The 72,089-nt window shown below is 41.6% G+C and overlaps 3 protein-coding genes across 5 annotated transcripts in view; all 3 read left to right on the top strand.

Moving 5' to 3' along the window:
- LOC125458919 (ubiquitin-like protein 3) overlaps positions 1-19,772 on the top strand; it is a 20,078-nt gene extending 306 nt beyond the window's left edge. Inside the window, exons 1-5 of the mRNA XM_048544757.2 lie at positions 1-353; positions 8,908-9,016; positions 12,481-12,567; positions 13,669-13,746; positions 15,337-19,772. The exon at positions 1-353 is cut by the window's left edge and continues 306 nt beyond it. Of these exons, the coding sequence (XP_048400714.1) occupies positions 330-353; positions 8,908-9,016; positions 12,481-12,567; positions 13,669-13,746; positions 15,337-15,389 (351 nt within the window). The 5' untranslated portion in view covers positions 1-329 and the 3' untranslated portion in view covers positions 15,390-19,772. The remainder of the gene's footprint in view (positions 354-8,907; positions 9,017-12,480; positions 12,568-13,668; positions 13,747-15,336) is intronic.
- Positions 19,773-24,995: 5,223 nt separating this feature from the next.
- On the top strand, positions 24,996-60,809 carry zgc:92429 (uncharacterized protein LOC445063 homolog). Of its 2 annotated transcripts, XM_048544050.2 has the most exons (12): positions 24,996-25,103; positions 25,621-25,881; positions 27,426-27,475; positions 32,418-32,474; positions 35,699-35,862; positions 37,899-38,002; positions 40,210-40,271; positions 41,399-41,469; positions 47,387-47,492; positions 52,193-52,312; positions 55,781-55,843; positions 60,297-60,809. In XM_048544050.2, the coding sequence occupies exons 2-12, from the start codon at positions 25,818-25,820 to the stop codon at positions 60,570-60,572; spliced, it is 1,137 nt and encodes a 378-aa protein (XP_048400007.1). In that variant the 5' UTR covers positions 24,996-25,103; positions 25,621-25,817; the 3' UTR covers positions 60,573-60,809. The 2 variants fall into 2 exon arrangements, with proteins under 2 accessions (XP_048400007.1, XP_059507403.1); XM_059651420.1 differs by lacking the exon at positions 24,996-25,103 and having other exon boundaries at positions 25,604-25,881.
- Positions 60,810-64,608: 3,799 nt separating this feature from the next.
- The window catches only part of LOC125458888 (ras-related protein Rab-38-like), a 22,194-nt gene continuing 14,713 nt past the window's right edge, over positions 64,609-72,089 (top strand). Inside the window, exon 1 of one of the 2 annotated variants that reach the window (XM_048544691.2) lies at positions 64,609-64,872. In XM_048544691.2, coding sequence (XP_048400648.1) covers positions 64,671-64,872 — 202 coding nt within the window. In that variant the 5' untranslated portion in view covers positions 64,609-64,670. Of the gene's footprint in view, positions 64,873-65,549; positions 65,639-72,089 lie in introns of those variants that run through there. The other variant, XM_048544692.2, reaches the window with a different exon arrangement.

Raw genomic sequence — 72,089 nt, 5'->3', positions numbered from 1 at the left:
ACCTAATGATAAGGTGTTTTTCGCAATTCACTGCCAACGCCTCTTACTGTAAAAGGAGGAGATCGAAATCTGGGAATTCCTGGCGGCGATCGGCAGGTTGTTTCCAATGTCAGGGCAGAGCACCTGCCCACAAATTGGCCTTTCAGAGTGAGAGACTGCGGGCAACTGCGGATTCTGTGCCTCCCCAAGTCTGGACTCCTTTCAAATCTTGGAGGCCCCTCCCTGTTCCGAATAAAGACCCTCGTCTTTTAGCCGTTCCCCTCCCTCCAAAGAAAATAAAATCAAAGTTAGATATTGGGTGCTATATTTAAGTAACAAACGTCTCCAGGATGGCTTCTACATCTAATGATAAGGTGGGTTGCTGTTTATAGTTTTAACTTGGTTGACTAATTGTCAGTTTTGTTTTATTTTCAGATTTGATAAACTTACTTTGGTTTGTTGTTTGAAGGCACTCATGCTGTTGGGTTGGATCAACAGCTGCCCTTGGAAATAATTTGCATGTTTGAGTTTTTGAGTATTTATGGTTCAGCCATTGACAGCATCTGGAGAGGAAGACCAGATACAATAATAAATGTGTGAAACTGAAAACAATAGCTTTGGTTGCCCATTGTGCAACCATGAAATTTGGAAGTTCTTTTGACTGGATGTTGAACAAGGAGTCTGACATCACTGGAAGGAAATGTGTGGGTCTAAGTGAGATGGTGACCTTGTAGAATTGAATGACTTGGTGGCTGTTTGTTTGTTTAAAGCAGAGTATAGGAAGATGTAACAATAGGCAATTTTGTTCTATCTCTGAGGCTGAGTGGAGGAAGTCACTTACAGTGTGCATGAGCATGTGAAACTGGGTACTTGGCAAGAAATTGCTAACAGTGATAGAGAGGTCAAATGGAAGAAGGAAGTAAATCTATAAACCAAAACTGGAAGCAGAATCTGATGCTGAACCTTTTTTTTTTCTCTTTAGTTTTCTAACTTATTCCTAAGATTCTGTATGTAAGTACATTTGTACCCAAGATGGTGCCATGAGTGGTGACTTTGTAAACTTGTCACTGCACTGATGAGTATGTTTGACAATAAACCTATTTCTAATTCTAAATTCAATATAGCAATTAGTGGAGATATGGCTTTCTGGGGGCATAGAAGTAATAGATGGTACTGATGCGTTTTTTGTGTGAAAAATTATAAACTGCTTGTCCTCTGAGGGCAAAAGTGACAAATGTGATAGTTGATATTGGAGAAAGGAAGATGGTGGTTATTTATCAACTTTGATTACTCCTAGTGTAGCTGGCAACTTTTGCAAAGGAAATAGGCCTAATAGTTTAATGTAATCCAAACTGTGTGATGGATAGCTAAACCACTGATACACTGGATGCATTCCAATCTTTATTTGGACTGCAGGGTAATTCCTGAGGAGGTGGGTGGTTTGGCAAAGTAGTTGGATGGCTGGATTAACACCAACAGCATGCGATTCAGTCCTTTCTGGTGGCGATAGATTGTATCCTTGCCCTTTTTAGTTGAAGCCTGGATGTCATTTATCTTTGTGCAATTAGATAACGAATGCTGAGCACCTTATACACTTGTTGGAGGAAAGTCAAGGTACTCAACAGGAGTGAAATGACAGTTGGAATGTGTGGACGAGAGTGGCAAAACATGCATGGAAAGGAACATGGCAAAGGATCGAGGATGGTATGGGGAGATAGCATATCGTGAATAGAGACATGTATTTGGATTGAATGGATGAGATAACCACTTGTTGCAACATATTGCATCTCTGATCAGAAGATGGGTGAATCTGGCTCTAACTTACCATCTCCTTTCTTGGATCCTTTGTCTTCTGTTAAATTATCAACTACTTGTCTCATGCTCACTGAGTACTGAACTAAATATTGGTAAAATTGAGACCATAACCTTCAATTCATTCTGCAAACTCTGTTCCTTAGCTGTTGATACTGTCTTTTTCCAGCAACCTGTGAGACTGAATTAGATCCTTAATAACTTTGGTGTCATTTTAAACTCAAGTTGTGCTTCCAACCCCTCACGTGCCATCACTAAGATCAGCTATTACCGTCTTTGAGCCAAAGTTAGTTGACTACAATCTGTCTGCCCTGAAATCCTAAACAGTGCCTCTGTTACTTCTAGCCCTGTCTATTCCACCTCACTCCTTGCTCCTATTCTGTCTGATATGAACTTGAGGTAATCAAGAACCCATCTTGTGGCCAGTATTGTCTCTTGGTTAAGCAGTGTCACAATTATAAAATTCACTTTTTCATGCTTTTGAATATCTCCATACCCCTCTCTGCCCCTGTATTGTTCTGTAGCCTGTGGCTCTCTCTGATATTCATTTTTAACCCATGCTCAAAGTCAGAATTGTCTATTGCCTAGCTTTTGATCATCTGCCCTAAAATACCTTGCATGGTTCAACTTTTGCTTTAAAGCATTTTGGGACACCTAGTAAAGACATAAGATCATACAAATACAAGCTGTTGATACAAAGTAGTCCAAAATTATAAACTGTGGAGAGAGAAACAGTAAGGTTTTCAAATCTGAAAAGACTGTTCAGAACTAAAATCATATTGGACTTAAAACATTGACTTTGTTTTGTCTGCATTGATGTGCCAAACCTGCCGCATTTCCCCAGCATTTTGTTTGCCTTGTATCACCTGACGTTAGCATATGCACTAATGAGAGGCATGTTCTGCCCCAATCAACGTAGCAAACTTCCAATCAGTAACATCGGGTGGCTTGTGCCACAGTTGGATGAGCCGTTCCACAGTGATGTTGAACAACAGCCTGTTATAGCCATACTCTCTGAATCATATTTTGCAACCCATGTTCCACCCTACCCTGACTAGTAGGACAGCCCACCGGAGGCATATAGTTAAAAGTAGTGGCTGGGGAATTCTTAACTAGACTTTGGATTCCATGATACATCATGGCATTGGGTGAAACATGAATGAGGAAACCAACTGCCAGTTACCAACTATGGCCCTACTTCTACTAATGAAATGATGCTCTTCCATTATGATTATTACTTGGATGTAGCACAGAGGTTAACAAAGACAATGTACGCTAGACATGCGTCTTCCGGTTTAGCTAACACAAGGTGCTCTGTAGCACTAGTACTGACCGAAGTTACTAAACCATAAAAAGATGGCTGCTACTCAGTCCTGCAGCAGAGGGTGAGAAAGGCAGCAAAGGAACATATATATGTCATTGTCCTCAATGCTTTATCTGCTACGGATGCACCTGTCCATGGTGGTATTCGTAAGAATTCCCACCACATTGTCATTGCAGAGATGAATTCCAGTCTTCGTACTGAAGATAGCATGGCATTGTACTAAATGAGACCGATTCGGAGTATATCTCGCAGCTCAAAATTGGGAATTTGAGACATATCAGCAACAGCAGAATTTTCACAATCTGTAAACTTCACTCTACCATTGCCATCCAGCAGTAGATCTGATTCTGGCTCAGCTGAGGAATATGGGAGGAGCCAGGAACAGCATTGGGTGTGTCAAACTAATAAATCCACAGCACAAAGCTACTATGCATATTAAACAGTAGAAGAAAAATGCTAGAAACAGAACTAAGTGATCCCATAATTGATGGAGCTGGTCAAAGCACTGTAGGTTTGGATTGTTCTGTTGGAGGAGCCATGGTGCGTTGCTGCATGCATCTTGTAGGTGAGAAACTCCACTGCCACTGAAATAGTGGATGGTGTATCAATCTATTGGGCTGTTATTTATGGTGTTGAGCTTCTTGATTTGCTGATCCTTCTCTAATCCAGGGAAGTGATAGTATGTCCACCACTCTTTGAGCTAGTGACTTGTCAACATCGGACAGGATCTGGGGACATGCAACTAAGCATAACTTAAAAACTCTGCATCAACCTTGGCATTTGATTCTGACACAAGCACAAGTAGGCTATCAGATACGACAGAGACAATGTCCTTTGCATCTTAGCTACTTGTGCCAAAGTTGAGAGACCTGTCAGAGTTGAGCAGAAGTCTGTCTTGGTCATCATATGCTCAGAATCATAGCTGTCAGCCAAATGCCAGTTGCCTATATTTGTCATCCCTTGGTAAGTTTTTATCTTACTGGTGGTAACATACTGTCAGTCAGAGGTGGCCCTGGAAGTCTGCACCCCTGATTCCAGAGCCCATTATATCTTGTTAAATTGGGTCAGAAGTGGGCAAAGCAATCTCTGGGTGATAAATAAGCATTCCATATTTGAACTGCATTTGGAGGATGCACTGAGGATAGCAAGAGCTGCCAGAATGTTGGCCAGCAGCTACACATCATTTTACAAGGTGAAATTAAAGCATTGAATCTCTTATGCCATCAACTACAAGTGCTGCTATATGTCCTGGCAAGACTTATAAAACTGTGGTCCTAGAGTTTTATCATTAATCATTGTCTTTATAGTGTAATCAGGAATATATTAAAGTAATAAAGGATGTCAAGCTTATACTCGGTTTCCAGATTGCTGATGTAACTAACAAAGAGTAATGGTGAAGAGGGAGCTCATACTTTCAGCACTGTAAACATGATATTTAATCATTCCAGCTATTCTCTTCTCTGTTTTGTCTTTGAGACCAACTCTGAGATTTAATTTTGGATCAGATTACAAGAAGAAATCAGAGCTTTGGGAGCAGCACATCTTCCGAAGTGTCTAACTTTTTTTAAATTGTAAGGTTAGAAGTCTTATTTGTATGTGCTGAGGATTTCAGTGGGCAGTCCAGCCGTGCCAGTTGGAACCTTCAGTATCACTGCCTTTTATTCTGATGCAATCCAAATTTATCACATTTATGTTACCTTTTTTTGTGCTCGATTGCAACTACAACAGCAGTTCAAATCTACATTAATATTATTCTTGTAATGTAAAGGAAACATCGTCTATAAACCAGGAGTACAACCAAAAGCTTTCTTTTTCTTAAAAAAATATTGTCATGAGCAAAGGGACTATTCTGTCTCACTTCTTTTGAAGGGCCATTGTTGTGCAGTGTCTGGACAATGTCATTGGCATTGATCAGAATATTTACAGCTATTCTTGTGAGGGGGGCAGTGAGGGGAGGGATGCGGTGATTGGTTTGTATGTGGAATCATTAGTTGGCCATTCATGACATTTCAGGTTTTAGTGTATTTTATGGTTACTTTTTGGAATGTAATTGAGTTTTTGATTAAATTTTCTCTCTCAGTGGGTTAGTTCTGTTAATGAGCATTTTAATTTCCTTAGCTGCCATATTGTCCATTTTGCTAACTAAATTGAATGACATTTTGTCCTTTTTGTCAACACTTTATGCTCATTTCATTTTTCTCTCATCCCTGTTTGCAGACTGATGTGTGATTATGTGCGGTTGTGTGGTTTCTCATTTACATCTAACCTACTACAACTTTTTAAAACTTGACTTGTCGTGTGCTAGTGTGTGTTTGTGCTGTTTGATATTGCTTTTAATTAAAATGCTAGCTGTGTTTCTTCATTTATTGCTGTTCCATTTTTCACTCCAAATGTGTAATTGTATTCCAGTCTGAGAGTATCCCTTGTCTGGCTGTAACAGATGGCTCTGCAAGGACCAATGGAATGAACTCTGACTTTGACTTTGCTTGTACCTATTGTTCTGAGATACTTTGCTTTTGTGGCTGTCTGTAATGAATGGCACCAGTCAGTTGCTTAGCTCTATAACTTTTTTAATCTATACTTCTCTTGCATTTTTCACTTGTCTACTTTACACATTGTCATCCTTTGTACTTTGTATCCCAAACTTCTAATCCTGAAAAAAAACTGTCTTTACACTGTAAGTGGTGCTGCTGGTGGAATATCTGCAGTTGTTTCAATATAGCATCCAATGCCTTAATTTTTAGTGTACACTTTATCGGAAGGTAATCTGGAGACCTGGGTTTAAATCCTACCATGGTAGATGAATTGGAATTCAATGTTTTTAAAACAAAAAACAATCTGGAATTAAGAAACCATTTGTCAATTATTGGAAAGTCTGTCTGGTTCACTAATGCCTTTTTTTAATCCTTTCCCTAATGTGACTCCTGTGACACCAGACAAATGTGATTTAACTTGCAAGGCCATCTCAAAAGCAATTAACAATCATGATAAAGTTTTTTTTAAAGGGAAAAAAAATGAAACCTGACAGACCACTTGGCATCTACCTAAGCACTGAAGAAGACAATGACAAGCACAGCCCTGTCGAACCAACAAAGTCCATCCCTAACATTTGAGAGGTGATTGGTGGCAAAATTGGGAGAACTCTCTCAGACTAGCTGAGGAGTAGTTATACCCACAGAATCATATCTTTTACAGACAATGTCCTGCATGCTACCATCACCATCCCTGGATATGTCTTGACACAGTGGCAGGACAGTCCAAGCAGAGGTAGTGGCACAGTGGTAAACATTCATGAGGGAGTTGCCCTTGTTTTCCTCAACATTGATGCGGTACAGTGTGTAGTCTCATAGAAGCGGATAAACATGGGCCAGAAAATGTCATGATAATTAACATGTACCATCCTCCCTCCACTCATGAATTGGTGGTACTTCACTTGGTCTAGCAAGCCGCACCGTGGATCTACCACCAACAGTAGCTCAGCAGCAGCACTAATATTGAACATTGCTACTAGACTAGATTTGTGGCAGGTGGTGAGGGAACCAACAAGAGAGAAGGACAAACTTTGATCTCCTCTTAACATTCTGCCTGCCACAGATGCATCTGTCAGTATTGGTAAGAGTGACCACTGTACGCTGTTGCGGAGCTGAAGCCTCACCTTTAAATTGAGAATCTCTGCCATTGTGCTACATGTTGCCATCACTCTGCTAAATGGGACAGACATTGATGCGACTGGGCATTCACAAGGCAGTCTATGCTGTCAACAGCAGAGTTGTCCTCCAATACAATCTGCAGTGTCATGCACTGCGCCTTTGCCACTCTACCATTATAATCAAGTTATCTACCCTTGTTCGGGGAAGAACCAGGGAATGGAGGGCATGCCAGGCACAGTGCCATACATACACTTCACCAGGTAGACACCTCATTTTTTAGGTATGTCCAGGATGACTAGCATGGCAACTAGCATAAGAGGAAGTGATAGGAAGATATGATTTCCACAACCAATGGATCCAATTTAAGCTGTACAGTTCAGCTACATCCAGTAGTGCATGGTGAACAACTAAACTCTGGAGGAGGACATTTCACAAGCATTCCCATCATTAGTGATGGGAGAGCCCAGCACTTTGGTGCAAGATATAAGACTGAAGCATTCGTCAAACCTTCGACCAGAAGGGCTGAGCAGATGATCCATCTCTGCCTTCTCAAGAGGAGCCCAGCATCATGTACCAGTCTTCACCCAATTTGATGCACTCCACATGAAGCTCCAAAACATGCTACAATCCCAGCCAAGCTGTTCCAGTACAACTACAACACTGGCACCTACCTGACGATAAGGATAATTGCCCAGGTGTGTGTGTCGTGCGCTGTCTTCTGTCATTAATCAGTTAAGTGATGGAATGAGCTATCAACAGTGCTATCCAGCAGCACATGCTCAGCAATAACCTGCTCACTGATGCCCAGTGTGAGTTCCACCAGTGCCATTCAGCTCCTGACCTCAGTACAGTCTTGGTCCAAACAGTCAAAGAAGCTGAATTCCAGTGGTGTGGTAAGGTGACAGTGACTGTGGTTGACATGAAGGCTGCACTTGACCAAGTGTCACATCAAGAAGCTCAGACAAAAATGGAAATTGTATGAGAAAGCTTTGGCACGAAGGATGATTATGGTTGGAAGTTGGTTATCTCTGCTCCAAGATATTTTCGGGAGGTGTTCCTCTACCCCAACTGTCTCGAGCTGTATTACTAGCCCAGAATCCTGCGACTCCCAAATGGCATGATGGATCTATTACACCAAATGGGCTGCAGTGGTTTAAGAAGGCAGTGCACCTCCTTCAATGGTAACTAGGGCATAAATGCTGTCCCAGTGTCAGCAATACCCCATCCCATGAATTTTTGCAAAACAGAAGGTTCCAAGGTAGCCAAATATGGATTTTCAACTTTTGTCTTTGATTTGTATCTATCTTGTGTTTTTTTTATTTCCATAGTGGAAAATTGCTCCCTTGTACAATTACAAGGATCACCAAAGCTCTTTTTTTGTCAGCCCTCTAGTATTTTGTTTTCAGCAGAACTCTATAGAAGCCATTAATATTTTACAAGCATTGCCAGTTTGTCCGAAAAGTAATAACGACCACGTCACCTGAGTTTTTTTTTCTCGAGCCACATTTAAAGAGTGCAAACATTCTTTTGTAGTTAGCCTGGAAAATCTATTCTGTGAATTGCACTTAGACTCTGCTCAAAAGCACTTTTTCTTGCCACTGACGTATGCAGTACTGTAACTGTGTTGTGTAGTAGCTATTTAACACATCAGGTTACCTAACCGCTGTGCTGGGAAGCATTTATGACTGATTCTTCTCTTCCCTGTCATCTATAAATACACATTTCCGGTGACTATCCAAGAGAAAGCCTTGCTATCTATTTCAATTACCATCTCCTTCTCTTGACCCCATCCAAGCACCACTGTCATCGATTCATGGCTCACTCCACTGAAAACAATTGCAAATCAACTACATCACCCACACAGATTAGCTAACTTCTAGTTTAAAATACCATAATTTTGTGCAATTTAATTGCACTGGATTATGCAGCTAAGTACTCTGAGCTGTGTGGATGTCAGGTGAGAATTTTGTTTTTGTTTTTTCAGCTGGTCACTTTTTTGTCCAAGATGAATCTTGCTGAAATGTTTTGAGGCCTGCAGTCTCCTGTGGTCTCAGAGGGAGATTTGTTTGAGTAGTACTGGATGCTTTTTTTTGTTCTGTATTTGGCCACAGATTCATTTTCTCTCATTTCTATTGTCTACAGGTAAACCTGCGCCTTATTCTAGTTAGTGGGAAGACGCAAGAGTTTATGTTTTCACCGAATGATTCTGCTGCAGATATTGCCAAATATGTTTATGAAAACTGGCCCATGGGTAAGTGTTCTCGGCATTTTGCAGGTATTTGTGATAATATATGTATTATGTTTCCAGGGAGTGCATTTCACAGGATTTTGGTTCTAACTTGGAATGAAATCCTGAACCATGGGAGCAAAACTAGAACATCAGATAATTTGTTACTTTGAAATAACTTGTTGCTTTTTTAATGCAGTTTTTTTTGGTTCAGAATTTTGAGTTTTATCTTGATGATTTCAAGCTAAGCAACCAAACTGAAGGGACAATATTGAAAGCCGAGGTTACAACTAATTGGCGGGGTGGGGAGGCAAAATTCGGAAGATGCTGGTTTGATGACATTTGAGTTTCATAAAAGAAAAGGCAAAACCTAGTAGGTTAAAGATCTCATTATTCTGAGATTCTAAGGAAGAGAGAGGGAAGTGTTAAATGCGTCATTAATTCAAAATAATGTGTTTCAGGCTTGAGGTAGAAATTTACAGATTTTTGAGAGAAACCCTGAATATAACCACAAATATCCCGGTGTAAAAATCTCATTGAAAGATTAGTTTCGATTTATTCACTTTACAGAAATGTATAAAATATTAGAAATTCTATTCCATTTTTAATAATTTTAAGACTCCTTTTCAGGAAGCTAATAGAATGTCATCATTTTATAGTGAAGGAAATTTAATGCAAAGGTTGGGGTGAGGTTATGCTTCTGTTATACAGGGCAATGAAAAGACCACATCTGGAGCATTGTGTATGGTATTAGTTTCATTATATAAGAAATTATGTTAATACATTGGAAGCGATTCATAGAGAGTTTACAAGATTAATACCCGGAATGGTAGTCTTGCAAAGAAATCTTAGATAGCCAAGGTTCATCTTCTAAAGTTTAAAGTCAGAATTGACTTGTTTGAAATATTTAAAATCCTGAATGGTCTTGACAGAGTAGAATGGAAAGGATATTTTGAATAGATAAGGCAAAATGTTTTCTGAGGATTTAGTCTTTGGAACTGTAATCCTTTAAAATATGATAGAAGCAGAGGCTTTGAATATTTTTAAGTAGAAGAATAAAGATTCTTATTAAGCAAGGGAATGGTTATAGGGGATATTTGGGAATGCATGTCCCCTGATTCAAGATTTCCCCTACTAGTGGAAACCTCTTCTCAGCATTGACCCTGTCTAACCTCCTCTGAATCTTCTATGTTTCAATAAGATCACTACCTCTTGATCTTCTGAGCCCTACTGAGGGCCTGAGCTGTTTAGCTGTTCTTGATAAGTCAACCCCTTCATCTCCAGCATCAGCCTAATAGTAAAAAAGCACATAAAACTGCAGATGCTGGAAATCAGAGGCAGAAAACAAAAGCAGAAATTACTGGAAAAACTCAGCAGGTTTGGCAGCATCTGTGGAGAGAAAGCAGAGTTAATGTTTTGGGTCTGCTCTGAAAAAGGGTCAGCTGACCCAAAATGTCTGCTTTCTTTTCGCAAATGTTGTCGGATCTGCTGAATTTTTCAGCAGTTTCTGCTTTTGTTTCTGATCAGCCTAATAAATATTTTCTGAACTGCTTCCAATGCCAGTACATCTTTCTTAAATCCAGGGATCAAAGCTGTACACTGTACACCAGGTGCTGTATCAACAATACTCTGCAGTTATGGCATGATTTTCCTACTTATAAACCCCAACCTCAACAGATGTTATTAGCTGGGGAGACAATGGCTAGATTACAGCAAATGTTCTGGGGACCCAGGTTTGTATTTCACAATGGCAGATGGTGGAATTTGCATTCAATTAAAATATCTACAATTAAAAACCTACTCATTTAAAAACCATCGTCAATAGTCAGAAAACACATCTGGCTCACTAATGTCCTTCTGGGAAGGAAATAAGCCATCCTCAGCTGGTCTGACTGATATGTGACTCCAGATCCACAACAATGCGATTGACTCAACTGGCCAATTTAGGGATGAGCAATGAATGCTGGCTGAGCCAGTGACACCCACATTCTGTGAAAAGAATTTTAAAAGCAGGTCTGGAAATCTAACTCTCTCTATGAATATAACCACCATTAGATTATATTCCCTACAGTGTGGAAACAGGCCTTTGCCCCCACCCCCGCCAAACAAGTCCACACTGCCCCTTGAAGCATCCCACCTAGCCTGCACACCCCTGAACACTATGGCCAATCCACCTAGCCTGCACATCTTTGGACTGTGGGAGGAAACCCATGCAGACACTGGGAGAATGTCTGTGTGGAGTTTGCACAGTCACCCGAGGCTGGAATTGAACCTGGGTCCCTGGTGCTGTGAGGCTGCAGCGCTAACCACCGAGCCACCCAGTATTATTTGCCTATTAATTCCTGTTTACACAACTCCGGCCCAGTAATTAAAGCAAGACTTAAGAGTGAACCTTTGTTGACAGTGTAGTCATTTTTAGGTGGGATGTTCTGTAATTTTTTTTGGGTTACGGTTTCTCCATTGGGATCTCCACAAAGGCAAAATGTGGACTGATTCTTCAGAGCCCTGCCTGTGTGTGTGTGTGGTTCAGGGTGGTGAAGAGAAATGTGTGGTAGAGTATTGGGCAGAAACAGCCAAACACAATTTTGAGTCCTACCTCCTTTTTGGTCAATATGTAATTAATACCCAGGGTCATTACAAAGTGATTTTAAGTAGTAATCAGACTTGGGATCTTCCTATATCCATGGCTGACAATTGTACTGAAGAATCAGAAGGCTTTTTCTTTCATAACTGTTTATAGGATGAGGGCATTGCTGGTTAGGCCGGCATTTATTGCTCATCCCAAATTGCCCAGAGGATAGTCAAGAGTCACCCACATTGCTTTGGGTCTGGTATCATATGTAGGCCAGATCAGGTAAAGATGGCAGTTTGCTTTCCTAAAGGACATTCAGAAACACCCATCTGGTTCACTACAATCGACAATGGATTCATGGCATTAATTAGACCCATAATTCCAGATTTTTATTGAATTCAATTTCCACCATGCACTATGATGGGATTTGAACCTGGGTCCCCAGAAAATGGGTCTCTGGATTAACAATGCAGCAAAAATACCACTAGGCCATTGCCTACCCTATCATTTTACAAAAACATACTGCTGTACCATTTTTATGCCACCCCTCCTTGTTGACCACCACACCTTTTTTTCTTTCCACTTCTTGTGCTTTAAAAATTAAAATAAAATCATTCCTCCTACTGACATATATCTTTTTCCCCTTCTGACGATATTCATTTCCTCCTCTCTTCCCCCCCCCCCCCCCCCCCCGCCCTCCGTTTCCCTGTTGTGAAAATTTGAGGCAGGTTTCTTTGAAACTGTGGAGAGAGTGGTTTTTTTTGTGCTTGCCCTGATCTTTACCTAAAGGAATGTTTTTGATTTTGTTACTTTTGCTCTTCATTTTCAAATACTACTATGCTCCAGTGTTAAGTATTGGATGCAGTATTGTATTTGGACAGCATACTTCTTGAGATGTTTATTTTTCAATTTGCAGACTGGGATGAAGAACAGGTCAGTAGCCCCAGCATTCTCCGGCTCATTTACCAAGGAAGGTTTTTACATGGAAATGTTACTTTGGGGGGTAAGTTGGCAAACTTTGTCGAATACTTTTGAAATGGAAAGATTTTGGAAAGCTTGGGTAATGTGTTGCTCCAGCATTGATTTTAATGGAAATCGTGAATATAACCTCTATGCTTCCAGCAACTTAGTCTCTGAAAGTGGATGATCAAATACTGAAAGGTCTAATGTATGTTTACTGTATATTCTCTTTATGTTAATCAACACCTTGTGTTCTCATTTAATCATGGTTGATTTGTACCTCAGTTACTTTATCTGCCTTTTATTACCAATAAATTTATTTGACAAAAGCTATCAATCTCAAGTTTCAGTTAATCTAACATCCAGTCTTTTGGAGGATGGAAATACTATACTTCCACTGCCTTTGTGTGCAGAATCTTTTTTGGTTTCGCTCCTGAATGGCCTGGCTCTAATTTTAAAATTATATTCTGTTTTTTTTCCCCCACAAGATGAAATACTCTTTCCGCATCTATGCTACAAGTACTTTTTAAACTTAGTGCTTTGATGACAGTTGATCTTCTAGACCCCTGGAAATGCAAATGATTTTATTTCCTAAGTCTGGCTGTTGTTCTGATGAATTTGTATCGTACCTAACATAAAGATCTAGACAACTGTATCTCAGTCTTCTTGAGGTAATGGCCAAAAGTCTATTAAACTTACATGATTGCTTTTCATCTAATTGACTTCTAGTGATTTGTGCGTACAGATTTTGAATGAGTTTGCTTCTCTGCACTTCCTACTTGTGCATCAGTTGGATAAATACTGTAAATGCAAGAAAGGGGGTGGGGGAATAAATTTAGATGACCTTGCTCTGTGTGTCCAAATCTTACTTATGTCTGTATGTAATTTTCTGATTTTCTATCCATATGAGTTCAGTATATTCTTACTTCCTCCAAATAATTGATAAATATGATGATGATGAAAATCTAAGGCTTTCACTGCAGATCCCTGGAGAGCATTACTTGTCTCATCTCAGAATCAGAGTGCATATCCCTTTATCCTACTGAAATACTACCTTCCCACTAATTTTGCAGGATTGCCTTTGGTTTTGTGCATGTCTGTTATGTTAATATAATTCTGAAAACGTATGTCCTGTCTCTCAAAGCTTTGAAGCTTCCTCCTGGAAGGATGACAGTGATGCACTTAGTTGCCAGAGAGACATTGCCAGAACCCAACTCCCAAGGTAAGGCTGAGTCATGCAATGTGTGTACTCAGAGCTAACATTATTGAAGTGGTTACGTACTTCTTCACACCTTTTTCGCAGTAGAATAGTAATTGGCAGTGATAATATAAATTCTTAATGTTTGTTTATCTGAAAGCAGAATTCCTGTTGAGGCATGATTCCAGGGTACCAACAAACGTCTGGATTCAAATAATTATTGTTTACATGTAAGCCTCATCTACAAGGTTCACAGGTTGCTCAACCATGGAGAGTATTACATGGAAGCTATAATCTGTTGTTGCTCAGTGCCCACACTTGTATCCTTGCCAAATGTGATCATTAGGTTAGAAGTACTGGAAATCCTGACTGACTGTCTGCTGCAAGCCATTATAACAGTGGTCCTACTTTGGCATTTGCACCTGGATTTCCAGCTCTGACTAGATCAGTGTTAACTTAGGCACTTAGCTCCCAGCAAACCCTTTCATTTTTAAGGGGAAAATTATCATTTAACTTTCATGTAGCTTGTCTCTGTGGGGATTTGGGAAGGTTAATAATATTTGAGGAGAGGAAGTTTATTGTGTGGTCAGTTGGCCAAGCTGAAGTATCAGGATTGGCAGAAATTGCACGTGATGTGGCTGTGTGTATTTTGCTGTTACTGACTTTTTACAGTACCAAACAAGGCTTGAATAAAACTTTCACATCCATCACTGTCACTACCATTTACCACAGAACGTACGTTATACGTACCACAGAACGTATAAATTGACGTGTGCCTGCAGGACCACCCCCTCCTCTCTTTCACACCACCCCCCCACCCCCATTTAAACACATCCAGAAATAGGACAGAATTTTAGCAAAGGCAAAATCTACTTAGCTGCTAGTCTTGATGTTCTTCTGTGTTTTGAAATGACTGTACTGCTTTTGCCTAGTTAGTTAGTTAATACAAAATATAAAGAATGTCAGATCAGCCATGATAATGGGAACTGCAGATGCTGGACAATCCAAGATAACAAAGTGTGGAGCTGGATGAACACATTTGAGCCCGAAACGTCAGCTTTTGTGCTCCTGAGATGCTGCTTGGCCTGCTGTGTTCATCCAGCTCCACACTTTGTTATCCTCAGATCAGCCATGATCCTGTTGAATGGTGGGACAAGCTGAAAGGGCCATATGCCCTACTCCGGTTCCCATTTCATATGGTCTTATAGTCTTAATGACTTTTTCTCCCCCATGTTGTCATATCTGTCCCCTTCTGTTTCATCTATATCTCCATATTTCCTAACATCTAGGCTTAATTTGGGTGTATATTTGCTGACATTACATTCTGATTGGATATGTCATAGGCATGTCAGGACAGATTAAAAATCAGCAAGTTAAGACCAGCAGTTCACTGTTGCACTTGACATTTACCCAGTTAAACTATTGAGACCGATGCAAAGATAAAAGAAAAGTGAAGAAGTTTTAATGCCCTATGTATTATCCTGCAAAGCATTATCTAGCCAAATAGGATTTTCAGTTTTCCTAAAAATCTATCTTTAAAGATAGGGCTAAATTATTGTTTTAGTCACCTTTTCTGTTTTTGTTACAGATTTGTCTGTCTTTTTTTTTGTTTAGGTCAAAGAAATCGGGAGAAGACAGGTGAAAGCAATTGCTGCGTGATATTGTGAGACCTGCTTTCCTTTACGACACGGCTACAAATCAAAAGAAGATCTTTTTTCTATATAGCATTTGCAAGCATTATCTCAGAATCGTCCTGTAAAACAGATTGGGATGTAACTGACTGGCAAGTTGTCACTTACTAACTTGAGAGTATTCTTCATCAATGCATAGAATTCTACTATGGTATTACACCCAGGATTTGTATCCTGCCAAGGCAGAACAGTCTAGGAAGAACTTATCTACTCCTATAGAAAGTAAAGGAGTGCTCCCGTTACACAGAAGCAGCAGTTACATTGGAGCCAAATCTTTCCATTGTAATTTTTATTTTCTAATAATTAACTTTTTTATTTTTTCTAAGCTATAGTTTGGCTATTTTACAATTTTATTCCCTTCCATTTTGGAAGCATTAATCTTTTGTTGGACACAGCTCCATGTGTGTCAACCACTCTCTGGTGCCTTGTCCTAGAGATTTTCTCGTGTATGTCTTGACACTATGTATCAACGGGCTATTTGACCATTGTGGCATCACAGCTGAACCTGATCGTTATAACCTGATGTCTGGTCAAGCACTTTATAAACAGCATCACTAACGATATTTAAGGTAACCCTGCCTGCCAGTTTTTCCCCTCCTTGATTCAGACACACACTGAGGTGACTTTTGACTGCTTTAAGTAAAATCTCTAACAAATTTAAGTATAAATCATAATGATATCTCCCAACCTTTTTAAAGCGGACGGTAGGCTTATAGTCACCTTGGTTGGGGAATATGGGATACCCTTGCTGTTATGTTTAGCTGTGGTGAAAATATCAATTAATAGACATTTTCATTTGTTTCAGCATGTCCTTTTTATATTGGGTCCTTTGTAAAAAAAAAGTGAACATTGTAGAGTAATATCAAGCCTTTTTATTAATAATACTTTCTCTGATACAGTAGAGAAGGAGTTTTTACTTTGGATTTGGTCTGTCATGTGAAGACGCTCAATGTTTGAAGTTTTCATTGAGGGCCAACAAGTGTTTTTCTGGTTTGTAGTTTACATGTCTGAAGTTCTTAAAATAATGCTATGTTAGTTCTTCCAACAGAATGAAATTGCTGCTATTTTGCCTATTAAAAGATTTGTTCTTGTCTTTTTCCCTCCTGTACAACACTCATTCAGAAGCTTGAATGAGTTGAATCTGTGTCACAGCATTCCAGATATTTGATGAGCCACTTTAGTGCAGGCTGTTTCTACGTATATCTTGGGCTTGAAAAGAGGTTTTTATTCGGTCCGTGCAGCTGGACAGCGTAGCCCATTTCTGTGCAACCTGTATCATACATGCAAGTGTCATTTTGATCCCCTTCTGTTCCACTATTCATTCGCACTGTGACTGATTTCTACCTCGAATCTGTTTATGTACCTTCTATCCATTCCTTAAGCATTTGTTAGAAATTGTTATTGGTCCAATTCTTGATGATTTCAATTAATATAGTACCCATGAACGTTTTGGGCAAAAGGTTTCTGGATTTTTGTGATTTTTTTTCGGTAGAAGAGTGCTTCCTGACTTTAAGTATTCTGACTGTAATTTGAAAAACTATGCCTACTTGTACTAGGCTCCATGCCCCCCCCCCCGCCCTGTTTGTATTTACCTTATCTAACTTTTAGTTTTTAGAACTGCTTGACGAGATTTACCTCTTGACTCATAAGTCAAAAACCCAAACATGGTTTCATTTAACACATTTTTAAAAATCCTGGTATCATTCTAGTGGATCCATGGTGTAGCCCTTTTTAGTTCTAAAATAACTTTTGTGCAGTCCAGTGCCTGGAATAGTACTCCAGATGACGTCTGACGTTATTTCCATTATGATAAATGCAATGTGAGCACTTATTGTGCAACCCCCTTTTTTTTTGGGAAAGTTGTGTTCAGCTGTCATTTTGAATTGCTACAGTTCATCAGATCCAGGTACTGTTACGGAGAGAGTTGTAGTGTTTTGACTCAATGATTGTGAAGGAACAGTGATAATAGTTCCAAGTCAGAGTGGTGAGTGTTTCCATGTACGTGCTGCCCTTGTTCTAAGTGGTAGGGGTCACAAGTTTGGAAAATGCGGTCTAAGGACCTTTCTCATGAGTTGCTGCAATGCATTTATAGATGCTGTAGACTGCTGCTACTGTGTGCTGGTGGTAGAGGGAGTGAGTTTAATGTAGTGGATTGGTTGCCAATCATGGCGATGCTCGGGTGTTGTTTAGAACTGCACTCATTTTCTGTTTCTAATTCCGACTGCATTATAATAAAGGCACATACTTACAGCCGAATAATATACAAGTGTTGCCTGGTAATCGGTAGAAACCTCAATGGAATCTCTACTTCTAGAGGGATATGTGCAGTAGGTATGTGGGAATCCTGTCACTTCTGAGTTTTCTTTCAATTCCCATCATGTCATGATTTCGACTCGGTGAAGAAGGATTGGTGATAATTGAAATACTGGAACATCTTTGTAACAGAGGTTACCTTCACTGCATGGTCTGCACCTGTTTAAGGTGACGATTCGTCAACAAATTCTTCAAGGGCAGTAGCGATGGGCAATAATGCAGGTCTTGGCAACACCCACACCCCATGCAAAATTAATACCTGCATTGCTGTAACTAGACCCTATTCTAACTTTTAAAAAAGGCTTTAAATTAATGTCTCTAAATAAGAATGATAGATCTGACTGTCATCCTAGATGGTCAATAAGTTGTCTACAAATGCAGAAACATTTACATATTCACAAGTGGGCTATCGATTTTACATGAAAGAGAAGGTGAATACCACATTTTGGGAAAGTGATTTAAATTATCTGCTTGTATTTGCTGCTGCAGCTAATTTGTAATCTTTGCTAACCTGATTTGATATTTAAAGTTCCACCAGTAGTTTTGTTGGTATCTGTGATCAAATCCTTCCCCAGATGGAGTCTTGCTATTCATAATAGAAGCGGTCAACCTGAGTTTTTTTTTAAACAATCCTTATTTCCCCACTTCCCTTCCGCGTCCTGTCACCAAACCCACCCATTTACATGATGGTTGCTTCAATTTTAATTTGAGCTTCAATTTTAATTTGAGCTTAAATTCAAAAATTGTTATACCGCTTTGCATCAATGGTAATGCAATTGAAACATTAATATTTTGGTGTCAGTCTTAAAAGTATGGATTATGTGAGAAGCCTTTTCACTTGATTGTGTAAATGTATCATTTTAAATTCAGTGCCTGGAACTCATTTCGAAAAGAAGAGTTAGATATCCTGGAGTACTTTGCAGAGTTGATTTTTAAACCCTAACTCCATGTTCATACAAATATGAAGCAGAAACTGCTTCATTCTAAATTTATAGTGGAAATGTATTCTGTCTAGATTGCCAAACTGCTTTTTTTTGTTTTACAGTGCGATTTTTTTTTTGTTTAAATGTAATTTATTTTTATAAAGAGTCACCCTAATGAATAAGGAAATGTTCATCTTTGAGTTACGTAGGACAGTCAATTAGTGTCTAGTTTTTATTCCCTTTCTAGATTGAATTAGCAGTTTTTATGTTGTATGATAGAAAGCATACAGTTTCTGATGCACTTTTCAGTGATGTTAAGTGGAAGTCTGTTTTGGATCTGATCTTGCCCATTATACTTGAGACAAGAATTGTGAAGTCCGTGACCGGTCAGCTGGGCTTTTTACCAGAACCTTCTGAAGGGCATTCAGGATAGGTATCTAACTTTGCCAGCAATGCATGAATTCATAGGATTCAGGAAGTAGAAACTGTACATGTTTGGAATCTGAAATTAAAAATATGCTGATAGGCACACTTCTTCAGAATCTGAGAAAAAGCAAATTGATTTTTTTTTGTTTGTATACCCTTGATCCACTGGACTGTTATTGATAAATGTATATTCATTACCTATTAAATTTCAGGATTGTTTGTTCAGCATTGTTCCATCTGACTCTCAAAATAGATTGATCCAGTTAAATCATGATGTGGCTTTTTAAAAACAAGATGCTTTGATGATGGCAAACTCTGCAGCAGCAGCAGCAATTAATAGATAGAAAATAGGTCATAAGAGACAGATGGCTGCAACTTTGAACACTTTCTGGTAACAATGGTCGATGAAGTGTCAAAACTTGTTTCAGAAACTGAGATGTTGAAGCTGCTTCCGTTTCTGCATCAGTAACTTTGAACTATGGAATGACTGTAGGGGAAAGAACTATTGTATAATAAACTAAATCACAAATAATGTATGGCTTTTAACAATTATGATCTAAATTAACACGTGTACAGGAATGTGTTCTTTATTTCTGTAGATGAGTTGGTTATGCCTGCTATTTTAAAAAAAACTTATTCAAACATTTGAATTTTCTTTAAATGTATGAAAAATTTAAAGAAATAATAACCAGTGTAAAATGTGTACTGCAGATTCTTTAAATTGTGTGTACCTATATTGTGTTGTATGCTGACACTCCAACCTTCTGGTTTCAGACATGCTGCTGCACAAACTTGCATATTTGAGTTAATTAATGTTTGTTTTTTTTTCTCCTGTACTAGATTTTCAGTTGTAAGCCAATCAAAAATCATGATAGACCAAAGCTGCGAATGATCAATCCTCACCAGTGTTCAATATGTGCAATTTCCAGCTTACCTGCAGCGTAACTGCAGTTTGCTATACTCTCCCAGATATGATTTAACTAATGGCAACATGTCAAACATGGCACAGTATGGTCTGTATGACTCAGCTTCTTTTATTGCTTTAATTAGCTGCCTCCTCCGCCCCCCCCCCCCCCCCCCCCCAAGCCCGCCAAATCATTTCTTCATCTTTCATTATGTGGCACTTTGTTCTCCCTTTTAATTACATTGTGTATATGAATAGTGCCCTTGACGATAGTTTCATTTCTGCATATGAACAGAGTGTGATGAATCGAGGCATTATATAAATAACAAGCAGGACAGAACACCGATGCTTCACTGGAGGCACACTGATGATGTTACCTAGCAGGGTGACAAAATGTTTCCAACCAACCACACTTGTTTGGCAAGCATTATATACACTTGCGTGCAACACAATTTAGTTGTATGTCTATAAGGAAACACAAGAAACAAGTCAATCACTGGAGCGATATCATATGGAAAGACTGATGAATCACTGTCCACCATTAAACAGATTAATTCAGACAGTTCAATAGGAGATACGTGGTCCATGACTGCAGAGGGAGTACATTAGGTCAAAATAACATGTCACATAAACACTAATATGTTATGTAACCTTCGTAAAGATATGTGAAGTAGCTTAACTTTGTCATCCAGAAATGGTACCCTCAAAAGTAAGGTTCAGGCTATGTATTAGAACATACTTGTGCTAAGTGGACAGATTATGCTGCAAACCTACTGCAATACCATGAAGGAAGTAGTCCTGATAACATGGCTTTTAAAAAGCCACTCATTTTAACTACAGCAAGGCTAAAGCTTGGGCTGGTAACTGTCAAAATATTAAGACATTTGCACTGTGCCACAGCACATTAAACCATTGCAAACAGATCCTAGTGTAGTAAAATGATGTGTTCATGTGGTTAGAATTCTCCAGGAGAATATCATCTTGATGTAAAAGAAAGTGTAAGATGAATTCAGCATCTGCTGAGGAAAGTATAGCTGCCCTCAACAAGACTACATGCTCCTGAGAGATAGTAGGAACTGCCGATGCTGGAGTCTGAGACAACAAGGTGTAGAGCTGGATGAACACAGCAGTCCAGGCAGCATCAGAGGAGCAGGAAAGCTAATATTTTGAGTCTGGACCCTCCTCCTGAAGAGCTTTCGTGCTCCTCTGATGCAGCCTGGACTGCTGTGATCATCCAGCTCTATACCTACACATGCTCCTGTACTAAAATTACCTTTTCTCATTGGACCAAGGTCATCCATGAGTATGCGACAGCATACAAGTACCGAGGATTAAGCCCATCCGGACTAGGGGATTTGGCATCTTTTAGCTCCAGTAGTTATTTAGCAATTCACTTTTCCTGCTGAATGTAATTTTTGTAAGTTCCTGCCACATTTACACTCCCGGAAGTGCTACAACTTTAGTATGTGGGAGTTTTTGGATGCTAGTGCGATCCACGACAAATGTGTCAGCAGAAATGTTTGCAGCTTGAGGAGCTGTGGGTCAGAGTCAGAGAGATTTGTGCTGATCTGTACACATCATAACAATTTAGGGAGGGAATTTTTTGGGTGGATACTTTATTTCAGGAGGTTGTCACACCCCTTAGAATATAATCTTCTGATTTGGTCTGTGGTGAGGGAAATGAGTGGCGTGACTGAGTGAGGCAAGTGAGGGGATTGCGTCAGTGAGGGTGGGTGAGCATCAGCCCTTGTCTTACAGGTTTAAATTTCTTGCATCTTATATCAATAAAATTCAGGGCTGTAATATTGCTGAACAAAATAAACATGATGCATGGTGTACATTGCAAAACATTCAAATGAGGGAGTTGGTAGGAATATAATATTAGTAGGTGACAGCATAGCTCTCTGAAGATGAGATCAAATTATCAGACTACTGTGTTGCTATGTGATGCCAGGGTTCAGCCCATTTGCTCAAGGCTGGGAAGGAACTTGCTGTGAGGAGTGGATCCAGTGGTTCTGGTCTGATTATGTGCCAGTGACGTAGTTGGCAATAGGAAAAAGGTTCTGCCTAGTGAGTATGAGCAGCCAGGACCAAAATTAGAAAGTGGAACATCAAGATAATCTCTGCATTATTACTTAAGCCATGAGCGTAGTAGCAGAAGTTAAATAAAATTACAGACAAGAATGCATGACTCAAAAGATTGATGTTTGCTTTGTGGGGCACTGGCCCCAGTACTAGGAACAGGGAGATCTGTATTAGTAGGACAGTCTTCGCCTTAACTGGGATGGATGCAGTGCCTTTGATAGTCATGTAAACTGCAGAGTTAGAGAAACTTTACTATGAATTGTGGATGATGATGGATCAAGTTTCTGAAGATTAGATAGAGAAAATAAGGAAAGACAAGGTAGCAAGAAGTGAAATGCTGATCAGAATGCAACAGGGAGGGATAGAGTGTAGAAACCCAGAGTACAACAAATAGATAATACTAGTGATCACAAAAATAGTAAAAAGAACTAATGGTTCTTCATTTGAATGCATGAGATATTCTTGACTGAATATAAAAGTAAATCTGTATGGTCTGACCATCATTACATGGCTACACATTAGCAAAGGCAGAGATCTGAATATTCAAGGGTATATTATATTTAGGAAGGTAAAAGTAAACAGGGGAAGATAGAGAGCTGCTCTGCTGACTAAAGATGATATTGGTATAATAAGACCGATAAGAACTTAATTCTGTGAATCAGGATGTGGAATCAGTTGGGTACAGATGAAACACAGGAAAGAGTAAATGTGATTTTTAGGTTTCCAAATAATGATCACATTGTAGCGTGGGCCACCCAGGCAGAAATAATAAGCGCTTTTGAAAATGGTATGCCTCCAAACACGGCAGATTTTAACCTGCATATAGATAGGCTATCTTTGTCACTCTGATTTATCCAATGTGCTGCTGAAGTAAGGTCATCCTTAAATGGAAAATGCAGGAGGGTACACCAGAAACTGCACCAGACATACCTAACAATGAAATGTTGACCTGATGAACAGGATGGTTTCTGTGCTAAGCAGCATAAGCAACTGATACTGGGCTGAGTGATTTCATAACCAATGGATCAGATCTAAGCACTGCGGTCCTGCAACATCCTGTTGTGAATGGTGTGCATTTAGATAAGTCACTGGATGAGGACACTGCACAAACTCTGTGATAGGGAAGCCCAACACATCAGCGCAAAAGGTAAGTGCTAAGTCGATGATTCATCTTTGCCTCCTCCAATGGTCCCTTGATAACATTCTTCGCTCCGTCTGATATCAAGATAGGACTGGAAACAATAAACACTACAAAGGCTCTGGGCCCTGACAACATGCCAGCAGTAGTATTGCAGATGTGCTCCAGAAGCAGATCACCCTTAGCCGAGCTGTTTGGTGCACCTACAACACTGGCATTGATACAACAATGTGGAAAATTGTCCAGGTATGTCCTGTACTCAAAAGGCATAACAAATCCTATGCAGCCAATTAACCACCAACAACAAAAGCAGAAATTGCTGGAATAGCTCAGCAGGTCTGGCAGCAGCTGTGGACAGAAATCACAGTTAACGTTTCAGTGATCCTTCCTCAGAACAGTCATACTTCCAATAAGTCCATTCCCAATCATCACTAAAGTACTGTTTGAGGTCAGTCACTCAACTTTGAGACATCTGTCCAGGGGTTCCTCAGGATAGTTTCTAAGGCCTGCGTATCCTCAGTTCTTTTGTCAACGACCTTACCTCCATCTTAAGGTCAGAGTATAACTGTAGATGGTTTAGCTTTCTCTTCAGTAAAACTTAGAAAATGTCAGGAACAAATACAGAAGTTGCTGGAAAAACTCAGCCAGTCTGGCAGCATCTGTGAAGAAAACATCAAGAGTTAACGTTTCAGGTCTGGTGACCCTTCCTCAGAACCAGTTCAGAGAAAGGGTCACTGGACCTGAAACATTAACTCTGGTATTTTTCTTCACAAATGCCGCCAGACTGGCTGAACTTTTCCAGCAACTTCTGTTTTTGCTCCTGACTTATGGCATCCACAGATCTTTTGGTTTTCAATTAGAGAAAATCAACTTATTTTTTCTCACTAGCTGTGGTCTTTAACAGTAGATAAGTCGCTGAAGAAGGAGGCTCCACAAACTTTCCTACCCTCAGCGAATAGGGTAGCCCAGCAAATCAGCGCTGAGGATGAATCACCTTTGCTACCTCCAATGGCCCCTAGGATCACAGAAACCATTCTTCACCCCATGTGATATCTGTAGTTTTTACACTTGGTAGTTAGTGTAATACTCAACTGAATCTCCGGTGAAGTGAAAAGAACTCAGGAAAAAGAGTTTGAAGAATAGAAGACTCGACAAACAAAAAACTCAACTCACTGAACCCTATGGACTAGAACCATTGACCTGCTTCTCCAGATGTATTTTCTCTCCACCGAAGAGACTGCTCTTGTTTGTCTGTCTGTGTCTATCTGTGTGGGCGCGCCGGAGCAGGGTTGTTGGGGGAGGGTGGAATCAGAATTTAGAGTTAGAGTTTAGAATTTTACCCAGGGCTTACAATTTTACAGTTCATCGTTGTTTACCCATAGTTAGAATAGTTTTACTTGTAATAAATATTACTTCTTGTTCAGCATAGAAACCTGACCGGTGTCTTCTGTTATCCTGTGTCTATCCGACAGGCAAATTGCATACTTTTCTAAAATGTTTACCTTTTGTGATTACTTCAGGTAAAGCGGGGCTTGATTTGCAGTGTTAGCCCGAGGAGGTGTGACACGCTACAGACACTGCCGGACCCACTGAAATTTTCCAGCATTTTCTGCGTTTATTTTAGACGTACATCTGCCACAGTATTTTACATTGCAAGTGGCAGAAGAGAGAGAGCAGTTAATAAAGCATACCGCGTCATGGACGTTATTCATAGGGGCATCTGGTACAAAAGTAAATTACAAAGCGTTAAACCTCTTTAAAACACTTGCCAGGTCTCAACTGGAGCATTGCAACCAGGTCCGGGCACCACACTTTCAGAAGAATCTGAAGACTTTAGACAGGATGCAGAAAAGATTTATGACAATGTTTGCAAAGATGAGGAATTCCCGTTACAGACAAAGGTTAGTGAATTTGGGACTGTTCTAGAATAGAAAGTAGGGCGGAGATACAACTGATGTATTCAAAATCATTAGGCGTCTTTTCAGAGTAGATAAGGACACTGTTCCCAGTGGAGCAAGGATCAAGAACCGTAGGGTATACATTTAAGGTAATTGGCAAAAGTAGCAAAGTTGACATTGAGTGGTTAGGATCTGAATGCGCTACCTGTGAGTCTGGTGGAAGCAGATTCAGCTGAAGTTTTCTTTAAAAATAGAATAAATTTATGCAGAGCTGGAGGCGGGAGTAAGGTTAAGGAATTGCACTTGGTGAATTGCTGTTTCAGTTAGCCAGCATCAGCGCTACGGGCTGAACGGCCTTTGCCAGTGTAACCATTCTACCATTAGAGAGAATTTCTTTGGGGATTGGGCAGCATTTCGGCTACTACCTGTTTCCAGAAATATCATAACACAGTTTCTGCTCTAACGTTAACTCGGAATACCTTTTTTTAAAACAGCTTCCTTGTTTAACCTCTTCCTGCAGTTCGGCTCCTGTCTATCTCCATGTCCCTGACAGATAACAGCATGTGCTGTAACTATTTTTGGCCGACTACCTCTTGCTGTGCACTGGATAATTCCTTCCAGACGACACAGGATATTTCCAGAATATCCGATTCTCCCTTTTCCTGTGGGTGCAGAGAAGCGGCTGCTGTCTGCTAATCGCGAACTGAGCGTGTCCTGATGGCGGAGCTCTGCTACAACCGAGGTTGCGGCCTGCGCTTTGATCCCCAAAACAACCGTGAGGGTAAGAGACAAACTTGTACACAGCTCTGCTGCTTTAACAAACTGCCTTTTCTCGTTGTACCTAACTTTTTTTTAGCTTGAGAAGCTTGTTTAGCTAAGGCAGGGCTTTGAAATATTTCGTTGCAGCCTTTCCCTGCTGATCCTCGCCGTGCCGGGAAAGTAACGCCTTCTTTTCCTCCACACATAACCAAAAGATATTCTACTCTCCTTTCGGTCACTCATCTTACTCACAAAGGGCGGCATCTTTATTCCCTCCTACCCCTGCAAAATCACACTGCTTGGTTCTGTCTGAATGGCCCACTAATACATATATTGCCATCTACTGTACTCGCCTGTGAAAACACACTTGTTGCCTGTACGAGAGAATCAACTCATCCTTGGCTCTTTATTAGAGAAAAGCAAGGCCAGTCCCCATGTTCTGCCCTGGCCTGCAGCTGCTTCAAATATTTATCTACCTTTCCCTTGGAAAATTTGACTGCCCCTCCTTACTCTGCCGGCCAAAACACTCCATACCTTCTCAACTTTCTGTACCAATGCATTCCTCTTAATTACTTTTCAGTGCCAGTTGAAACTTATAACCTCCAATCACTGATTCCCTCTGCTCACTGGAGGAATCACTCTACACTTGGGTATTTTCCCAGTCAGCCCGTTCAGAGATGTCATTGTACAACTCTGGAGAAGACAGGACTTGAACGTAGACTACCCAGATTATAGATATGGACATTACCTCCACACCAGAAGAATCCCACTGCTCTAATCTTAGTCACCCTTTCAAAAGCCTTCATTAAGTCTCCAGTGAAGATCTTCACCTTTTCTCTGGTCCACTGTCTTAGATGTTGTCTTTTAACTCTGGAGTCTCATTCCTGACACTATCTGATAATTTTCACTTATTAAAATTTCTAATCTAACTAGTAACTCGTAGAAGTGCACCATTACTTTGCTATTCTAAGTCCTTGTTTGCAAACCTATGTGTCACTGGCTTTTTGTGGATTTATCTACATGTACTTGAACTTTCTCTTCATCACACCCTTGAGTTCATTTTCATTGTCTATGTTCTCTTCATTTTCCTGCTAAAATATTTAATCTCTGCCTTAAATTGCACCTGCCACCTGCTCACCAATTCCTTTTAAAGGCTCCTTTTTGACCAAGTTTGTAAGGTGTTGTATTCCTAGAATTTATTTACTTAAATTGAGAAATAAATTTGATGGACCAATGCATATTATGTACAGCATAACTGAGTTTGGAAGAAGAGGTAAGGTGAATCGAAAGATCTGATTAAGGCTAATTTTAGACCAAGCCTATTGTCTATAGAAGGAGGAGGAAAGCCATTGGAAGAAGGAAATGAGTTTGAGGAGAGAGTTTAATGCATTTCATTTCATTACTCTGTTGGTATGGGAACCATGGGATAAAAAATAAGAACAAGTACATCTCCTAATGGCCTGTGTCAGGAACTTTGCACAATTTTAATCTGATCTTCTCTTTCCACTTTTGCATGCTCTTATTTAAAATATGTTCAAAATAAGCTTTCAATACTTCCTCCAACAGATGATTGCTGTTACCACCCAGGTGTTCCAATCTTTCACGATGCACTCAAGGTAGGTATAAATGCGTAATCTATTTTCAGAAATAATTAACTTGAGAAAAAAGAGGGATTTGAATAGCATCAGAATGGGTATGATCTGGATGCAGCTTCTTAATCTGACTTTGTGGTCTGTTTCTTTACTCACCCTCCAAAATGATTTTCCCATTCTTTCACCTTTCATGCCATGTCATATTGCTAGTATCAAACCATTCAACCAACCTCTAGAGATGAAAGTGACACACATTTATGCCATGCAAATGCCAGGCAATATCATTGACCAGAAACTCAACTGGACGTGCTACATAAATACAATGGCTACAAGAGTAGGCCACAGGCTAGTGATACTGCGGTGAGTAACTCAACTCCTGACTCTCCAAAGCCTGTTTGCCATCTATGAGGCACAAGTCAGGAGTGTGATGGAGTACTCCCCGCTTGCCTGGATGAGTGCAGCCCCAACAACACTCAAGAAGCTTGATGTCTTCCAGGACAAAGCAGCCCGCTTGATTGGCATCACATCAGCAAACATCCACTCCATCCACCACTGATGCTCAGTAGCAGCAGTGTGTGCTATCTACAAGATACAGTGCAGAAATTCACCAAACACCCTGAGACAACACCTTCCAAATCCATAACCAATTCCATCTAGAAGGACTAGGGCAGCAGATACATGGGAACACCCGAACCTGCAAGTTCCCCTCCAAGCCACTGACCCATCCTGACTTGGAAATATATCACTGTTCCTTCATTGTCACTAGATCAAAATCCTGGAATCACCTCTTTCAGGGTGTTTTTTATTGACAACACACGGACTGCAGTGGTTCCACCTTCTCAAGAGCAATTAGGGACCAGCAATAAATGCTGGCCCAGCAAGTGACTGTCATGTCCCAAGACTGAACTAAGAAAAAAACCTGATCTTTCAGCCAACATTTGAATTGCTCATGGCTTCACCTTCAATGCCACTGCATTGGTAATACAAATAGCCTGCAGGTGAGCATTTGCAGTTATGAAACTATGTTCCACTGCTCTGAATTATTCAGGGAATCGAGAGTTATTGGGTGTAGATGGGAACGTAGAATTTGAAATTCAAACAGACGATCCATGACTTAATTGAATAGCAGTGCAGGAATGAGTTTCCAAATGGTTTTCTTCTGTTCTTATTTTGCATGTTCACGTATTGAATGAACCTGTCTCTACCACTCTCTGGGAAGAGAATTCTATACACTCAACCATCCAAGTGAAAAAAAAATCCATCTGAAAGAGGGGAAGCCCCGTATTTTCAAACTGTGTCCCCAGTTCTAATCTGCCCCCGACAAGAAATATGTACCTGTCAAGTCCCCTCAGGATATTATATATTTCAATAAGACTTTTTTGTCCTTCTTCTGAACTAAAATGAATATAGTTCAGCTTGTCTGTCCTTCCTGTACAAAGTAAGACCCCCCATCGCAAGTGTTCATCAAATAAGTTTTCTGCGAGCACCTTCTAATGCATTTACAAGCTTTCTAATGTAAGGAAATCAAAACTGTGTAAATTAGTCCAGATATGGTCCCACAGTGTTCTGTATAACTGGAGGAAAACATCTTTACTTCCATATTCTATTCCCCTTGAAAAAATTGACAACATTCTATTTTTCTTCTTAATCACTTCCTGTACCTTTATGTTAATTTTGTGATTCACCTACCAGCATACACAGATTTCTCAGTACCTCTGAGTTCTGTAGTCTCTTTCTAGTTAAATAATATGCTGCTTCTCCGTTCTTGAATTTACCACCATGTGTGTTCAATGATCCCTACTGCAGACTTTGGTACCTAAGCGTATACAAATTAAATGCCTTCTCTATCTGGACATATTTACACTTTGTGCTGCAAAAATTCACGAAAGATCCTCAGACAGCACCTTCCAGACCCACAACCACTTCCATCTAGAAAGACAAGGGCAACAGGCATATGGGAACACCACCACCTCCAAGTTCCCCTCCAAGCCACTCACCATCCTGACTTGGAAATACATCACCATTCCTTCACTTTCACTGGGTCAAAATCCTGGAATGTCCTCCCTAATGGCATTGTGGGTTAACCCACAGCAGGAGGACTGCAGTGGTTCAAGAAGGAAGCTCACCATCACGTTCTCAACGGCAACTAGGGATTTGTGAAAAATGCTGGCAAGCCAGCGACACCCACATCCTATAAATGAATTGAAAAATAAATACTTGGATGCATACGCTATTGGGCCTACCTCTCCATTAGGCCACCTATGTGCTAATACTACCCCGATGCCATACAGGGAGGTATTGCATGTCACAATCAGATCTCAGTTGGGACCATATTGTGCCAACTCCTTAGAGGATGATAACCATTTCTTCACTTCCCTGAAAGTTATGGCTTGGCTACGCAACTATTTTCAAGGCTGACCCTTTTTTAAGAGTTGATGCAAAGGTGCTAGGATGGAGGCCAGGTTGTGTATGAACTTTCCATAATAATTCAGCAACCCAAGGGAAAAAACTGAAGCTCTGGTACAGACGTGAGAGCTGGGGCATCTTTGATCAACTTCAGTTTATCTTCCAATGGCTGTACCTCGGTCTTGTTGACTCTGTAGCCCAAGTTGGTCACTTAGGGTGCCTGGAACACCTACTTTTCTTATGTGTATGCCCACCTGAGAGAGATGTCTAAGGACTATGCCCAAGTACTCTAAGTACTCCTTATTGGTATTTGTGGTTATTGGAAAGTCATCTAGATAGATGTTGACCTGAGGTAGACATTGTGAAATGTTCTCCATTATCCGCTGAAATAATTGCACAGGCTGATGATACCCCAAAAGGCAGTCTCATATATTGGTACAAACGCTTATGGATCTTAATTGTAGCATTATTTTTGGAATCCTCGTCTAACCACAATTGCAAGTATTCATGGCTTGCGTTCAGCTTTGTGAAGGACAGCACCCCCAACAGCTTTGTGTATAAATCCTCTCTGAAAGGGATTAGTTATTTATCCAGCTGCAAAAAGTGGTTTACTGTTTGTTTAAAATCCCCCCAAAGGTGAACTGACCCATTGAGCTTCACAATTGGTATAACTGGTGATGCCCATTCTGCAAACTGGACAGTTTGAGGATTCCTTCACTTTCCAGCCTTCCAGTTTCTGCCTCTATTTTTGTATGTAAGGCAAGTGGCACTGGGTGGGCCTTGCAGAATTGTGGGATTGCTTCCTGGTCAAAGTGCAAGATGGCCTTGGCTCCTTTGATAGTCCCAGACCACCTTATGAGTATTTAACTAGGATTTCACCCAGGCAGCCATTTTCTAACTGAAAAATGTTGAGCCAATCTAAGTGAATCTTTCTCAAACAATTTTTCCCAAACAGCTTGGGCCTAAGCCCTTGATTACAATCAGTGGTAACTGAACCAGCTGCTTCTCTCAAGAGACTTGAAACAATGTTGTTCCCTTAATCTGTAAAGGTGCCCCAGTATAGCTTCTCAGTCTAGCTGAGGTCTTGCATAAACTTAAGGTTTAGAGTCCAGAACAAATTTTGTTGAAGACTAGTTCTGAGATTACTGAAACAGCTGAACCAATATTGATTTTCATTACAATCAGGTGACCATTTAACCAGACATTTATTTTGATTGGTTCATATTTGGATCTTGCTAAACAATTTAACTGCTTTAAACCAGAAGTAGATAACCTTTCCAGGGTGTGCATTGTCCTGGATACCAGCCTAGGATCTCTATTACTTAATTCAGGCTTAGTAGGACTCTTTTACTGTCTCAAGTCCACATACCAGCAAGTACAATGGTTTGCTGGCTGGGATCCTGAAAAAGATGTTAGCCATTTGGCCGAGGTTTGGCTTTGTTTTGGGGTTTTGTTGTGGGCTGCCCTAGAGTCTCTCTGTTCAGGATATGTCTCGAGTGAAGCTGTCCCATTAGCCTTCACTCAAGTGGTGATCCCTAAGCTCTGTCAGACTGGCAAGGATGTTCACCTCTGTCAGAATACCCTTCAATTCATATGCTGCACTTGCCACATTTTCCACTGGTAAAGTCAGCTGTCGTGCCTGTTTGAATTCCAATTGAACTTTAGCTAGTAGGCACTTTTGCCTGGTCACATCATTAATCCCACTCTCGTTGCCATTGAGACAACTCCACAGAGGCTGGTATCCCATCACCAAGTCACGCTTTATTTACAAGTGGAGAGTCTTGACACTGATCCACCTCCCTCAGACACTCCTGTTTATATCTGTCAGCCAAGACTCCCTGATTGGGGCTGTTAATCTGGTCCAATCAGAGAACTCATATTCTGTGAGATCCACCTGACTGACCTCATTATAATCGTTACATCTAGGTCACTAAAACCACTAGATAATTTATCATTTATCACCTAAATGTTTGTGGGACAAATTGCCTGCTTCCTTATTTTACAACAAATGAATGCACTGCAAAAAGCACTTAACTGGCAGTGAAACCCTTTGAGACCTCTGCAGGTTATAAATACTGTATGTCAATATAAGTCTTCTCATTCTTCCTATCATGTTTCTTCTTGATGGAAGAAGGAAATGGGGAGCGTATCAACCAGGGAGAGTCTCTCACTTTCTTCTATTATCACCTCATCTGCGTTCAGTAGCTAAGGTGATGCGAGTAAGCTGGTACTATTGGCTTCGGGTCCTTCTAGCTGTTGTCCAATCCAGCAGCAATAAAACCTATAATTCTGTAGCTTGTCACATTGGTACAGGAAGAAAGCAAACATACCCTAATGGCTCAGCAGGTCTGATAGTATCTGTGAAGAAAAACTCAGAGTTAACATTTTGGGTCTGGTGACCGTGTTCTGAGGAAGGGTCACTGGATCTGAAATGTTAACTCTGATTGTTTATTCACAGATGCTGCCAGACCTGCTGACTTTTTCCAGCAACTTCTGTTTTTGGTTTACAGTGTCCACATTTCTTTCAGTTTTTACGATAATGGTTTGCTGTTTCACTCAGGGATGGTCCTGCTGCAAGAAAAAGACAACCGACTTCTCAGAATTTCTAGCAATCAAAGTAAGTAGTGTTTAGTGTTCTCACCAATACAGAATCTCAGATAAAATCAGATTACCAAATTATTTAATATATATATGAGTTAATGTAGTCAAGTTTGCTCCCCTGCATCTCTGACTTCAAGTGGAATGTGCCTATTGGGACCTACTTGTGGATGTGACCATAACTATGGTATTATAATGGCTCTGATGTTCTCCCCCACCCCAACACACAGAATCTCCTTCGGTAGGGTTTGTGACCAGTGGTGCAAGGCACAAGCTGTACCTCTGTACTAGGCCTGAGGGAATTACAGTATATGCATAATTGTTTTCAATTTTGTATCCTTTCGCAGCTGAACAAAATACAAATGCAAAGGCCAGAAGCCATGAAACTTGTCTCACTGCTTCCTGGTGGGCCTAGTTTCAGCATTACAAGCCGTTTTTTTTGGTGCCACCCCATTCCCTACCTCCGACCTCAGACATCTATGGATTTTCTCCCTATCTCTACTTATATCTTCCCATCTTAAGGAATTCGGTTGCTTTGGTCAGAGCTTCTTTGGAGACTTGACGGTGACAAGGGATGAGTTAAAAAGCGAATGTTCCACCTCCTGTGGTCACTGAGAAGGGGTTGCAGTGTTGGGGATGGTGGAGGAGTAGCCCAGGATATTATAGAGGAACAGTCCCTTAAGAATGTTGAACAGAGTGAGGGGAAGATGTGTTTAGTGCTGGCATCATGTTGGAGGTGGCAGAAAGGGTGGAGGATGATCCTTTGAATACTAAGACTGTTAGATGATAAGCAACAACAAGGGGAATCCTGGTTCTGGGAGGGAAGGGAAGGGGCAGTTACTGTAGAAGTGTGGGAAATGCATCATACATGGTTGAGGGTCATAACGAACACAGTGAGAGGAAACTTCAGTTGAGGAAAAAGGAAGACATGTTGGAAGTGTTGTTATAAAAGATCAACCACCAGTGGACATTAAATGGTGTTACCACCACTGAAACCGCCACAATTGATCAAAATCTCAACTGGACTCACCGCATAAACAGTGGATGCAAGAGTGGTCAGAGACAAGGAATACTCCAGCGAGTAACTCATCTTCTGATTCCCCAAAAGCCTGTCCATCATCTGCAAGGCACAAGTCAGAAGTGAGATGGAATACTCTGCACTTCCCCAGATGAGTGCAGCTCCAACAATGTTCAAGAAGCCTGACGCCATCCAGGACAAAGCATCCCACTTACACATCCACATGCATCCATTCCCTCCTCCACCAATACTGAGTAGCAGCAGTGTGTCTATCTACAAGATGCACTGCGGAAATTCACCAGAGATCCTTATACAGCACCTTCCAAACCCACAACCACTTCCACTCAGAAGGACAAGGGCAGAAGGTACATAGGAACACCACCATATAAGTTCCTCACCATCCTGACCTGGAAACATATCGCTGTACTTTCACTGTTGCTAGGTCAAATGAAGGAACTCCCTCCCTAATGGCATTGTCAGCATATCTACAGCATATGGACTGCAGCGGTTCAAGAAGGCAGCTTACCACCACCTTCTCAAGTACAGCTAGGGATCAGCAATAAATACTGGCCACGCAGCGACGCCCAAATCCCACAACACAATAAATAAAAGTTGGTAACATCTTTGAAACAAATGTGACGGAGATAGAGAAACTGGGAGAATAAAATGGAAACTTTGGAGGAAAGCGGGTGTGAGGAGGTTTAGTTGTGGTAGCTGTGGAAATTGGTGTGTTTGTAAATGAGAATTAGAAGACAGTCCATCCCACAAAATGGAGCAAGAAAGGAAGGAAAAGGAAGTGTCAGAGGTTGACCAGATGAGTTCAGACATAATTAAAGGCAAAATTGTTTAATTTTTCCAGTTCTGGCCGATTGTAGAAAACAGCACTATTACAGTCATTGATAGGCTAGAAAAAAACAATTGGGTTGGAGAAAGAGTAGGATTGAGATGAGGTGACTGGAACTTCTTTCAATCTACTGGACAGCGAAGCAGGTTACCTCAGAGTACAATGGGACCTTAATCGGATGGGCAAATGGGTCGAAGAGTGGCAGGTGGAGTATAATTTAAATAAATGTGAGGTGCTGCATTTTGGAAAGGCAAATCAGGGCAGGACTCATACACTTAATGTTGAGGTCCTGGGGTGTGTTGCTGAACAAAGAGACCCTGGGGTGCAGGTTCCTTCAAAGTGGAGTTGCAAGTAGTAAAGGAGGAGTTTGGTATGCTTGTCTTCATTGGTCAGTGCATTCAGTATAGGAGTTGGGAGGTCGTGTTGCAGCTGTACAGGACATTGGTTAGGCCACTTTTGGAATAATGCATTCAATTCTTGCCTTACTGCTATAGGAAAGATGTTGTAAAACTTGAAAGGGTTCAGAAATGATTTACAAGGATGTTGCCAGCTTTGGAGGGTTTGAGCTTTAGGGAGAGGCTGAATTGGATGGGGCTCTCTTCCCTGGAGTGTCGGAGGCTGAGGGGTGACCTTATAGAGGTTTATGAAGACATTAGGGGCGTGGTTAGGTGAGTCCAAAACTAGAGGGCATAGGTTTAAGGTGAGAGGGGAAAAATTTAAAAGGGACCTAAGGGGCAACTTTTTCATGTGGACTGTATGGAGGTGGTGGAGGCTGGTACAGTTACAACATTCAAGATGGATCTGGATGGGTATTTGAACAGCAAGGGTTGAGAGTGAAATTGGTCAAATGCTGGAAAATGGGACAAGATTAATTTAGAATATTTGGTCAGCCTGGCTGAGTTGCACCACAAGGTCTGTTGCCATGCTGTAAACCTTTATGGCTCTATGACTCTACTGCAGTGTGATAGCTGCTCACAATGAAGTCTCCTATGCACTGGGAGACCAAACAAAGACTGCTTTGTGAAACACCTCCCTTCAGTCCACAAGCATGACTCTAACCTCCTGGTTTCTCGCCATTTCGATACACCGTCTTTCTCTCGTGCTAACGTTTCTGATGTGGGTTTGCTGGAATGCTTCAGTGAAGCCCAAGGCACGCTGGAGGAACAGCACCACACTTTTGCTTAGTCCCTTTGCAGCCTTTTAGACTCAACATTGAGTTCAACAACTTCAGACCATGAACTGTGTCTTCCATTTTCATTACACGTACAGTCTCACAGTCTGCAAAGGCAGGTGATGCAAACAACACAGCTCAATAATCTAGGGGTTAGAAGTGAAATGATAAGAGTGATTGGTTTGATGGTGTATTCTTGCTGTGCCTCAGGGATGCACAAAAGGTCAGCACTCCAACGTAAAGCCTTCAGAGCCTCTGAACCCCGAAATCACACGTAACAAGGATCCGACAGAAAACTCGAAGTCACAGTTTGATGCTGAGTACATCACCAAAGGTCCCAAATCAGCAGAATCAATGAAGAAAGACAGACCAAGGTACCATGGCTGCCTGTTTACGCAGTATTTGCATTGAATCACAAAGCCAGTCCAGCTAATGCCTGCTTGACTCTCATATGCAAAAGCCAAAATTATGACAAGGAAAATGCCGGATCTGCTCCCAGGATGAGGCATTCCACTCTCGCACATCCCAGATGTCCGTGTTCAAGGACCGCAACTCCCCCCCCCGCCCCCCGCAGTGGTCGAGAACGCCCTTGACCGCGTCTCCCGCATTTCCTGCAACACATCCCTCACACCCTACCCCACAATAACCGCCATAAGAGAATCCCCCTCGTCCTCACATACTACCCCACCAACCTCTGGATACAACGCATCATCCTCCGACACTTCTGCCATCTACAATCCGACCCCACCACCCAAGACAATTTTCCATCCCCACCCTTGTCTGCTTTCCAGAGAGACCACTCTCTCCATGACTCCCTTGTCCGCTCCACACTCCCCTCCAACCCCACCATACCCGGCACTTTCCCCTGCAACCGCACGAAGTGCTACACTTGCCCCCAAACCTCGTCCCTCACCCCCATCCCAGGCCCCAAGATGACTTTCCATATTAAGCAGAGGTTCATCTGCACATCTGCCAATGTAGTATACTGTATCCACTGTATCCATTGTGGCTTCCTCTACATTGGGGAAACCAAGCGGAGGCTTGGGGACCGCTTTGCAGAACATCTCCACCCGGTTTGCAATAAACAACTGCACCTCCCAGTCGCGAACCATTTTAACTCCCCCTCCCATTCCTTAGACGACATGTCCATCCTGGGCCTCCTGCAGTGCCACAATGATGCCACTGAAGGTTGCAGGAACAGCAACTCATATTCCGCTTTGGAACCCTGCGGCCCAATGGTATCAATGTGGATTTCACAAGCTTCAAAATCCCCCCTTCCCCCACTGCATCCCAAAACCAGCCAAGCTCGTCCCCTCCCCTCTCTGCATCCCAAAACCAGCCCAGCTCGTCCCCACCTCCCTAACCTGTTCTTCCTCTCACTTATCCCCTCCTCCCATCTCAAGCCGCACCTCCATTTCCCACCTACTAACCTCATCCCGCCTCCTTGACCTGTCTGTCCTCCCTGGACTGACCTATCCTCTCCCCGCCTCCCCACCTATACTCTCCTCTCCACCTACCTTCTCCTCTATCCATCTTCGATCTGCCTCACCCTCTCTTCTGTTTATTTCAGAACTTTCTCCCCATCCCCCTCTCTGATGAAGGGTCTAGACCCGAAACGTTAGCTTTTGTGCTCCTGAGATGCTGCTTGGCCTGCTGTGTTCATCCAGCTCCACACTTTGTTATCTTGTATTACAAACGGTCTGAGTTCCACCCCAAAAGAGACACTAATTATCGAGTCTAATTTAGATATACTGATAGATTTAGGTATTTAATTAATCATTATGAATTTGATAAGTACTTGCAGTAGATTATCTATCTTGTCCTTTTGCTTAAACACACTTGTTCAGAAAACTGGTTTGCCACATTGTTGCAAATGGGAACATTTTTCTGAGATTAGTAAGGCCCGTTTTTGGGACAGTGCAAATCTCAGATTGATGAGTCTCCACATGTTATTAAAGTGTATGGGAAGTAAGAGCTGTACAGCTCAGCCAATGATCTCATCGAATGGCAAAACAGGTTCAAGGGCCTAATTGCCTCACTCCTGTTCTTATCGTCCCGAATCTAATCTGGAAGTGATTGATGGAGCACAAGGGAGTTTTCTTCAATATCTAATGTATGCTATATCCAAACATGAAGCATTTGGTGCATGATGATACAGTATTAAAAGCTTCATTTGCAATCTTGGATCACATGATTGGGCAATAAATGGATTTACTCTGCTTCTAACCCATGCTGCTTTTAACTTGAGAGCATTTAACATGGGTGCTGGATCTGACCTTTTCTATATTTTCCCTGAGAGCAGTGCTGCTTACTATGAACTTTGAATAGTGTGGATTAATCTATTAACAATGTAGATCTGAATAGCTGCCTGATGGGTTGCTCTTGTTTATTTTTTAATTTATTTTGATAGCTCTGATGAACCAATGGTAAAACTGCCTCAGAAAGTGTCAAAATCACTGCAGGAATCCCTGGAGAAGCTCAGCAAGGCTACTCAGGAGAAAAACGTAACGAGAGGTAAATACCAGGAAAATGCAGCAAACAAATAAATTTTATTTAAATTGCATCTTTAACAGAGTAAAATGTCTCACAGGAACATTACAAACCAATAGTTGACACAAGTCAAGTAGTAATGTTAAAAATGATCAAGAGCTGGATCATGAAGCTAGGTTTAGAGGGATAATTGAAAGAAAGCAAGAGAGTCAAAGAAGCTTAGGGGAGGAATTCTAGCTCTTAGGGCCTAAACTGCAGAAGCTACAGACACAGATGGAATAAAATTGGGATTGTTCAAGAGAAGACTGGAATTAAAGAAATGCAGAAATCCCAAAGGGTTGAAGGAATCCCTAAGTCATAAAGGATGAGACCATGGAGGGATTTAATAACAAAGATGTGAATCTTGAAATCAAGGTCTTGATTAACGAGTTTATTCAGATTCTAAATGCTAAAATTTCATGCTTAATAAAATGGCGGGTTGGAGCCAAGTCGGAGATTTGAAATTTAAAGCATCTGAAACAGGATCTCGATTTGCACCTCTTTAATTTTACCAGAGGAGGGTGGGGATAACCAAGCCACAAGTGGGATGTGGGTTGATTAGTTAAATATTATAATGAGGGTGCGTGCCTTCAATTTAGCAGTATTTGCATTTTTAAAAAATTGATATCAAATGAGTTTCCCAAGTTCTGCGAAGCTGGCAGTGAAAAGAGGGGAGAAGAATTAAATCCACGAGTTAAGTGCTTTTATAGAACACCTTGTGAGCCAGGAGGAACAGGAGGGTTTTTCCAAGGACCCTGAAACCCATGCTTCCACCTTTGTGCTGCCATTAACCACTTTTGGACCCAACCACCATTTACAACCATAGCTACCTTTCGACATCCCTGGCTGTGCTTGAAACTACCACCCCTAAAAGACTGTAACAACTCCCATACTCCCTCATGCATGATCAGGAATTCTGCAGTGATTGGGACCATCTTATGAATGGAACATCATGGCCACAGATGTTCCCTCCTGCTCCACCTTCTCCCATCAACCCCTGCAAACAGCAGTTATGATCCTAGCCATTAATCCCCACCAAACATGCACGTCCTCCTTGGATATGGCCTAGCAGTGCTGGAGATGTCCCTGCCCAAGCAACCTCCAACCTACCAATCTTTGCTTGCATGAAGGAAACTGGCATAAAAATATTTATTTGATTTCTCTGACCTGAAAACCTGCATGGATTGTGCCTCAGAACTGTCGTCTAGGCCTGTAAATCTATTCCTGATTTTTTAATATTTCATGCTTGGGGTAAAGACATTGCCACTAAGGCCCAGCATTTATTGTGCATCTTTAATTAACTGGAAGAAGGTGGTGATGCCTTCTTGAACTAAAGCAGTTTGTGTGGTGAAGGTGTCCTCATTGTGCTGCTAGGTCAGGAGTTCAGTATTTTGATCCTATGGCAATGAATGAACAGATTGGGATGATGTGTAGCTTGGAGAGGAACTTGGGACTAAAGATATTCTAAAGCAATTGATGTCCTTGCACCTTCTGCTGGTGCATGGGTTTGAATGTTTTGTTGAAAGTTCTGCTCTCATTGGGTCTATTGAAGCGCAGTTCCTGTGCTGCTGGATCAGGGGACAGCGATTTCAAAAGTGCTGATAATTATGCTCGAATTTACATTTGGGCCCATAGCCAAAGAAATTCAGTGCTCCTTCTGGTAGATCAGCAGGTGAGGTGGGAGTTTAATCCAAGATGGAATAATCAGATGTCGGCACTGTTGAGGATGGGTTTGATGATGACTAAGACTTTAACCTCTTCAGATTTAGTAGATGAAACTGGCGCAGAATAAAATTTTTAAAAATCGGACAATGAAGGTGAATAATCTGAAATCTTGGTGGACATAAAGAAGTACCTTGTGCAGATATACCATATTCCCTTGATGATTAAGCAAGTCCATAATGTCCTTCCTTTGTGTATATGTGCTATTAAGAAGAAATGGACTTGAAATGCCAAAGGGATTTTCATATGTCCATCCTTTCTTGTGTTTGTAACTCCATTTTGAAAACATATTATTAATCCAGGCCAGGACGAAATAACACAAAAATGCTTAGTAAAATTAAATCCATGATATTGATCCACCGCTTTTTGGCGACTAGATTGACTATGTTGAAGATAAATTGGTAGTAAGTTTTGATAAGAACTTAAAACAGCATATGATGGAATTGAACCTATATTATTTCCTATTGCAGAGGAGGCACCCAGTAGGGAACTTAAAGTGGGCACTTCATGTAAACATGCTGGCTGTAAGAAGGTACGTTAAAATGTCTAACTCTTTTTTATAAACATGAAGACTTTGTTTCACATTTTTCTCTCCTTTGATGAAGGCTTATTCCTCACTCCACTCTCCCAGCCTGAGAGTACAGTTAAGTGACCTGGTCACTGGATCTCTGCCATCTGCTTTGGCGGTAGTGGCCCAATGGATAGCCCAGCTGGCAACTGTTTTTCCAACAGTTTTTTTTTTCTTGTGGTGAAATGCTTGGAATTTGCTTGAGTCTGTATCTACAATCCATTCATTCATGGCCATTACCTCTTACCACCTTCTTGAGTGCTATAGATGCCATGGGAACAGTAGCACAATGGTTATGTTATAAAATCCGAAATGTGTGGAAGCAGGCCATTTGATCCACACTAACCCTCCAAAGAGCATTCCACCCAGACCTACCCCTATAGCTCTGAATTTCAAATGGCCAATCCACCTAACCTGCGCGTCTTTGGACTGTGAGAGGAAACTCATGCAGACGTGGGGGGAACGTGCAAACTCTACATAGTTGGCTGAGGGTAGAATTGAACCCAGGGTCCTGGTGCTGCAAGACAGCAGTGCTAACCACTGAGCCACCGTGCTACCCAGATATATTATGAAATGAGTGTTGCAGAGGCCTAAGGGGAGTAAATCTGCTTTTCCTGACTAGTCCAGCCTGTATGTGACTAAAGACCCATAGTGACGTGGTTAGCTCTTTGCTGCCCTCTAGAATGACCTAACAAGCCAGTCAGTTGTATTCAGGAAAATGGTTCTCCACCAGCTTCTCAGGGGAAGTTAGGAAAGGACAATAAAACTGGTCTTGTCAGCAATGCCCATATCACGTGAATAAGTAAAAATAACATTTAATGTATTAACATATCACAGAAATATTATGAAACCAAGTTTGTCATTGCACCAAAGGAAGGGTTCATAAAGCAGGTTACTAAAGACAGTTTTGAAGGAAGAGATAGGGAGGTAATTGGTACCTAAGAAATTGAATGGTGCAGTTCCAGAGCTTAGGGCCCAACTATCATTGGTCATTGAAATATTAATCCAAGAGAAGATGCAGGGCTAGCCATACATCCCTAACTTCATTGTGTTCTTCTCTGTGTTACTGTGCGTTCAATTTTTTTTCACAGACATTTCAAGGGCCAGATAGTGATCTGGAGACATGCAACTTTCATCCTGGAATTCCCATCTTCCATGAAGGGTGAGTTTATATTGTAATAAAGTAATATATAACCCCTCCATTTAAATCACAGAGGCTTATATTTTTATAAGAATAATCAGTCTTTCAGTATCTTACCTTAATGACAGTTCATGATGTGCAAGACAACATATGCCATCAGATTATCTGACTACAGAAGGTATCACAACCAGGAAAACCCTCAAGACTAACACAGATATTTAGCAGCAGAAGTCAATGGTTAGCAATCAGCAGTGAGAGCCTTTGCTGATTTTCACTTCCCTAAACCCAGGACACGAAGGTCAAATGTAGTACTGTCACAGCTATCTCAGTTGAGATTGACTAACTCAGGATAGGCCATGGTTAGAGCTTGGACTCTTCCTAATTCATGTGATTTGCTGTTCTGTGGTTAATTACCTCCTGAGCTATCGGGAGTTCCCTTCCCATCAACTCTCTGCAATCCCGTTTATTTTAATTTGAATATGGTTTGTAGGAAAGTCAGCGTCTGGGAGTAAACCACATTCCAAAACATAATAGTGAAATATACCAGAACAAAGCACAGGAGAAAATGCAGAAGAAAGGATAACTTCAGCATTTCCAGCATTATCTCGCACTCAAAAGTAGTGCAAATTGGGGAATTTGGATTCTCGGGAGTGAGGTCTAATTCTAGGGAAATAATATCACCACATTTACCTGTAAATCCCATTACTGAAAAAGAGCCACAACAGGTAGCGGCACACTTTCAGAATATGACCAGAGAGCAGCTTTGCCATGGCATGGTAGCAGTAAAGTTACCATAGTTTTACCAGACTGTTGGGCTTCCATCTCATTGGAGAGAGTCGACAGGTGGTTGTGACCTCACCTCAGCCAAGGGGAAAGATTTACAAGACGAGTCTTTCATGGTGACCTCAGCCAAGTCAGTTAGCTTGGTTGGTTGGACAGCTTGTTTGTGATACAGAGTAAGCATGATAGAGGATGGTGACTAGGGCAATTGCTTCCGATAGGAATGGAGAAAGGGAATATTGAAGCATCATTATATGGAATCCTCTGTTCCTGGAAGTGGAGGCTTGGAAATGAGTAGGACAGTTATTTGGCAGGGCATTAACAATGCAAAACCTCCTTGCTTCGACCAGAATTAAGTTATAAGCAGGATGGCTTTCAGCTCATGCTCCCCAGCACCAGTTAAGGCCAATAAGGACCACTTAAGGGCATCAGCCCCCTCATTTCTGGGATTAATCCAGATGCAGAAGGGCCAGTCGATATAGCATTCTTGATACTACTAATTTGGAGGCAGCCTGTCACCTTGGGATGGAAGAATTCCCTTGATCAAAGATAATTAGTGCTTGACTGAAGGACTGAATTTCCCGGGGTGGGATGTGTGTCTTTCAAGAATCATCCTCTGCTCTGTGACCTCCCCACCCTCCAAAGTTGAGAACCCACCTCTCCCCCCTCCATTACAGCTTTGCCCTAGCTCCTCTGCCATCTTGGGACTCTGGATCTGATCATCTGTTAGCAGCACAACCACCAACGTGGTCCCACTGAGCACACACATCTCCGGTTTCCGATTGACTGGCAGTTCTTACTGGATAAGATTCCCAGCCCTGGGATCTCGATTCCCTGGGCAGACCTACCAGTGGACATGCTACTGCCTGATCAGCATGTGATTGGGGTGACTTCCCCAGGAGCGACAGCACAGACTCCAGCCAGCAAATGTGATGTGCTAATGACACACCGAATTTCCCTCCCATTGAATGAAGAGAATTATTAATATTGAGATGATTCATTGCAGGAAGAGTGAGGACCATTATGAAGCAGAGCACAGACAATATCCAAGCCTGGGCTGATAAGTAACATTTGTGTGAAAATGCCAAACATCGATCATCTCCACACAAAATTAATTTAACCATCTGTCCGACATTCAACAATGCCATTACCACCTCTGAGTCCCCAGCATTAGCATTGTAACTGGGGCAGCCATTTTAATGTGGAGGTGACAAGAGTAATTGGTGGCAGGGAATTCTGTGATGAATAACAACTCCTGATTTTCCAAAGTTTGTCCACCATCTATAAGGTACAATTCAGCAGCGTGATGGAGTACTGTCCAATCGTCTGGATGAACATAGAGCAGTACAGCACAGGAACAGGCCTTTTTTCCCACAATGTCTGCACCGACTTTGATAACCTTGCTAAACTAATTTGATATGTCTGCACTTGGCCCTTATCTCTATATCCCCTGCCTGTACATATGTTTGTCTAAATGCCTCTAAACATTACTTTTGTATCTGCTTCTACAACCTCCCCTGGCAACATATTTCCAGGCACAAATCACCACAGTAAATTTCTCTGTGTAAAAAAGCTTGCCTTGCACATCTTCTTTAAACTTTGCCCCTCTCACCTTAAATCTATTGACCGCAGCATTTGTCATTTCTATCCTTCCAAACAGACTCAAGACTATCCATCTTATCCGTCCCTCTCATAAACTTCTATCAGGTCAACCCTCAGCCTCTGATGCTTCAGTGAAAACATTCAAGTTTGTCCGAGTTCTCATTGTAGCTAATACCCTCCAATCCAGGCAACATCCTGGTAAACCTCTTTTTCACACCCTCCAAAGCCTCCACATCCTACAGCGTGGTAACCAGAACTTCACACAATATGCCAAATGTGGCCAAACTAAAGTCATGCAACACCTCTTGCCAAGTTTTGTACTCAATGTCTCGACTTATGAAGGCCAAGTACGCTGTATGACTTCTTAGCCACCTTATTCACTGGTGTTGCCACTTTCAGGGAGTTATGGCCTTGCACCCTAAGATCCCTCTGTGTATCGTTACAGCTGAGGGTTGTGCCATTTACTGGGTACTTTGCTCTTGTATTTGACTAATCAAAATACATCACCACACACTTGTCTACATTATACTCCACCTGCCATTTATCTGATCAACTTTCCAACTGATCTATATCTTGCTGTATCCTTTGACAACCTTCCTCATTATCTACAATGCCATCAATTTTTGTGTTGTCTGCAGAATTACTAATCTGATCACTGGCATTTTCTTTCAATTCATTTATTTAAACAACAGAAGTCCCAGTCCTGATCCTTGTGGAACACAACTGATCACAAACTTCCAGTCAGAAAAAATTACCCTTCCACAACTACCCTCTGTCTTCTATGACCAAGCCATTTACCAACTCTTCATGGATCCCATGTGACTTGAATTCTGGACCAGCCTACCATGTAGACCTTGTCAAATGCTCTCATAAACTCTCATAAAGTCCATGTAGGCAACATTCACTACCCTATCCTCATCAATCATCTTCATTACTTCCTCAAAAAGTTCAATCAACTTTGTGAGACAAGAACTGTCCCAGAAAAAGCTGTGTTGACTATCCCTAATAAGTCCATTCTTTTCCAAATGCAAGTAAATTCGGTCCCTCAGAATCTTCTCCAATAATTTCTCTATCATTGATGTAAGGTTCACTGGCCTACAATTTTCTGAATCATCCCTGTTACCTTCCTTAAACAAAGGAACAACATTGGATATTCTCCAGTCTTCTGGAGGCTCGCTAAGTAGATATGAAGATCTCTGTCAAAGCCCCAGCAATCCCTTCTCTTGACTCCTTCAGGATCCTGGGATAGATCCCGTCAGGCCCTAGAGACTTATCTACATTACTGTTTTGCAAGATACCCAACATCTCTTCCTCCTTAATATCAACATACCCCTCCGTAATATACCATCATCCATGTTGCTCTCCTTAGTAAATACTGATGCAAAATGCTCTTTAAAGATAATCACCAATTTCCCTTGGCTCCACACATAAATTCCCTCCGTTATTCTTGAGTGAACTTATCTTTTCCCAAGCTACCCTCTTGCTCCTCATATATGTATAAAATGCCTTGGGACTGTATTTAACCCTGCTTGACCCTTTTAGCTCTCATAATTCCTTGTTTAAGTTGTTTCCGGCTCCCTTTATATTCCTCAAGGGTCTTGTCTGATTTCAGTTTCCTAAACCTTACATATGCTTTCTTTTACATTTTGACTAAACTTTCAAAGCTCGTCATCCAAGGTTCCCAAATCTTGTCATCCTTATCTTTCACATTCACAGGAACAGACTAGTCTTGAACTCTGATCAACTGGCCTTTAAAAGACTCCCACATGTCAGATATGGATTTACCTCAAACAGCCACTCCCAATCTAATTTCTCCAGTTCCTGCATAATACTGTTGTAATTGGCCTTCCCCCAATTTATCACTTTTACCTGAGGTTCAGTCTTGTCATTCGCGATGTAAAAACTGAAAGAACTGTGGATGCTGTAAATTGGGAACAAAAACAAAGTTGCTGGAAAAGCTCAGCAGGTCTGGCAGTATCTATGAAGGAAAAGACAGAGTTAATGTTTTGGGTCTGGTGACCCTTCCTCACAACTCAGGAAGGGTCACCGGATCTGAAACGTCAACTGTATTTTCCTTCACAGATGCTGCCAGACCTGCTGAGCTTTTCCTGCAACTTCTGTTTTTGTTATCATTATCCATAACTATCTTAAAACTTACACAACAATGATCACTGTTCCCAAAATGCTCCCCTGACTGAGGGACACCCTGACTGAAGGTTGTCTCCCTTGATTTGACTGAGATCATGGCCATTGGGTTGAAACAAATGCTGGGTGTTTGCTACGTACACTGCGAGTGCATGGTGTTAGCAGATAACTGTGACAGGCTGCTTGGTTTTATTTCTGTGCAGGACAAAAGTACAGTGTGTGAACCTTTCAGCTGTGACTGAGGGGTCAGAGCAGAAAAGGGCAAGCCAAGGCAAAGATGTTGTGAGCATCAACTAGGGCCAAGAGATAAGCAAGGATCTCTGAGATGCACCCTGGATTAGTCCATAAGGGTGCTTGTTCCTATGTTCTAAGTCTGCTGGCAGCGGTATTACAGTGGTAACTGTCAATGCACTCCAACTGCAGTGAAGTGCAGAACTATATTTTAAGTGGATGGTAGACATACCACAAGGGTGTCATGATGCTGAGATGGGTCACATGCCAATGTCTGCAGATGGAGGCTGAGGGCAGTCATTAGCCATGGATTATGACCTGAGATGGTGGTGACTGCTGTCCAAGATGGAGATATGGCAGTGCTAGCAGTCAGCTAGGTTCCACCAGGTCCCAGTCTGATTTTCATGTTAGGACTTGGTTTTGAAGAGTAGATGATAGACAATTGTGACTGCTGTATGGGAGGTACCAGTAGCATTGACATTGGTAATAGGGGAGTCAGTTTTGCAATTCTTGGCTTTGAAAGTTCATTGAAATTCCTTGCTCTAGTTCCTTTTCATGGTCACTGGCTGCCAGATCTCACAGTCAGAGTGTCAAGTCTACCTGTCTTTACCTAGAGTGCCGGGCTGTTTAATGGCTCTTCTCAGCCTATGGCCTGCACCAGTACATCAGACCCCAACACACACACAGAGCAGGGGTTCCATTTGGTTTGAACCCTGTTTATATTCTATTCCTGGAAGGGTAAAATACGTGCATTCCTGCTGAGAATGGGATGAGTTGGCAGTCTTTCGTCATCTCTTAATTTTGTCGTTCTGCTCGAAGATACCCTGGCTCTTTTCATGTGTGAAATTCCATGGGTCCAAACAGAACTCTGCCAGACAGTTACTGAATTTACACCCTCAGTCATCTTTTGGCTGTACCAGTCCTTTCTTTTAAACAAATAAACACTTAGGAATTAAAAGGTCAATTTATGCTCAAATTCTTTGCGGTTCCAATCCATCATCAAGGTATAAGATGTAATGTCAGAGAGCGATACTGGAATTCTACATGATTTAACCTCTGAGAGCAAGGAATACATTTGCTCAATGTTTTTCCTTAGGTCTAATGTACTGCATGAAACTGAGAGAGGATTGGGGTTGATATACCAAATAGCATTTAATTTCTATGTTTTATTTTCTAATAGAATGAAATATTGGAGTTGCTGTAAGATAAAGACGACAGAGTTTGAGGAATTCATTGAGCAGCCTGGCTGCATCAAGGGCAAGCATCTTTGGACCAAGAAAGAAGCAGTAAGTACAATGTGGAATATTGTCGTGATAATATGAGCAATTTCAATGGTCCTGTTCGGCTCAATTTCAGCTTGTAGTTTGAATCCAGTCTTCCATAAACCTTTGCAGTTGCCTATTTTGACCTACTTTTTCATATGCCATCCTGAGGTAAGATATTTTCAGAGATGGTTCAGTTGAGAGACAACTTAAACCATTCATGGCCCACTGGGTATCAAGCCCCAATATCCCTACAGTTGTGGAAAATGTTATGATTTTCACGAAGCTAACAAAACACCAATTTGTCTCTGACTTACTGCTGTCCAGGCAAAAACCAAAAAACAGGTTTCTTCAATAAAAATAAAAAATAACGATTTATTGTAGCATTCTTAACAAGAACAGTATTTGTAATTTATAAATCTTAAATGTTTTTAATTGCTGTACACACACAGACACACACACACATAGAAATACAAAGAAAAATTATTATGAGTGGAGGGGTAAAAATAGAGGAACACAGTTCTGTATCACAAATCCAAACTCAGAAACTTAGATGATCCTTTTCTTTAATGATGCCTCAATGTTGTTTGTACAGCAATGATTAGTCTTCAGCTCACTGGTTCCTTGGTTAGATCCAGAGTTCTTTTACTGTGGCCTTTAGTGTTCTTCCTTTTAGCAACTCTGAATGTTGTTTTTCTATGCTCTTTTGACAGTGAGTTGGAGAAGGCAATTTTTTAGAGCAAGGGAACAGGGGGAGAGAGAGAGAGGAGAGAGAGAGAGATTGAGCCTACAAGCAGGCTGGGTCTGCTCCCTTGCAGGATCTGTGTTAAATACAGTTGATTCAATCAAAAGGTTGCTACTACACTGAGCTCCCATGAACTCACAACAACTGCTACCATTTGAAAGATCATCAAAAGCCTGTCTCTCTGCAGAATTGCCCTGAACACACACAGATGGTGTCATTGTGTCTGACTTTAGTGTCACCAGAAGTAACATTGTCTGACATACGCCAGTTAGCTTCACTTGATTTTCCGAAGCTGCAAACAAGTCTTATATTCTGCCTTTTTTTTAAAGCAGTGTCCATTTTTCTCATTCTCAGGCCATGGTCTAAAAGAATAAGACGATGTGATGTCTTATAAACCACTGAGATATTGTAACTATAATCACCTGACAATTAGTATAGAAATTATTTCTGGATGCCTATGGTGGAGAACACATTGTGGTAAAACTCCTGAAACTGTTCAATCTATTTGATCCCAGAAGAGATATGAGCCATAATGTAACAATGAAAGGATTTGTTAAAGATGCTAAACCACAGGAGTTAGGCAGTACAATCAACATCATTTCCCTACTGCAAGTGAAAGTTAAAAACCAAAGTTCTTTCAGTTGCCTGTGTCAGTCAGTTTTGCATGTGAGTCAGTGCCAAGCAGTGTATTTACCACTGAGCTTATAGGAAACCACCTGTATTCATTCAACAGTGAGGCTTGGTATATTGGATATTAGCCTGTCCATTGTATAGTTAGTATATTTTGTGATAATATCTACAATGTAAACTCCCCCAAACCCTTTCATATGTACTGAACAACAACATACATTGTGATGGCACAACACAGCCTGTCAGGAGTATCCATTCAGTCCACTTTCTCCCAGTTTCCACGTGAATTTGAGAACAATAAAGCTGTACTTGTAGTCTAAATTTTTAACATACACGGGTAGAATTTTCTGGCTTTGGTCGCAGTCAGAGCCGTGGAACCATTTGGCAGTTGGGAGAACAAAGTGTGGAGCTGGATGAACACCGCAGGCCTAGCAGCATCTTAGGAGCACGAAAGCTGATGTTTCGGGCCTAGACCATTCACCAGAAAAGGGGGATGCGGAGAGCGTTCTGAAAACCCGCCTGCCGTGGTTGACGCATTGTCTCCGCCTGCTCCTGCCCCACCGAACTCATCTCCACCTATCTGGACTCCATTTTCTCCCCCTTGGTCCAGGATCTCCCTACCTATTTCCGTGACACCACCCACGCCCTCCACCGCCTCCAGAACTTCCAATTCCCTGGTCCCCAACACCTCATTTTCATCACTGACGTCCAGTCCCTATACACCTGCATTACCCATGCAGATGGCTTAAAGGCCCTCTGCTTCTTCCTGTCCCGCAGGCCCAACCAATCCCCCTCCACCGACACCCTCATCCGCCTAGCCGAACTCGTCCTCAACCTCAACAACTTCTCTTTCGACTCCTCCCACTTCCTACAGACAAAGGGGGTGGCCATGGGTACCCGCATGGGCCCAAGCTATGCCTGCCTCTTTGTAGGTTACATGGAGCAATCCCTCTTCTGCACGTACACAGGCCCCAAACCCCACCTCTTCCTCCGTTACATTGACGACTGTATCGGCGCTGCCTCTTGCTCCCAAGAGGAGCTCAAACAGTTCATCCACTTCACCAACACCTTCCACCCCAACCTCAAGTTCACCTGGACCATCTCCAACACATCCCTCACCTTCCTGGACCTCTCTGTCTCCATCTCAGGCAACCACATAGAAACCGATATCCGTTTCAAGCCCACCGACTCCCACAGCTATCTAGAACACACCTCCTCCCACCAACCTTCCTGCAAAAATTCCATCCCCTATTCCCAATTCCTTCACCTCCGCTGCATCTGCTCCCAGGAAGAGGCATTCCATTCCCATACATCCTAAATGTCCTTGTTCTTCAAGGAGCGCAAATTCACCCACACAGTGGTCGAGAACGCCCTTGACCGTGTCTCCCGTATTTCCCGCAACTCATCCCTCACACCCCGCCCCCGCCACAACCACCCTAAGAGAATCCCCCTCGTCCTCACAGGCCACCCCACCAATCTCCGGATACAACACATCATCCTTCCACTATCTACAATCCAACCACACCACCAAAGATGTTTTTCCATCCCCACCCTTGTCTGCCTTCCGGAAAGACCACTCTCTCAGGGACTCCCTTGTCCACACTCCCCTGCAGCCCCATCACACCCGGCACTTGTCCCTGCAACCGCAGGAAGTGCTAAACTTGTCCCACACCTCCTCCCTCACCCCCATCCCAGGCCCCAAGATGACTTTCCACATCAAGCAGATGTTCATCTGCACGTCTGCCAATTTGGTGTACTGCATCCACTGTACCCGTTGTGGCTTCCTCTACATTGGGAAACCAATTGGAGGCTTGGGGACCGCTTTGCAGAACACCTACACTCGGTTCGCAACAAACAACTGCACCTCCCAGTCGCGAGCCATTTCAACTCCCCCTCCCATTCCTTAGACGACATATCCATCCTGGGCCTCCTGCAGTGCCACAATGATGCCACCCGAAGGTTGCAGGAACAGCAACTCATATTCCGCTTGGGAACCCTGCGGCCCAGTGGTATCAATGTGGATTTCACAAGCATCAAAATCTCCCCGCCCCCCACTGCATCCCAAAACCAGCCCAGCTTGTCCCCGCCTCCCTAACCTGCCCTTCCTCTCACCTATCCCCTCCTCCCACCTCAAGCCGCACTCCCATTTCCTACCTCCTAACCTCATCCCGCCCCCTTGACCTGTCTGTCCTCCCTGGACTGACCTATCCCCTTCCTACCTCCCCACCTGTACTCACCTCTACAGGCTCCATCCCTGCCTCTTTAACTTGTCTGTCTCTTCTCCACCTAGCTTCTCCTCTATCCACCCTTGATCCGCCTCCCCCTCTCTCCCTATTTATTTCAGAACCCTCTCCCCATCCCCCTTTCCTGATGAAGGGTCTAGGCCCGAAACATCAGCTTTTGTGCTCCTAAGATGCTGCCTGGCCTGCCATGTTCATCCAGCTCTACACTTTGTTATCTCAGATTCTCCAGCATCTGTAGTTCCGATTATCTCTGGCAATTGGGAACCCATTTAACCATTTAGTGGGCTTTGTCAGAGCACAGCATTGGCATTAACAAAACAAAAGAGAATTTTGTGCAGATGTTAGAAATCATAAACAAAAACAGAAATTTCTGAAAAAAAAAAAAAATCAGATCTGGCACCATTTGTGAAAGCAAAGTTAATGTTTCAGGCCCAGTGACCCTTCTTAGAACTGATTTTAGCAAGGAAAAGTTTGGTATGCATGTTGAAGATTAGGTGCAGGGGAGGCAAGAGGAGAAAACGACAGGTGGAGATGGAGCCCAAAAAAAGAGAAATCGTTGAGCAGACAAAGGAATGCGTCATCCTGGGACACTCTAGCCACTAATAGGCACCGTTAATAGCTGACAATGGGATGTTTGTTGGATCAGCCCATGTTATGACAAGCTCTGGTGTGTGGGGTTGGAGTAAGGACATGGGAGAAGATGCTCTGGCCCTAAAATTGATGAACTTGACATTGAGCCCAGAAGGCCACAGGGTTCCCAAATGGAAAATGAAGGTGGAATATGTCAAGATCATGAACCAGTCTCACTTATAGAGGGTTTAACTTCTGTCATGCACCCAGATCTGCCTCCTCTTGCCTTAAAACTCAGTCCGAAAGTGTCACAAGCAAAATTATTGTGTAAGGTGTATGTGATATTCAACCTGTCATTGAATCGTAAATCAAACAGATTAAAGACAACAGCCCCATGTTCCTATACCTGTGACCTGGTTACTTTGCTGTGCCTTCAGGAATTTGAGACAACCATTTACATCTACCAGAAACTGACCTGAGCAGTTGGCCTAAGAATGCATTTTCTCACACTAGTGCTGACTGTATTTCTGTTTTAGGATAAGAAACTAGTTGGCTGTCGGCATGATTGGCACCAGACTGGCGGTGAGGTAGTCATCACAGTCTATGCAAAAATGTCTAACCCAGAGCTCAGCTACATAGATGCTAACCGCACAATGGTAAGTGCAACATCATTTAAACTCCAGAATTTAAAATCCTTTAACAAATATAGACGGGAAAGTCAAAGTACCTTGAACAAATTGAAATTTTTATTTATTTCTTGAGAAACTTAAGTAAAAACATTTAAGAATAAAAGAGATGTTATAATAGCGGTGTTGCTTTATGAAGCTTGGGCTGAATTTTACCATCTTTTGGTTTACTGCTTCTTTGGGTAAGAGTCAAGGCATAGGTCCACTATGGCCCACGTTTATGTCTCTCACATAAACGTCTGCTCAACATCTCATTGAGGATTCAACTGACCTGTTCACTTCCTGTCTCCTGGAATCCTGCAGCAGGTGAGGATGGAGGTGCTTGTTGTTGGGACGATGTAACTTTCACACCACAGGGGTCATATTGAAACCCAATTGCGTATCACTTTAGAAACTCCAAACTAGAAAGTGCTGCTCACACTGTGGTATTGCAGTGTTACCCAGAAGGGAATGGCCCAGAAAGAGAAGTTAGTTCCTCCCTTTGCGCACAGGGATTTCAAAGATGCTTGTGAATGAGGTGATGGAGAGGACAGCAATCCTTTATCCAGCTGACTGGCAAAGGAGGCCGTACCACCAGACCTAGCCTGGACTGAGATAATGGCCCGAGTTACAAGAAATGTAGAGCAGTACAGAAAGAAGGTTATTGATCTCTGTGCTTCACACAGGTAAATGCTACCATCTTTTCTCTGTTACCTCAGACTCAAAGGACCACCTACTCTAACTCTGCCACTGCATGTGCTCATGCACTGCAACTCTCAGTATTGTATACAGAAAGTCTACTCAACAGCTCACAGCCACTCTGTTCTCCCAAACTACTAATCCTCCCTGCATTCTGTGCTTTCAAGTCATGCACTGGGGATACCTCACCAATTCTCTGGCTCCTGCATCACCACTAATGGCTCTCCAGTCCACTTGCACGTTTCTCAGTGTCTCTGTTTGACTTATTGCAGGGGACGATTGCCTGACAGCTAAGCAGAGATTGGTGAAGATCAGCTCCTCATCCCACATGAAGAGTTGGCTAGAGCAGCACACGAGCATTCGTGTAGATGTGAACAACTCTGTGGGCTGAGTGAGCTTCAATGTACAGCATTGCACCGCTCTCCCACTCTTCACCTGAACAAGCTTTTGTCTTTCAAGGCTGCCTCTCCTCTTCTGTTCTTGAGCATGTAGCAAACTTTTGCTCAGAAGGGGCCTGCACCCCGAGATCCTCAGCTCCATCTCTGAAGAGAAATCCTTGGAGGATGCACCTGCATCCTCCATCAGCTCACAGAAACTTTTCGTATTGATGAATTTCCGAACTAGGTTAGACTTGGGAGCACAGGTTGGTGGGTACAATCTCTGATATCCCCCTTCAGCTGGTCAAGGAAGTAACAGCCCCCATTCCTGGCACTTTGAGAGTAGGCATCTGCTCAGGCCCAGGCAGAAGAAGATCCCATTGTCTTGGCCATTAATGACATTGTCAAAATGCACAGAAAGGCAAGCAACAGCAGGCAGCTTTGTTAGATAGAGTCGGTAAACTGGATCGAAGGACGGAGAAGTCCACCAACATTCAGTTCTGTGCTGGCTCTGGCATACACGTGTCTGGCTATCATCATTAACAGGCTGGTTAGCTCCATGGAGACCCATTTCCAGCACTGCCAGTGCCTGCCAGACATACACACAGACGGAAACTCCATCTCTCTAACCATTGGTGCTCAGCATCACGGGCAAGGTGAGAGAGAATACGGGACCTTAGCCTCGCTCCAGATGGCCCTTCCTCTTACGGAGACAGAATGGTACTGGCAGGCACATATAGGGAGGAGGAGCCAAACATAGGACCCCCAGAAATTCCTGTCTGGACACTCCTGCGATGACCAGCCTCTGCACTTCCTCCTGCCTATGACGTCAGTGTCTGTAGAAGTTCAAGTTAAGGAGTGTTGATCCTGCATCTGGCCAATACATTTTGAGTAAACCTCTCAGATCAAATATCCCCAGGATAACCAGCCAAGTGTTCCAAGCCAGTAGGTGAACAGGAGATGCTCGAGGATTGATCCCAACCTGCTGCCTATCCTGGGGGACTGCACTGCACAACATTTGGATTCCATATACTTTCTGAAGCCCACAAAGCTACCTAACTTCAGTACCATTTTATATTGGTGCTCTGTCTCACTGACTGCTGCTCTCTCCTTAATGGTGAGGAGCACCTGTAAAATCAAGTTATTTGGAAGTGAGAACAGCTGAAAATACCAAGAGTTTTGTACGAGTGTTATGAGTCACATTTTGAGGAGTGTATCTGTTGTCTCCTAGCAACTATCCCTGTATTGGAAGGATGCAGAAATCTGTCAGTTCACTAAAAATAAAAATCATAGCAATTCTGCAGTATATCTGGAGCTGACCCCCCCCCCCCCCCCCCAAGATCTGACAGTGATGATCACAGATAAATTGAAAATGAATGGAGTGGAAATTTTTTCAGGTGATGAACTCTACAGGGTTGACGACAGGGTACTCTGAAAGCAAAGTGTGTACAGTTTATTGTGACCTGTGCTTAGGGGAAGCCAGCAATGTTGAATAATCCCACTGCCCAGGCTTCTTGACTCACCTCATCATGTGGGCCTGGTATAAACTGGTGTAATCTGAAGAAAGTGGCATTGATGACATCCTGGATGCATTTGTGGGTTGCAATATGGACAGGGAATGGAGGGGTCACACAGGTACCCAATTGCTCCCTGAAACAAGCCACTGGTGTAAATGTTCAGGGCACGCGGTTCTTCTGAGTGCAAGTCATGCTGTAGCAGATTGCAGCATTTAGTGATGAGGATTTGGGATAGCCTTAGCCTGCACCTACAATGTGGATGGGATAGCTGTAGAAAATGACCGCCAAGTCACTGTGTGGGGGTCTGGTCATCCCCCTCAGCCTCCTTGTAGGGCTCTTCACCTGCCACTTCTCCATCAACACAATTGTGCGGCAGATGCTGGAGGTTGCTGTTCTTCCAGACAATGTTGTATTTGCTCTTTCCTCGGATACTGTCTTTGCCTGCTCATCTCAGCCACAAGGAATCCACCAATGAGTGAACATCTGTGGGGAATGCTAGCTATAGAGCAGCAACTTGGGTACTCCTGGGCTCATGTCAGTCACAAAGAAACATCATGTTATGCCCTGACTCATCATCTCATGGTCACTTCATAATGAGGCCAATGTCTTGTTCGCTAAGGAAATATGTAACCTTATCCAAAGTGCGAATGCTACATTGGGTGACTGAAACTCTGGCATTAATCCATTAAGGTAGCAGACTGTCCCAAACAAAACCATCCTGAAACACCATAGACCATGTAAGTTTGTAAGGACAGTTCAATGTGAATGAGGCAACTCTAAAACATCTTCCAATGTCAGATTTTTACAATCAGAAAGGGAAAAATTGATGACCACAATATTTGAGTTATTTTTGTTTTGTTTTACAGTTAACTGTCCATATCATGTTTGAACAGGATAAAGTTTTTCACAAAGTACTAAATCTATGGGGTGTAAGTATTTTTCATTTTTTCTGACTAATTTTTACTGTATCTAAATGTTACACAAATTAAGTGCTTGGCTTTTGTTTACTTGATCAGCTAAATGAGCATGACAGTAGAGAACATGGTCATATGACAGCATCTGAGTACTTGGCTCATTTGCATGTTGAACTCTTGAAAAAGATATCATTCCAAGGTGAGATAACAAGATGTAGAGCTGGATGAATACAGCAGGCAAAGCAGCATCATGGGAGCAGGAAAGCTGATATTTCAAGCCTTGACCCTTCTCCAGAAATAACAAGTTTTCTCACTAGGGTGTGGTAATTTCAATACTTTCTGTTACCTCTCAAAGTCTATAATTTACATTGGAGTCCAGACAGCAGTTTTAGCTGCTTTTAGCATCTCTGTTGCTATCTTACTGAGATTGGATAACTCAGTACAAACCAGAGCATGGAACTGGGGAGCAAGAAGGTCATTAAGGCTCACTTTCAGCGGTAACAAGTACCTAATCATAAAATTTAGTTCACAGGATGTAGGCGTTGCTGATAAAACCAGCATTAATTGGTCATGAACTTTAGGGTGTGTGTTGAAAAATCAAGCCCCATCTCACCACCCCCACCAAACCCCCCAGTTGCCAGAGCCATCACAAATGTGGAAATTTTATTAAACCACCAAATTGCTGAATGGTACCAAACTGTCCAATTCTGGCTACAAGCATGTGCACACTGGGCTTTTAATTACCATTAATAAGAAAATCACTACATATTACAATCAAATAGGTTTAACAAATTTCACTAGAGTAAAATGAATTGCTAATTTATAACTCTACAAATTGAACTTTACCCCTTTTAAAGCATTTCGTACTACATACAAAGCGAAAACAATTCACAAATATTACAGGTGAGGAGGGTTCAAAAAATTCAGTGAAACACAGTTCTGGTGCCAGTCTGGAATATAGGAACGAGTGAATTGTTTTCTTCTGGTTTCCATCCAATGCTTTGAGGACATAAAGGTTGTCCGTCCTTCTCTCTTTTTCATTCACTGTTTGAAGATTTGCCCTTTCAGTCTGTATCTCTGAAGATATTTTTTCCTTTGAAAAGTGGAAAGAGAAACAGAAAAAGAGAGAGAGAGAGAGAGAGAGAGAGAGAAACTAGCTGCTCAAAATCTTATTTGACTTTCAACTAACCAAAGAGGGAGAAACTTAGCTGAGCGCTCCTGAACACGCACTAGTCCTGTTTGGAAACCATTCCAAAGTCTGTCACTGGGCAAGATTTCCCTGAACGTACTGATGGAGCCAACTGTCTAGCATCCGCTGTCACTGCAAGAATAATAGCTGACATATAACGAGTAATGTATTTTTAAAAAACTGCACCATCTTCTTCCACAGTCCCTTTGTTTAAAGCAGTATTATCCTATTTTATGGTCCACAGTCAAAAACAAGTGGCCTTCACACTTATCATTCTCTAATTGCCCCTTTGGAGGGTGACAAGGTGCTGCCTTTTTGAACATCTGCAGCCCATGTGGTGCTGGTGACACCTATGCTGTTAGGGAGGGAGTTCCAGGATTTTGACCCAGCAAGAGTAATGAAATGGTGATATAATTCCAAGTCAGGATCATGAGTGGCTTGAACGGGGAATTTGCAGGTGATAGCATTCCCATGTGTTTGCTTTCCCTGACTTTCTGGAAGTTAGATGTCACAGATTGGGAAGTATTTTCAAAGGAGCTTAAAGAATTGTTGCAGTGCATGTTATATATTGCTGCCACAATATATCAGTGTTGGAGAGAGCAAAGGTTTAAAGCGCTGGATGGCATGTCAGTCAAGTGGCCCACTTTGTCCTGGATAGTATCAAGTGTTTGTGTAGCTGGAGCTGTATTCATCCAGGCAAAAGGAAAGTATTCCATCACAGTCCTGAGTTGTACCATGCAGAGAGGCTTGGAGAAACAGGTGGTGAGTTACTTTCCGTTTAAGCACTTAAACTTTCTTTGAGACTGGAGTCTCATCACCTTTTCACTTTTGGGACCTGGCTTGATTCAAATGGAGGCTAACAGACACCAGTCTGTATATTGAGGGTTTGAGGTGTTTTAAGTATTTGGACAGTTTCAACACAATTTGTAATGGATGCAATTCCACTAGAAAAAAATATTGGCTGTACAGCAGATTAAAACTAGTCTTTTTTTCCAATTTTATTTGTGCACCATATTAATTTATAGTTCAAAGTTATCTTAAAGCTTAGTTTTGCAAGTCCCCTGTGTAATATTATGGGAAATTGACTCATACAATATGTCCAGTGATTGAACACACTCACTTCCAGTGTCACAATTTTGCTAGATCTTTGGCATGTTTTCATTAGCTTTATAACTATGAGCACTAATCTGTCCATATTCACTATTACATCCTACTTAACATTAATGGTATATTCTAATCTTTATGTTATGGAGCTTATGACTTTAAGGTCATTCAAGAGACTTCAGAAAATAATGTAAACTGACAATTAAAATGTAATACTGAGAAATTGAGTCACTTTGGTTTAAAGATTTGGAAGCAGGCACCATTTGCCTTTAAACTGCATTTAAAAGATCCCAAGGTATCCAAAGTCACTTGATCAGAATGGGCATTGAAACCCATTCTGTTGGTATCACTGGCAATCAGCCAACTGAATGAACCACTCAAAAAAAAGTGCAAGTTACTGTGGCAACAGACACTTATACATTGAGATGTTGGAGCTCTGTCACATGACCAACCCGTAATCTCTCCTGCTGTTAACCCCTGGCGATTGGAACATAAAGAGGAATTACAACTTTGTACTCTATCTGTTTGATCATATTATGAACACATTTTCCTTGACCATCAAGTGGGACTTGAAACAAGAGCTTTGGGATCAAAGAGGGATGCACTACAGGCATCTTATTCCTGAAACAACACAACCAAACCAGATTATCTAGTCACTTAGATTATTTGTTTTCATGGGACATTGATGTGCTCAAGTTGGCTTTTGCATTTATCTGTATAACTAAGTTGACCACTTAAAAGTAATTCATGAGCTTTGAAATATTTTGGGAACTCAAAGACATTAAAGAAGCTATATAAATGCATTTTCTTCATTTTCTCCCCTTATTTTTACTCATCCACTATAGGTGGCACTATAACTCCAAAATTGCTGCTCAAACCCAATAAGGTCTTCAGTGATTCCACTTTCCTGCCTGCCTCCAAGATAGTGTAAATTTTATTTCTGTTTCTTGCTTTCCAACTAATTTTCTTTCATTAATTCTCCTTTCGATGATCCTGCTCTTCCATATAGTCTTGCCTCCATATAATAAAAACTGGCACTTTTATCGCCATCATAGACCTCAGCTTTCAGGTCCCAGGCCACCAGTCCCCACCCACCCCAGGATCCATTATCTGCTACTTTTGTTCAGACTCAGGCTGTCCCTGTACTGTCATTGTCACCCCCAGGCCAGACTTACATCTGCTGTCAGTTGCATCTACCTGTGTTATTGCAGTTCATAATCCTTGTCTTTAGTGCGTGTGAATTTTACACTGGGCTTCTACCTGTGCATTATCCTCATCCAACTCTACCAAATTGCTATCAGCAATATAGCTCAGGAAACAACCAAAATTAAAGCACTGTCTCTCATTTAAGACCCTCCATATTGATCAAATCCATGGTAACTCCCCAAAAAAATTATTTCAGCTGCCGAATTATGTTCTTCCAGTTATGCTTCTGTGGCTGCTTTTGGGATTTCTTTTATGTTAAAGTTTCTAATTAAATGCAAATTGTTGCTGCTATTGCTAATTTCAGAGAAAAGCCACCAACTTATAGTATCCTATAAAAGCATGAATACATCTGTAACCGATATAATATAACAGGATTTCATTTTTTAAAAATGCAACCTATTTTTCTAATCAATCTGCTTGGAGATGTTATTACACACCCCTGGAGCAGGTAGAACTTGACCCTGGGCCTCCTGATCCTGGGGTAGGGATGCTACCACTGCACCAGAACAAGATTTCAAAGCATTTTATTTCCAGTTGCTAATTAGATTTTTGATTCATACAGAAAGAAAACTTTGTTGTCTCTAATAAAATTAGGATTTGTTTCATTGTAGGTATGAAATCCTCATGGCAGTTGAATCAGAATTAAAGATTTTTAAGCATTAAATGGAAAAACAAGGCAAAAAAAAATGCTTATCATTAATAATTGTTACACAAACACTTCAAATTCAGGTAGCTGACTTAAGTCAGTACTAAATTATAACTGGCCAGCATAGGATGCACTCTGAATTGCAAGTAAAGATTCCTCAAATAGCAGTATTTTTATGAGAAAATATTTGGCAATTGTCGTGTACAGGAGAAAAGTTTTCACTACACCATTTGACATTGTCTTGGATGCAGTCAGCTTCAGAGCAGCCATTGAGCAAAACATTGGAAAAGAGTAATTCTGATTTAAATTTACTCTTTCCTTAGGTTGTTGATGTAGAAAAAAGCTGTGTCAATATGGGCCCAACAAAAGTGGAAATCAGCCTTAAAAAAATGGATCCTGTGACCTGGGCCAAACTTGAATTGCCTCCTCTCAAAGTTGAAGAGAAGGAACAGAAAGACAAAGAAGAGGAAGATAAAGGAGGTAAACCTTTAATCCAGGAGCAGAAAGAACTCTATATGGGAGATGAACCACCACCTCTAGAAGATGACGAGTCCGATGACAGCTTAGGACTTTCTGATACCGATGAGGAATTTGATTGATGATGCACTTCACGTTGAGTAGCATTTAAGACTCCACAATTTATGTAGTGAAAGACTGCTATTGTGCAATGTCACTTGTCTGATGTGGTCTCTTAGCCTCCTTTTAAAATAATCTGTCTTACAATCACAAATTTCTGGAACTTAGTTTACAGTGTGGACCATCATGTGATACATGTATCGTTACATCAAAGTGTAAAAGACTAGAGATTGAAAATAAACACTTATTCAATGATGGCATTTCTGGCATTTTAGCATGACTTTAATTGTGCTCATTGTAATTTCACAGAAGTATGAAGTAACTGCAACCAGTTACCAGAATCAACGTCTCAATAAATGGACAAGTATGACAATGAAAATCCTTAGGAGAAAATTTCTGTCTATCCTGATAGTCAAAAGTAGGCTTAGAACAGAATTATTAGCTGTAAGAAGTGAGGATTTTTGACATATATGCTCAATTGCTAAGGGAATGAAATTCAAGGGAAATCTGAGGTATGCAGTCCAGGGAGAAAATTGGAAGTTTACAATGTATCAATAAAATCCAAGTAATCAATAAAAAGTGAGCCTAGATCGTAATATAATGTCAAATTAGGCCAGTAGAAAGAGAGGACATGCTAGAAATTGGTGATAAAAAACCGATATTACAAAATTCAAAGGTCTACTATAGTGCCATTTTAAATTTGGCTATATGCAGGGTGAACTGGAATGTCAAGGCACACGTTGAGACCAGCACATTCTCAACCTCAACTTTACCTATGCAATTAATGTGTTGTCTGTTTCAAGTAATTATGAAGCAGTTATCTAGATAATTAGGAATTTTGCAGGATACTTGGGTGTAAACAGTCACTTATCTATTCATAGAATCAAAGTATACAACAGCAATGAAGGAGGCCACTTGACCCATCCTACCTACGTTATAGAACAAATTAATTAATCTCACCTCCTGCTCTTCTCCTATAACCCTGTAAAGGCTTTCCTTCAAATATTTATTCGATTAGCTTTTGGACTTTGCTATTAAATCTCCTTCCATCACCCTTTCAATCAGTGTATTCCAGATCACACCTCACTGAGTAAATTAATTCTTTTTCCTCATGCAGCATCTGGTTCTTTTATTAATCATCTTAAATCTGTGTCCTCTGGCTACAGGCATTTTTTCCCATTGAGTAAAGAAGGAGTAACTATTTTCAGACAAAACCATTGATAAATTTGAACACCTATCAAATCCTCCCGTGATCCTCGGGTTTTTTTTCAAATCTCCAATTCATGAACCAGTTTATTAAGATAGGGAGTTGTCAGGTTTTGCTTAAATTTTAAACCAGAAAGTTTGACTCATCAAAGTATCGCCCTGTCACCCTATTGAGTTCTAACAGACACAATGCATGGACACTTGTTTTGTTTGCAAAGGCCAGGGCTCTATGTATTCACGTTTGTAGTTTCCAGTATACACAGTGCACCACACTGCCAGCCTGACTGGCATTCCTAATTTGGTTCAGTAGAATTATTTGCACAATTGGATAATCCAGTAAATGTTCTCCATCTGCAAGTTTTGGAATCACATGCTTGTTGGGAATGGTCAGTGGCCACAATATAGTTGCAGAATATTCAGAACTGCAAATTGCAATTGTTCAAAACTGCTGGCCAACCATAGGCTACCACAGCAGATGCTCAGGTTACAACTTGGACTAACTCATAATGCAGTTTGGAACATCAGTATTGCTCTTTGAAGTCCAAGATGTACCAGGAGCATCTGCTGAAGGTGGATATCTACAAAATATCGACATGTGTAGATGAAGGTTGCAGGTGGTTGCTGCCATGGTACATGTTCTGAAAATATAGGGAATAATGGAGGCTTAGAAGAGATGCTGATGAGCTATAACTGCCAGGTAACCACTCGAGTTTGCAAGTCAGGAACTGGTGTCTCTGCCATTCTCCCAGGTACATGAGAAACCAATCTGCATAGAAATGAGAGATTACCTAATTGAGATCTTTATGCATGCAAGTAGGGTCCTTATCTCTTACAAGTTAAATTATCATCTGGGCATTGAAACCTTAAGGGAAAATTTGAATTTATTTCTTAAAGCCAAAAATCTCAATTTTTCCACTCTCGTCATTTCCCCCCAACTTTCTCACTACAACGCACATTATTAAAATGCCGGAAAAATTCTAAAGCATGTTGAAAACCAGGCTACTTTGGATCTAATGGGGGGAAAATAACGTAAACTCATTGTGGTCTTAACAGACCATAGGGCTGCTCTCTCAGTAGAGAGACATGACTGGTGGTGGTTCAGTCTCAGGGTCACCGTGCCTCAGGCAAAGGGAGAGGTTGAGAAGGAGAGATGATCTTCCTGGTAACTTCAGCCAGTGCAAGAAATTGAACATTTGCTGTCAGTATCACATAACGGCCAGCCGACATCTAGTATTATGTATTGTTATCGGGCTGATTAATAACACCGTTGTAAATCAACTTTTAGGGGACGATGACAATATAATAGAAATTAACATTACATTTGGTAGTGAACTAGTTCAATCAAACTAGTTTAAACTTGAATAACGGAAAACAACAGAGACATGACGCACGAATTGGCTGTGGCAGATTAAGAACATACATTAAAGTAGGAAAATACATTAGCAATGGCTGGTTGCTGAAGAACTTTCATGTGATTTACAGCACCTACACATTCCTTCAAAATGCAAAAACTCAGAATAAAAGAGTCAGTCTACCGTGGCTCCCAAACCAAGTTATGGACAGTATAAGATTAAAATGTTCAGAAAGTTTTCAGAAGTAGTCATAAAATCGGAGGACTGGGAAGCTTTTTTTTAAGCAATACAGCAAAGGAGGACTAAGTGCGTGCTAAGGAACAGAACACTGACAGGAAGGAACTTTCCCCCTCAGTAGGGGGATCAATGACCAGGAGGCATAGATTTCAGGTAAGGGGCAAAAGACTCACAGTGGGGTGTGAGGTTCCCCCCCAACAGAAAGTGGTGGGAATCTGGCAATTCTAGTCATAACTGGCCATTTGTTGATTGCAGGAAAATGACCCTTCTTATTTATTCCAACTTCTAGGAGAATGGGTGGATGGTTCTGCTAAAGTGGCCGTCCGGCCGGTGAGCTGAATTCATAGATGCGTTGGAACAAAAACAAAGTTGCTGGAAAAGCTCAGCAGGTCTGGCAGCATCTGTGAAGGAAAAAAAAAGTTAACATTTCGGGTCCGGTGACCCTGGGTGGGATGAGTTTTGGAGAAGCGGTGTCGACTTGATGTATTGTCCTCTGCTCTTACCCCCATAAAGATATGGAACTTCACCCACAAACAACAACAACAGATCCAGTATCGACTGTTTTAATGACAGCCTTGAGGTTAGAGTGAAAATTTGAAAGTGAACACAAAAAGAATCAGCGGTTTAGAAAATACATGTTATAACAATTTAACATTGCATGGAGAGAGGCAGGGAGTGGAAACAATTAAATAAGTGACAGAGCATGTATAGAAACAGAATACCCAGCCCCCGCACCCTGGGCATGAGACTTCATAGATCATAACATCCCCACAGTGTAGAAACAGGCCATTCAGCCCGTCAAGTACTCCTCCAAAGATCATCCCACCCAGGCCCTGTAACCCTTTCCCCCCCACTTACCTCCTCTACGCCTGCTCCCATTCGTTTTCTCTTACCCCCTCGACCTTCATTTTTCGATCTCACCTGCTTTTCTATTTGACTCAACAGAACATTAGAAACGGCACGTTCTAAACTACTACTCAGTAGCATCATTACAGATCCGCTAAAGGAGGTTTCTTTTAAAAAAACACGCCCTTTTTGAGGCTCGGGAATGCTATTTGACAACCCCCGGCTCGTAAGGTTAATAGTCAAGCGAACAGTCACACGTGTAATTGATGCAAACAATTAAACCTTTCAGAAAATTGCGCAGGACGGGAGAGCCAAACTCATGGTCTGCGACATTGCCCTTTTAAATTTCTCGGAGACAGGGAGGGGGCTTTAGGCGTGAGAGCACACGTGTGGTGTCTAGCAGCGCGTAGAACAGAGCTTGTTTCAAAGTGGTTAAGCGCCGAATATTTAGAAAGTGAGTAGGAGGATAGGCTGAGGGATATGGAAAAGACGCAGAAAGAATATCTGTTTAAGGTTTTAGTGATTGGCGACCTGGGCGTTGGGAAAACTAGTATCATAAAGCGGTACGTTCATCAGATTTTCTCCCAGCATTATAGAGCAACTATTGGCGTGGACTTCGCCCTCAAAGTCTTGCATTGGGAAGAGGACACTATCATTCGGCTACAACTTTGGGACATTGCAGGTAATCTGGATGGACGAAGTGTTTTCTCAATGTGCAAGTCTAAACATCATATTCTTAAACACTAACGAATTGAATGACTCACTTTTCTCCTGAATGCAGGCTTTTTAAAAGCTGAGACTATTAAAATGGACTATTTGTGCCTTTTCAATACTGCAGCCCGACCACCTAAAAATACAAACGAAGTGTCAGCGGGTTAAACACTAACAAAAAGCTAGCGGTGAGTTAATGATGACCATTCCTGTCGCTCCATATCCCCAAACTGGGACCAACGCCTCTCATCCTCTCTGAAGGGAGGAGTGATTTTATTGAGAGCGCTTCATGTAACCTCCTCGATAAATAGCTCTCGCAAGTTTGCGATCAGCTGTGAAATTTCGCAAGCTTTAAGCAAATTTTCTAGGTGAATGGGTGGTGGTTTCAAGGCAGCTGGATTGTAGCTGGGAATGAACTCCGGTCTCTGTTGATCCGGATTAGAGCCGGGCCAGGTTCCAGAGACACTGCTCTAGAGAAGACAGCATTTACTCCAAGGTACGTCCTGAGACTTCTCACTCAAGACCCGTGACCAGGGCATCGTTGTTATCCCTCATTGGCCTCTTGAGTCATGCGCTTACAGCATTCCTCTTCCTAACAAGGGAATCCTTTCAGTTTGGCTTATCTTCTCATTCTGTCGTAAACTGAGATACTAGGATGTTAACTTTGTTCTGGATGACCGCTTGCATTCCTGAGAATGCCGTACGTTTCGCTATCCTGCCCACGCTTTGCCGACAAGGTATTGCAAATAGAAATGGGTGAGACTTGTGAGCAGGTATTGTTGGTTCCTCCAACACTTTGGAGCTAAACGATGAGAATATCGGCCAGCCATGAGCTTTTTGCTCCAGGCTCCCTATATAGGTACAGCGATCAAAGGTTTCTGCCCCGCCATCCAAAAGAGTAGAACTTGTAAATCAATCTTCTCTGATTTAGGGGCTAGAAAACTTTTTTGGATTTTCAAAACTGCATTATTCAAAGGATTATGTATTCACGGACTTCTGATTGTGAAGTGTTTACCAAGCTCAGTGCTGTTTTGTTTATTGAACAAAACATTATAATCGATCTGACTTAACAGATTTAGAAGCAAGCTAATTTCCTCCTCGACGAATCCCCAATCCTCGTTTTGATGTTAGGAAGAATGTATAAGTTATTTAAGGATTTTTAACTGAATGAGGCAAGTGGTATTTAAGGCTTTGAGTCAAGGCTGAAAATATCTCTTTCCTCTAATGAATGCCTTGAGCCGGCAGGACTGAGCTCATAGGTTGAGCTGTGCAAGCAGAGACGGGCCTGTGGAATTGATGCAACAACAACAGTTTAAAAGCTTCTAAAATATGGTGTTTAGTTGGTATCCCAACTCCCTAAATTGGTTGCAGTTTTCATCTTGTGACTTTGACAAGAATAAGTCTATTAGACAAGTTGGAGTGTAAATGTTGTAATTCACCAATTAAGCCTAATCTCTATAGGAAACTACTGTCTGGACAAAATGAGCTCTTTGCAGAAATTCTGAATTTTAGTAGAGGAGAAATTTCTCAACTTGCATAAGTGAGTTTCAGATCACTTTGGCACAGTTCAGTTTCTGCATGATTCAGAATTTTCACTTTTTTTTAAAAAAGTGAAATGGCAGATGCTAGAAATCAGCAGCAAAAAACAAATTGTTGAAAAACTCAAGGTCTGTCACTATTTGTGTTAGCATTGACTCGGTTACCCTCCTTCAAACTTTTTTGTGGCTAGAAAAAGGTTTGTATGTGTGCTGAAGATTGGGTGAAGAGAGAGGATGGAGGAGAGAGGGGCATGATTATCCCAAAAAGTCAGCCTGGGAGAATGAATAGCTACTAACTGGGATTATTAGCTGGTAATAAGTTGTTTTGTATTGTCAGCACATGACACCACCTGGTGTCTGGAAGTTGGGGTAAGGTTATGGAAGAAGTGCTTGGGTCCTAAAATTCTTGAATGAGTCGAGGGCTGCACGGTTCTTGAGCAGAAAAAGGTACTGAGTTCACTGGAGGACTACAAGTCCAAGACAGATGTCGGCCAGGTACCCAATGTGCCGAGTGGTGGCATTCCAAGGGAGATGAGACATGTTGGCTAATGATCCTTCTGTTAATGCTGATGGAATGGTAGGTGAGGACAAGAGGGACCCTAGTGCTATTGGAGGAAAGAGAAGGGGTGAGGACTGAAGTACTGGCTATAGGCCAGACATGGCTGAGCACTCTGGCAACCATGGTGCTGGGGAATCTGTAGAAGAGTCAGTCCTATAGCACAGACAGGGCCTTTAAGCCAAACTGGCCCATGCTAGCCAAAATGTCCATCTACACTGAGCCCATCTCTCAGCACAAGGCCCATGTGCCTGCCTCAACCACTTCTGGCTGCTCATTCCATATGCGTACCTCTTTTTTAAAAAAAAAGTTGGCCCTCACTCCTGTGTATTCCTCCCCTCCAACCTTCAGTTAAACTGATGCCCTTTAGTCCTCAATTTTCCCCCAAAGTTGGGGGAGGGGGTGGGTGGAAGAATGAATGCCTTCACCCTATCTATGCCTCATGATCTTGTACACGTCTACAAGTCTTCTCCCCCCCCCCCCCAAAATCTTGTATGCTTTAAAGCGGCGGGGGGGGGAAGAATCTAGCTTGTCCAACCTCTCCCCATAACTCAGTCCCTTGAGTCCTGGCAACGTTGTTGTAAATTTCTTCAATCTTTCTAGTTCAATAACATCCTTCCTACAGCAAGGTGACCAAAACCAAATACAATATTTCATGTGTGGCCTCAAACATTATGTACAACTGCATCATAACTTCCTAACTTCTATACTCAATGCCCTGACTGAAGGCCAGTATGACAAAAGCCTCCTTCACTGCCCTGCCTACCTGTGACTCCACTTTTGGAGAACCATGCACCTGAGCTCAAAGTCCCCTCTTCCAATACACTCCTTAAGGCCCTTCCATTCACCATGAAATTCCTACCTTGATTTGACTTTCCAAAAATGCAACACCTCATTTATCTATATTAAACTCCATTTACAATTTCTCAACCGTCTTCTCCAGCTGATCAAGATCTTGCTGCAGTTTCTGACTACCTTCCTCGCTGTCCACAGTACTGCCTATTTGTGTCATCTACAAACTTACTAATCTTGCCTCTGTACGTTCTCGTCCAAATCATTGATTATAGATAACCAATAGGTATTGGGCCTAGCACTGACTCCTGAGGCATTCCATGAGTCACAGGCTTCCAGTTTTCCCCCTCTGCTTCTGACCATCAGGCTAATTATATATCCAATTTGTCATCTCTCCCTGGATTCCATGTGATCTAACCTCCAGAGGAAGGTTATCTAACCTCCATGTGGAACCTTATCAAAGGCCTTAATGAAATCCATATAGACTGCATCTAATGCCCTGCCCTGAGCCTTCCTAGTCACTTTGTCAAAGAACTCCAACAAATTTGTGGAATGATCTTGCATGCACAAAGCTATGCTGACTATTCCCTATCAAATGCTGTTTTTACAAATGCTTGTATATCTTATCCCTCAGAATAATCTCAAGTAACTTATCTACCACATGTTGAGGAAGGTGGACACATTTGACGCCCCTTTGCCAAAGTTGGCATCAGTGGAACAAATGCAGTGGAGGAACTGGGAGAATAGAACAGGCTTTTACAGGAAGCAGGCTGGGAGGATGTGCAGTCGAGTTTACTGGGAATGTGATGGGTTTATAACAGACTGGCAATCAATCGCCAGAGGTGGAAGCAGATATCAAGAAAGGGAGTAAATAGACATTGGAAGCCAAACTGAATTTCTCCAATTTGAACGAGGGAAGCTGTACTGATGAGGCCATTGATGCACTGGAGACAGTTGATGGTGGAGGCTGGAGTAGGATTGGAGCAAGGAATGTACATGCATCCCACAGACCCGTAACCAGGGCTGAAGTGATACCCATGGCCACAACTTTTTAAAAGGGAAGTGAGAATGAGCTCAGCCAGGTGTAGGAGGCTGGTGGGGAATGGTTCAGGTGTTTCCACACGAAGTGGAGACCTTGAGACCATCTTTATTGGGGGAATAGATGTGTGAAGGGTGTGGCTGGAGTCCACAAACTAGAAATTCTGAAACTGATAAAGCATCAGTAGAATGAAGATAAGTGAAAACCTCTTGTCACTGCCTCTAATACCAGTCCCTCTATCTAAATGACTTGATAGGTTCATGTTGGGGTTTTTGTTGAACTCCCATAAAGCAGAGGAGTGGAAGAAAACCACATTTTCAACTTTAAAGTCTTAATTGGCATGAATGAAAATTGTATTCCTTATTTAGTAACAGGCTTTTGAGTTTTTCAAGAACTGACTGGGTCTACTTACTCCTGTTTCTGAGCCATAATTAGACCTATTTCAGACTTCTTCCAGCCCTCGGGAGATGGTGGGGGTCTTTGCCTTGCCTTACCTTGCCCCATGCTACCTGTCACCACCATTAACGTTTTCATGCCCTCCTTCTCTTCCACTCCCCCCCCCCCCCCCCCCACGCCCCAATCACCTCTGACAGGACGGTCTATGAAAACTGAATAGAATTGAGCTCAGCCTTTTAAAATTGTCAATTCAAATGTAAGCTTAATTGCCTGCTAAACATTGTGGTTTTGAAACTCTATCAAGCATTTGGACTTCAAAACAACAAAAGACACTTTTAATCACTAAGAACTAAAGGAAGTGCAGTTTCTCCTGCTTCTGGTAGTAAGTTATTTAGGCTTGCCTTTAGACTTGGGCTAGCCAATGATAGCCTTTAGGTTAATAGTTAACAATTAATTCTGAGATTGCAAGGACCAGCAACACCAGCCTGTTTGTGCACTTTGGTAGCATTTCTTTGTAACTGACATTTGCAACCCCTTCTTTTCTCACTTTGCAGAGGCTGTGGATTTGAATAAATTCAGATAGTAACACTATCTGCCATTAGTTTGACTCACTGTTCAAGGATCTTAATCTAGTGAGAAGGGATCTGCTTGAACTTGTCACCATTAGCAAATGCTCCAACAGAGCTCTGGTTTCCTCCTATTGACTCTTGCCCCTCTTCCTTTACCAACAAAAACAGGATCCACTGAAGATGATAGGGCTTCCCGTATACAAGTCACAATCCCCTTTTTTATTTATTTAAACTGCTGAGTAGGTTGACAATGGATTTTAATTATGAAGTAAGGTGAAATGATGTCTTCTCAAGTGTAGTATGGAGGTTAGCCCATTATTTGGGGGCATTCACTGAGGTGGGACAAAAATACTTTCAGTCAAACTTTCCAACTGAGCTTGCCTGATGGTCAATGTATTTTTTCTGCTTCAAGTAAATTTCCTGAATAAGAAGCCACTGTCTGTAGGCAGCACTGTCCAGACATTCCATATTGCAGTGATGTCCTTGCTTTAAAAGAATTTCAAGTGTGTTTTATAACTTGTGTGCTCACCAAGGGATTCTAACACTAGCTCTTACACTGCTACTGTTTGTTTGGACCTATTCATTTGAAATGATCAGCAGTTTTGTCTCCCAAATTCCTACCTTAACATTCCATCTTCTACAGTTTCCATGTGTTCAAAGCACTCCTCCTGCATAAAGCCTCCCCATCCACTGAATTCTTATTTTCTGTGGCTGTATTCGACCCTGAGCAACATCTCTCTTTACCACCACCCCTCCTCTCTGAACCTCTTCTGCATTGTTGCATTCATACCTTCCCCTCCACTTGCAATGCTGATAATCTGTTTTCATCACTGTCTGATTTTCTTGTGAAAAGTTGGAATTTTGATGAACAGACTTCACTGGTTAAATAATAAACTCCAATATTGTTCTGTTATCCAGGCAAACTCTAAGATACCAAACAGTGGCAGTCCCTTTTTCTGCAAATGTATTCTGTACTGAATCATCTCAACAGGTTGGATATATGTACACGTTAGGATGAAACACTCAGCTAAGATCTACTGTATGGTGCATACAAAATTGCCTCTATTCATTAATGCTATTTCATATTATGAACCAAAATTTTATTTTTGGAATGTTAAGTTTCAGAGCAGCTCTAGTTCTCCAGTTTGGAGTTGTACCTCAGTTGGCATTTTTTAGACAACAGTCCTCAATTTAGGATTGGTATGATGTAAAATCTGGTATTGGCATTTTAATACCCAGTCTGATCATGTTTAACATTTTTAATGTGACCCATTGTAATTAACATGGTGTTGCAAGTTTGCAAAACAAAATGGGACTGAATTTTAACTACTTTCAAGCTGCATTTAAAAATTAATATGAAATAACTTCGTGCTTCACTGGTGCATTGTTGGATTTAAGAATTGATGCTTTGCTTAGTGAAGCAATGCTTAAATCTTGACAAAGGCAGGTTGAAGAAAGGAGGATCAGAGAAAATTGTGTACTTTGGGGCCCAGATGCCTTTGGCAGTGTTTTTGAATAACTGCAGCAAATTCTCTTTTTGAGACTGGGTATCCAAATGAAAGATGAATTTCTTAAGTCAACATGTTTTACTTTTTTGTTTCAGCTTGTTGGCTGTTTTCCCTGGTTCATAATTGGTCACTATATTCTGTCCCTGTGAGTTGACCTTGCCCTTGAGGCAAAATTCCTGTGCTTTAACATTATTTTTGTCTCAAGAAACTACTTACAATTGCTAACTCTTGTTTCTATATTTTTGCTTAATGTCACTTGGGGATGAATGACTAACTACTTAATATTGAGTCCCAACAACTCACGAACTTGCTCTGTGTCCATTGGATGCTACCTGACTCACTGATCTCCAGCATTTGTTTTCTGTGCAAATTACTGCAATGCTGGAACCTTTTTCTACTTTATTGTAGTTTGGACTCCTGAAAGTTTGTCTATACCCACCATTGCGAAGGATAGACTCTTAAGATGCTTTCAGCCACTGTTTTTAATCTGAAATTCATTTTCCATGTCATAATGTGAAATGACATTTACACATTCCTGTCTCTGCATTTGTAGTATGGTCTAGACTTGGAAGTAAATTCTTGCAGGGAATTGGACTAGCAGTCTGTGGTCTTGTTGTTTGGGTATTACTTTTAGTGCAACTTTCAAACTGTGGGTGGCATGCTGCCCACATTGTCCAGCCTTGTCTTTGCGATTGCCTTTTCGGTCTAGATGCCTGATGTATGTGCTGTCTCTCCTTGAATGAATTTTGTTCTATAGGTTTAGAATTAACAACAAGTTATGTGGATTTGA

Source organism: Stegostoma tigrinum, chromosome 15 (assembly GCF_030684315.1).
Source record: "Stegostoma tigrinum isolate sSteTig4 chromosome 15, sSteTig4.hap1, whole genome shotgun sequence".
Classification (NCBI taxonomy): domain Eukaryota; kingdom Metazoa; phylum Chordata; class Chondrichthyes; order Orectolobiformes; family Stegostomatidae; genus Stegostoma; species Stegostoma tigrinum.
The sequence above is the reverse complement of the archived record's forward strand: the minus strand, read 5'-3'. Positions and strand labels throughout refer to the sequence as shown.

What these genes read in the sequence shown, in the direction of transcription:
- zgc:92429 (XM_048544050.2), top strand. Translation starts at nt 25,818, where the DNA reads ATGGCGGAGCTCTGCTACAACCGAGGTTGCGGCCTGCGCTTTGATCCC. An exon ending in TTTGGACCAAGAAAGAAGCA is followed by an intron (nt 47,493 to 52,192) that starts GTAAGTACAATG and finishes TTTCTGTTTTAG; the next exon opens with GATAAGAAACTAGTTGGCTG. An exon ending in TAGATGCTAACCGCACAATG is followed by an intron (nt 52,313 to 55,780) that starts GTAAGTGCAACA and finishes TTTGTTTTACAG; the next exon opens with TTAACTGTCCATATCATGTT.